This window comes from Eucalyptus grandis, chromosome 1, assembly GCF_016545825.1.
Source record: "Eucalyptus grandis isolate ANBG69807.140 chromosome 1, ASM1654582v1, whole genome shotgun sequence".
NCBI classification, from domain to species: domain Eukaryota; kingdom Viridiplantae; phylum Streptophyta; class Magnoliopsida; order Myrtales; family Myrtaceae; genus Eucalyptus; species Eucalyptus grandis.
Genome location: NC_052612.1, coordinates 11051432 through 11123520, shown reverse-complemented (window position 1 = coordinate 11123520; position 72089 = coordinate 11051432). Strand labels below are relative to the sequence as shown.

The 72089-nt window shown below is 38.6% G+C and overlaps 4 protein-coding genes and 1 long non-coding RNA gene across 5 annotated transcripts; all 5 read right to left on the bottom strand.

Moving 5' to 3' along the window:
- Positions 1 to 28542: 28542 nt before the first annotated feature.
- LOC104433819 (putative UDP-glucose flavonoid 3-O-glucosyltransferase 3) lies at positions 28543 to 30039 on the bottom strand. The gene is made up of 2 exons (XM_039316544.1): positions 30031 to 30039; positions 28543 to 29843 (listed from the first exon to the last, which is right to left on the bottom strand). The coding sequence occupies exons 1-2, from the start codon at positions 30037 to 30039 to the stop codon at positions 28644 to 28646; spliced, it is 1209 nt and encodes a 402-aa protein (XP_039172478.1). The 3' UTR covers positions 28543 to 28643.
- A 12897-nt stretch (positions 30040 to 42936) lies between these two features.
- Positions 42937 to 44984, bottom strand: LOC120292795. The gene is made up of 2 exons (XR_005550404.1): positions 44566 to 44984; positions 42937 to 43150 (listed from the first exon to the last, which is right to left on the bottom strand). It is a non-coding gene; the product is annotated as an uncharacterized LOC120292795 (long non-coding RNA).
- Positions 44985 to 49622: 4638 nt separating this feature from the next.
- LOC104433846 (anthocyanidin 3-O-glucosyltransferase 2) lies at positions 49623 to 51379 on the bottom strand. Its single transcript, XM_039307415.1, is given in 2 exon segments — positions 49623 to 50703; positions 50705 to 51379. Coding segments are annotated over 2 exon segments (1446 nt in total). The 5' UTR covers positions 51250 to 51379; the 3' UTR covers positions 49623 to 49802.
- Positions 51380 to 55669: 4290 nt separating this feature from the next.
- LOC120295415 (anthocyanidin 3-O-glucosyltransferase 2-like) lies at positions 55670 to 56250 on the bottom strand. Its single transcript, XM_039316541.1, has 2 exons — positions 56155 to 56250; positions 55670 to 56074 (listed from the first exon to the last, which is right to left on the bottom strand). Exons 1-2 carry the CDS (start codon positions 56248 to 56250, stop codon positions 55670 to 55672), a joined length of 501 nt encoding a protein of 166 aa, XP_039172475.1.
- Positions 56251 to 57575: 1325 nt separating this feature from the next.
- Positions 57576 to 59256, bottom strand: LOC104433855 (anthocyanidin 3-O-glucosyltransferase 2). The gene has a single exon (XM_010046730.3). It carries the CDS (start codon positions 59154 to 59156, stop codon positions 57699 to 57701), a length of 1458 nt encoding a protein of 485 aa, XP_010045032.2. The 5' UTR covers positions 59157 to 59256; the 3' UTR covers positions 57576 to 57698.
- Between the last annotated feature and the right edge of the window lie 12833 nt (positions 59257 to 72089).

Below are 72089 nucleotides of genomic sequence, written 5' to 3'. Positions count from 1 at the left end.
ATCTTGAAATATATTTGAGTTAGAATATTGCATGCTTTAGGGTTATCTTGCATGTTTAGGGTAGGAACTTTATTATTTCGAATTTTTAAAAATAGAATATACCAAAAACATAAATTTAGAATGTTAGATTTTCGTTTCACTGAATTAAGTTGCATGTTTAATTATTCGGCAATTATTAATTTCGAAATTAAAAAAAAAGAAAAGAAAGGAAAAACACAAAAAAATCATCATGCATATGTCATGTAGAATTATGGCATCTTTTGTACGTCATTGCATATTAAGGTAAAATTGCATTTAGTTTACTTCTAGATAATATTTTTCTTAATTTTTTTATAAGTTTAGATATTAGATAGATTGTATTTTAGGATTATTTGGGTTAAGATAATATTTAAGTTTAAATTAGGATTTGGTGCAGCCTAATTCCTAATACAAATTGAATAGAATCTTAATCTAATTAGATAATTTTTACATTTTATTTAATTTCGAATTACATGAAAAAATACAAAAAATGTCTTAGAATAAATTAGTTCTATTCTCTAGGATAGATCGCATTTTAAGAAAAATAAAAAACGTCATTGCATGACATTAGAATTAGATTCATGAAATGCACGTCATTTAGAAATTGTTATTAGGTCCATTTAATTAGAAATTGCATGACATTAGAATTAGGTCATTTAGTTATATTGCATTGTCTATTGCATGATTTTCATTAAATAAGTGAAAAAAAAAGAAATTGTGTGTTAATTAGAAATCATATCTAGGGTTGTTGATGTGAATTTTAATTTAATATTGCAGATGCTTTCGTTGCTTTGAGGTAAGTTTTTTTTGCAATTTATTCATTGCTTTTCTTGGATGATAAATTGGTGGTTTGTGCACCCGCATTATCACCTCACAGGTTAGGGAAATATATTTAAAATCAATCAAAGCTGCCTGCAAGAACATTTTAAAAAAATAAAATAATGGTATCGAAAGGGCATTAGAGAAATTCAGTGTAACCAAGCCCCCATACCCTTAGTCTCTAGTTCGTAGGAGTAAAATAATTCTCCCATTATTTTACTTAGGTGTCTAATCTGTTGGAGAAAACTTCCTTGAGTGTTTTGAAGCTGACAAAACGTTTCCATCAGTTTAGTCTGAAGACTTGCAGACTCTTCCATCAAAGTCTGAAGACCTCCGGACTGCTAGACTCAAGACTCAAAGTCTATCCTCATTGACGGTTTCTAGATCGTCAAAGAAGACTTATTCAGAACTGGATGTTTCGTCAAGGATTTGACTTTATCGACTGGAGTAGATCTTCTGGTTGGATATAGCATGTCGGAATCCTTTGTTCTGATCAAGATTGATTTGGGAATTGTGGATTCGTTGATTGGCGAAGTATACTTGGATTCTACTTATGGAAACCAAGATCCTAATTGTATGGGCGAGCAGGATTGATGGGCTATCGTCATGTTCCTTAAATAACTCGAAGATCTTCCTAATTGATTCTGTCCAACGGGTAGATTGGAAGAATTCATTTGGTAAGTGCCAACAGGTATGATGGCATAAAGGAGTATATAAGGAAGACGTTCCAATTGTTCAAGTATATGCGCGATAGAAGAATTCCAAAGTCTGAAGCTCCTTGTTCTTAGTCAATTAAACTACTGAGCGAAATCTTGTACACAAAAGAGAGTCTATATCATTGAGAGACCTTGAGAAAGTGTAGTAGATTCTCTACACTGTGGATTCAAGGAAGAGCCTAACTGTAACAACTCTTTTGTTCATAGTGAAATCCAGCCAGTGGACTGTCAGTGCGGAAGAGTGGATGTGGGCTTGGATTAAGCCGAACCACTATAATCTCTGTGTTCATATTCTCTTCTCTACACTCTTTTACTTTAATCGTAATTCATTTTGAGAATTTCCTTTTCATAATATATTGTTGATTTGCCCTGCACATATCTTGCAAAATTGTTTTTGCACCTATTCAGCCCCCTTTAGGTGCTCATACTAGCTTTCACAATTGGTATCAGAGCTTGTGTACTCACTTGAATTGAAGTGTTTTACTTCAGAGTTAAAGATCCATGGCTAGTATGTTGGCTCCAGGATTGGTTGAAGGGCAAAGCAATACCATACCACCTTACTTTGATGGAAATGATTACAACATATGGAAAAACAAGATGAAGACATTCCTAAGATCAAAGGATCCTCTGGAATGGGACATGGTAGACAAAGGAATCATTCCTAAAGCTGCACCTTTCTCAGAAAGAGGAAAAGAAGTTGTTGAGTCTAGAGAAATGACTCAAGAAGAGATAACCAAGAGACAAGCTCTTGATGCAAAAGCGATTTATTCTTTATATTGTGCATTATCACCTACTGAATATAACAGAATATCTTCTTGTGTAACAGCTAAAGAAGTCTGGGATAGATTACACATCACCTATGAAGGAACTGACCGAGTGAAAGAAACCAGAATCAACATTCTACTCGGACAATAGGAAGCATTCAAAATGAAAACAGGAGAATCTATCACTGACATGTTTAGTCATTTTACAGAGATAGTGAATGGTCTTGAAAATCAAGGTCAACCAATTTCTGAACCCATGAAAGTAAACAAGCTACTGCGTGGACTCTCCAAGGATTTGAATCACATAAAGACCTCAATAAGGGAGACACAAAGAATCATGCCACTCTCTGGTGATGAGTTGGTTGGGACTCTTTAGTCTTATGAAGTGGAGCGAATCAATGAAGATGAAGATCCTAAAGGTAAGAAATCCATTGCATTAAAATCTAATGATGATTCCGATGTCACAGATTCTAAAGACGATATGGATGATGAAGAGCTTGCTCTCATGATAAGAAGATTCAGAAAGCTAAACATAAAGGGAAGAAGATTCAATCTAAAGAAATAGAGCTTTCAAAAGCAACAGAGTAAGTCTATTGAGGATGATGAATCCAATAGAGATATAGTCTATTTTGAATGTAAGAAAAAAGGACACATTAGACCCAACTGTCCCATTCTGAGGAAAAAGAAAGGAAAAACTGAGAAGTATCGAAAGGCACTCAAAGCAGAAACTTGGAGTGATACAGAATGTGAAGAAAGTGATGATGATTATGCCAACATTTGTCTCATGGCACAATCAGACTCAGACTCCGAAATAGACTCAGATTCAGACAGTGAAATCGAGGTAAGCAACTTGAAAATCCCTACTAAAGTCTCTAGATACATTAATGAACTGTGTCTTAGTCTCAAGACTTCTTTTAAAAGGATTTCCGAACTCAAAAGAGAAAACTCTGCACTAAAACAACAGGAGATTGTTATGAAAGAAAAGCTCAAAAGTTTAGACAAAAGTGTTTCTACCTTGAAAGAAAATGAAGACAATCTTTCAAAAGAAAATGCATTCTTGAAAAATGACATCTCAAATATTTTTAAAAGATTTTCTATAGGATACGAGAAACTTGAGAAAATTCTTTCAGCACAAAGACCTTACTTCAATAAATCAGGTTTAGGAATGACTACTGAAACCATTCCTCTAATTGATTTTCCTAAAGTAAAAGAAAGAATTAAGCAAAGACCAGTAGGTCGCAGTGCTATTAAATGTTCTAAGTGCAATAGTTCCGATCATTTTGAAAAAGAATGTTCTATGGTTTGGAAACCTGTTAAGAAAGTATGGGCAAAGACAGTATATCATACTAACACCAATGGACCCAAGAAAATATGGGTACTAAAGAAAGCTTGAGTCTATTTTCTAAATGCAGGTCACTATCAAAAGAAAGATTAAATGATACCTGGATAGTGGATGCTCAAGGCATATGACAGGAAATTCAAATTGCTTCATAAAACTTGTTCAATTTAATGGTGGAAAAGTTTCATTTGGAGGAAACAACAAAGGAAGAATTGTGGGATTCGAAACTGTAAAGATTGGAAGTCTCATGATCAGTAACGTTTCTTTAGTGGAAGGACTCAACTACAATTTGCTTAGTATCAGTCGGCTATGTGACACTGGCTTCAAAATCAACTTTCAAGAGGGAATATGTTTAGGAACTGTGGCATCCCAAAATTCATAATGACCTCTAGTTACATTAAAGTCTATGAATAGGTGATGGAAGTACCATCAAGTTATTTTATGGCCATTTAATCCATAATTTGTAATAAGATTTATGGCCAAGCTTTTAAGGGATAATTATGTGATAGGAAAGAAAATCCTATCATTGGCCATGTGTTTTATAAATTGGGATTTATGGAATTATGATTTCAAGATTTTGGCCATGTGGAATTTAGTAATTAAATTCTTAAAAGAAAGAATTAAAGATGAATAATTGAAAGGTGAAATTAGGATTTAAATTAGGTTTGGGCCTTAAGCCCAAAAGGTGGATTTTAATGGGCCAAGTTGGCCGGCCCATTGAAGCCCACAAGTGGGCTGCCGTCGACCAAGAAAGGGGGAGGAGTGGCCGGCCCAAGCCCAAGCCCAAAATCCCAAGCCCATCTTGCATGTGTTGTGACAAGTGGCAAGAAGTCTTCATGCATTGGCTTAGAGAGGGATGTCATGCATTGGTCAATTGGGGTGGCAAAAAATGATGAGGAAATGGGGGGATAAAAGGGAAGAAGAGGAGAGAGAATGGCTGGTTAGCCATTCGGCCAAGTGAGGGAGAGAGAGAGAGAATCGTGCGAGAGAAAGAGGAAGCCAAGAGGGAGAGAAAGGAGCCCGTTCGCCGCCGTGTGCCGTCCGCTCGTGCTGTTCGTGAGGTCTAGAGGCAAGTTGGGAATCCACTTTCTACTCTTGCACCAATGTTTTCGCATGAACTGTTGGGAGTCAGAAACTTGTTTGAGCTTGCATGTGTGTTTAGAGTCCGATTTTGGCTTCGATTTCTTCATGAAAGTTGTAGCTAACATCTTGAACTATAACAAACTGAAATTTCGTGGAAAATGATGGAGATTTGAGGGGTCAAACCCTCATCCTACGGAGATGCTAGATCTGGAATATTTTCGTATGAACTGTTTGAGTCCGAATGTTGTGAGAGCTTAGATGCATGTTTAGAGTTAGATTTTGGCTGTGATACCTTCATGAAAGTTGTAGCTAACATCTTTTACTATAACATACTGAAATTTCGTGGAAAATGATGGAGATTTTAGGGGTTTAAGTCTTGTTATACGGAGACCTTAGATCTGTGAAGTTTTCACTGACCTCTTGTTGGATTCTTGATTGCATGTTGATTTTTGTTGAAGATATGACTTCAATGTCTTCATGAAAGTTTTAGGTAACACCTTAAAATACAACATACTAAAATTTGAAGAGAAATGAACAAGTATAGCCTAGTAAATCGACTAGATCTTGAAGACGATGATTCTGGTGATGTGTTCCGAGACACCCGAGACTTCAAGGACATAGATGATGACTATACTCTGGTTATTTGACTTAGATCTAATCATTAAAATTGTATAGGATATCTTGATGTATAACATATCCAAATTTCAGAGAAAACGAAAGAGAATAGCTAGGTGAAATCTCAATATTTCGGTGATGTGTGCACTGAACGATGCGGTAATGGATCCAGAAGCTTCGTGAGGTTGTATAAACTAATCTAAAAATAATATGGCTTGGAGTTCTTCATGAAAGATGTGAGAAAATGTCTTGGCTATAACTCGGTAAAATTTCGTAATTTTTGGAGGCCGTATGGATATTTTAATCGAATTTCTTTGGAAACCGTGCATTCTGGTTTCATCCGAATTATATGAGGTTTTGTGAAAATTGGGAAATTGTGTGAAATGCTATTTGGCCATGTATTTTGTATGAAGTTATCATCCTATTGGCTTGTTTAATATTTGTTGTAATTTTTATAATTTTGGGAATTTGTTGATATTAAATTTAATATTTATGGAAATGACAAAAGTTGGAATTTAAATAAATGAAAAAGGGCATGAAAAATGGATTATTTTATTGGCCATAGATTCCATTAATTTTATAAATAATTATACCATGTTGCATTGTATGATGAAGTCTTGATGTATGCATGACATTGAATTGAGATGCATGTGTGAATTAAATGTTGAACATGATTGTTGGTTGCCATTGCATCATATGCCATGCTAAATTGAGACCGAAATTGGTGAACATAAATAATGTTAAATGAGGAGATTGTTGTGGCGGATGATAATGCCCCGGGAGTCGGGATGCCCAGAGGTTCGAATGAGTCGATGCCCTTTGGATGCCTGGTTGTATTATGAATACATGCCCAGAGAGGTTTTCCCGGGAGTGTCGGGATGCCCGGTTGTATTATGATACATGCCCGGAGGGTAGGGGAAACCATTTTCATGGCGAGCCCCGGAGATTCCTCGTGATGCCAGTTGGGGTGCGAGATGCCTGGCTAGAAGGGTAAAGGCCGGATGTCCGGTTGTATCTTGGATACATGCCCGGAGGATGCCTCGTGATGCCAGTTGGGATACGAGATGCTTGGAATGTGGGGGTGCCGGATGCCCGGTTGTATCTTGGATACATGCCCGGATGGTTCTCGCGATGCCAGGATTGGGCACGAGTGATGAATGTGGGATGCAAACATTGGTCCCGGGAAAGAGAAATGTGGCAGTCCAATATGAAAAGATGAGATTGAGAAATTGAAATTGAAATATGCATGATGATATGCATGATATGATGATGATGATATGCATGATGATATGCATGACGATGATGATGATGATGATGATGATATATGATAAGGCATGATGATATGCATGACGATGACGATGATGATGATGATATATGTTAAGGTATGATGATATGCATGATGATATGCATGACGACGACGACGATGATGATGATATATAATATGGCATGACAACATGTGTAATGTGATGATGCCATGATGATGATGATGACATGTGTGATATGTTGATGCGATGATGATGATGACATGTGTGATGTGATGATGTCATAATGATGATGACATGTATGATATGATGATGATACACGTGTGTGTTATGATTTTGGTGATGATGCATGATAGTACATGCATGGCTTCAAGGTAAGTAATGCCTGCAATGCATGTATGACTTGTATGATGCAATGAGTGGTTATTGGATTCATTTACTTGCTGAGTGGTTGTACTCACCCCTTTGGGGACCAACATTTCAGATTAGTAAATGGATTGAGCGGTTGGATATGACCGTAAGAAGGAGGATAGCAAATGAGGGAACTTTTGGGCGCCGACACTAATCGATGGACTCTAAAGTAGACGACTGTTGGAAGCGACGTCGGTCATCTTTTGAAATATAGCCAAGTATAGAAAGACTATGGCATTTTGATGTATCGACTAATGACGTCCATCAAGTTATGTAAACAAAAGTGTACGGCTTTTACCTATAAATGTTTAGTTGGTGTGCATCGTCTTTTTAATATAGGGAAGGGAGTTTGTTGGATGTGCTTCCGTATATGAATTGCGCAAGGGACCTATCAAAATAAAAATGTAAACCCCCTATGTTGTATGGACCCGTTGCAATTGAAATGGTATCAGAGTGACATGACATAGAAATAATGAATGGTAAAGTGAACTGTGGTGACCTTAATCGGATCGGGGGCCGTCGAGGGGTGCCACAGGAACCAGTAAAGATTCCTCTCAGTCTTTCACGGGTCGAAGACATGGAAATATCTACCTCTTGGATGTTAAACTAGATGAAGCCCATTGTTTCATATTTTCACGTGTTTGGATGTAAATGTTTTATTTTGAAAAATGCAAATGATCGAGTTGGGAAGTTTGAAGAAAAATCAGATGAAGGGATCTTCCTTGGATATTCGACCACAAGCAAAGCCTACAGAGTATACAACAAAAAGACTCAATCTATGGAGGAATCAATGAATGTCAAATTTCAAGACTCTATGCAAAATGAATCGATTCAGACTCAACTTGAAGAATCTGAACCTGCTCTAGACTCTACAAAGTCTAAATCTCCAAAAGCAGCTTAGACTTCAGAAGACCAGCAACAAATAATTGTCGAAGATTCAAGTGAAGAAAAAGATCAACAGTCTGACAAATCAACCAACAACTGGAAGCATAAGTCCAGTCATCCCACAGATCTAATTATCGGCGATATTGATGAAGGAATTTGTACAAGATCCAAAAGGCGCGAAGAGTCTAGTGTTGTGACTCTTATTTCTGAAATAGAACCCAAAAGTATAGAAGAAGCTCTAACTGATGAAAGCTGGATTGAAGCCATGCAAGAAGAACTCATGCAATTCAGTATCAATGATGTCTGGGAATTGACTCCTAAACCGAAAGGTAAATCCATCATTGGAGCTAAATGGGTTTTCAGAAACAAGATGAACGAGAAATGAAAGGTTGTAAGAAACAAAGCAAGACTCGTGGCCAAAGGATATACACAAGAAGAAGGGATAGACTATGATGAGACTTACGCACCAGTAGCAAAGTTAGAAGCAATTAGATTATTACTTGCTTTTGCTTGTCATAAAAATTTCAGGTTATTCCAAATGGACGTCAAAAGTGATTTCCTAAATGGATTTTTCCAAGAGGAAGTCTATGTGGAACAACCACCCGGTTTTGAAGACCCAAGGAAACCAGACTCTATTTTCAGACTAAAAAAAGCTCTATATGGTCTAAACAAGCACCTCGAGTACGATAGACTGAGTAAATTTTTAATCCAAAATGGCTTTGTCAAAGGTAATGTAGATACTACATTGTTTATCAAAAGAAAAAGTAAAATTTTTCTACTTGTTCAAATTTATGTTGATGATATTATTTTTGGATCTTCTAATGAAAGTCTGTGCAAGAAATTCTCTAAGTCTATGCAGGATGAATTGAAATGAGCATGATGGGTGAACTAACCTTCTTTCTTGGGCTCCAAGTAAAACAACTGAAGGAAGGAACCTTTATTCATCAAGAAAAGTATGCTAAAGATCTTGTCAAAAAGTTTGGATTGGAGAATTGCAAAAAGACTGATGTACCAATGTCAAATTCCTTGAAGTTGGACAAAAATGAAGGAGGAAAAAAAGTCGACCAGAAGCTATACAGAAGCATCATTGGTTCACTTCTTTACCTTACTACTTCTAGACCTGATATTTTGTTTAGTGTTTGCATTTGTGCCAGGTTTCAATCAGACCCGAGAGAATCTCATTTAAGTGCTGCAAAACGTATTATCAAATACATTGCCTCATCTTCAACTTTGGGTCTCTGGTATCCTAAAGAATGAGACTTTACTCTTCTTGGATACTCAGATGCAGACCTAGCCGGATGTAGAGTTGATAGAAAGAGCACCTCGGGCACCTGTCAACTACTTGGAAGCAGGACAGTGTCTTGGTTTTCAAGGAAGTAAAGTACAGTAGCTCTTTCTATAGCAGAAGCAAAATATGTAGCTCTTGGAAGTTGTTGTTCACAAATTCTATGGATAAAACAACAGTTAAGAGACTTTGGAATTGAAGATTCATGCACTGAAATCAAATGTGACAACACTAGCGCAATCAATCTCACCAAGAATCCGATTCTTCACTCAAGAGCAAAACATATAGAGATTCGACATCACTTCATTAGAGATCATGTTCAAAAGGGAGAAGTTTCAATTCAGTTTATTGACTCAAAGAATCAACTGGCGGATATATTTACAAAGCCTTTGGAGAAAAATCAATTTGAAGCTATTCGTTCCAGACTCAATATCTTAAAGTCTGAGGAAATTCAGACCTAAGATTGAAAGTCTAAAGACTCTCGAACTCGAGATGATCAAGATTTTTTACTGTAAGATATTTTATTTTCTCTTAGATCAAATCTCGAAAAGGTACGATCATCTATCCGTAATTGATTGTTACTATATTCAATTTCCGTGATTATTGCATTTTTTTTTTGGAAAAAGAAGTTAAATTTTTAAAATGACAGTTATCTAATTTTTGAAAAGGCAGTTATTTTTTTAAAAGGTATCTTTATATTTCCTTTTTACGACATTCCGTATGCATCTCTTCAACTGTCTTATATACTATCGTTTCTTCTTCATTTTACTCACAAAAATCCTAAGAGAGCACAGATCTTCCATTTCTGTCTTCTTCTCTTGTTTAATCTTTGAAAAGTTGTCATCTTTCTTGGGAAAACAAGCTTGGAATCCCTCCAATACTGTGAAAAATGTCTTCTCAAAGAAAGTCTTTGAGGATCGCGAACAAGGGACCACAGCAGATGCGTGAGGGGCCTACACACTTTGATCTCACCGAGGAAGAGGAATCTCCTAATCAGCAACAGAGCCCACAACATTCTCAGCAGTGTCTATCTCCTCCATCTAGACCTCAGAATGTTGCACATCAAGAAGAGGAAGAAATCGTTGAAGACGCAGAACCCGTAAGAACTCTTAAGCCTGGGTTTACTTATAAGCTTTACCGTGCTTTGAAGAGGGGCGGTACTCCTTTGAACTACATTGACGAATTTTTGAAAGAAAAAGGGTATCGAAATGAAACCTATTTTCTACGCACGATGGAACGTTTGGGAATTGCCCCTGCTGGATCGGCAGAAGAGGCATTCGCAAATATCCCAACTGATCCACGTGTTGGAGGGCTAAGTCAGCCATATGGGAATGACGATGATAGGATGTATAGTCAGTTTAAACCGAGAATGGGTGTTGTGGCAAAAATCCGAAGCAAAATGACAGACTTGTTTAGATCGGATGACCACAAGCGATTGTACTCTAAGTTGCTGAAGCGTGGGGTGATAAACCCTAGAAGTGTGGATTTTGATTTTCTTGACTCTGTGAATGTCAATCTGTGGGAGAAATTCAGTCTTCTTCAACTCGAACAGTTTTGTTCTGAATCTACAGAAGCCTATGCTGAACTTATTGCTTATTTCTATTCGAATCTTAGTTTCTTGGATGCGAATAGATTCTCATTTAGTATTTGAGATCAGGACCATGTAGTTGACATGAATACATTGGCTGATGTGATTGGGGTTGAAAGAGGGAAATATGAACCTATCAGTGTGTCTATTGCTCTTGCAACATTGGAACTTGTTAAGGATCGAAGAACGGAAGACAAGATTTCCTATTCGAGGATGAATGCAACCAACATTCTGCTTCACAAGATTGTGATTAAGCGCCTCGAGACCAAAATCTACTTCAAAGACCGATGTTTCAAACTCAGAGGCAAAGTTGATGTACGCCATCAATGCTGGGAAAAAATTCTCTCTTCCACACACTATTATGTTCCACATGTACAGGGCAGTGGCGAAGGACAAGGGACAACTTCCTTATCCAGCTCTTGTGACCAAGTTATTTAGACACTTGAATATTCAGCCTCCCCGAATTCTTTGTGGTCGAACGTGCGATCAAATGGTGGTGGGACTGAAAATGGTCTCTAAAATTAATCTGAATGAACTCAACAAGGAGTTAGAGAAGTTCAAGGAGAAAACCCCTGTCAAGACTCATCAAATATCTTCGACTGCAAAAAGGAAAGGGAAGGAGCCCATGGTTGCTCCATCCAAGAAAAGAAGAGCTCTCATCGTTGAGGATGAAGAGGATGAGGAGGACATTACCATTTCTGCAATGGCTTTGAAGAACCTGAGTCATTCTGTATCAGAATCAACGAAGAGACAGGAAAAAGATACAGCTGAAACAAAACAGAGGACTGGAGAAAGTGAAGATTTTGAGAAAGAAGCAGAGGAGAGAGATGCAGAGGAGGAAAGAATTGAAGAAGAAGAAGAAGAGGAGAGAGTAGAAAAAGAACATGAAGAACACTCTTCTCCACCTGAAGGCATGGAAACAAGGGGAGATCCTGAAAAAAGAGGAACATCTTCAATTCCTGCCACCAGTGAAGGAGTAAGTCGCTCTCCAGCAGATCTAGAGGACATCTATGCCTCACAATTTCCTGATGAGGGACATGATGTTTCATCACCCAATTTACGTGACAATGCTGATACACCGTCTGATCGTGCAGAAGCAAGTACTCAGACTGATAATTCAGCAGACTTTTGCAGAATTCTTGATGTTCTTTTGGAGATGAAAAGTCAAATCTATGCTCTGGGATGCGAACTTCAAAATATGTAGAATGCAGGACAAGCTTCCTCAGTTTCTTTGAATGATCAACTCCAAGCCCTTGCTCTTCAAGTTCAGACAAATGCTAAGGGTGAAGAAGTAGCGCAAGGCGAAGGAGGACTTAAAAGGCTGGAAGGCATTGTTCGGTCAATGGGAGATTTCCAGCTTGTTCGTGTTCCCAAGCCATCTTAATTTCATTCTCTTTTCATCTCTACCTTTTTAATGATGACAAAAAGGGGGAGAGGTGTGCAGATTTGACTGTGTTTTTTTTTTTTTTTTTTGACTATTTGGATTTAAATGTTTTTGACTTGATGTTTGTGTTTGGCTATTTGGATTTGGACTGGATTTGTTTTTGACTGTTTGAACATCTGTTTATCTTAAGTATTATTGATATCTTATGGCCTTGTTCATAAGACTAACCTACTTTCTGTGGATGCAGATTCTAGTGTTATTACTAAGCCATTTATCTTTATGAGATATCCATATTTGCTTGAGTAATGTTTTGCAGGTCAAAGTTATCCAAATCTGTAGGAAAGTTTTGTCACCATCAAAAAGGGGGAGATTGTTGGAGAAAACTTCCTTGAGTGTTTTGAAGCGACAAAACGTTTCCATCGATCTAGTACGAAGACTTGCATACTCTTTCATTAAAGTCTGAAGACCTCCGGACTGCCAAACTCAAGACTCAAAGTCTATCCTCATTGACAGTTTCTAGACCGTCGAAGAAGACTTATCCAGAACTGAATGTTTCGTCAAGGATTTGACTTTATCGACTAGAGTAGATCTTCTGGTTGGATATAGCATGTCGGAATCCTTTGTTCTGATCAAGATTGATTTGGGAATCATGGATTTGTTGATTGGCGAAGTATACTTGGAATGTTCTACTTATGGAAACCAAGATCCTGATTGTATGGACGAGCAGGATTGATGGGCTATTGTCATGTTCCTTAAATAGCTCAAAGATCTTCCTAATTGATTCTGTCCAACGGGTAGATTGGAAGAATTCCTTTGGAAAGTGCCAACGGGTATGATGGCATAAAGGAGTATATAAGGAAGACATTCCAGTTGTTCAAGTATATGTGCGATAGAAGAATTCCAAAGTCTGAAGCTCATTGTTCTTAGTTAATTAAACTACTGAGCGAAATCTTGTACGCAAAAGAGAGTCTATATCATTGAGAGACCTTGAGAAAGTGTAGTAGAGTCTCTACACTGTGGATTCAAGGAAGAGCCTAACTGTAACAACTCTTTTGTTCATAGTGAAATCCAGCTAGTGGGCTGTCAGTGCGGAAGAGTGGACGTAGGCTTGGATTAAGCCGAACCACTATAATCTCTGTGTTCATATTCTATTCTCTACACTCTTTTACTTTGATCGTAATTCGTTTTAAGAATTTCATTTTCATAATCTATTGTTGATTTGCACTACACATATCTCGCAAAATTGTTTCTGCACCTATTCAGCCCCCCCCCCTCTAGGTGCTCATACTAGCTTTCATATAATCGACCTTCCATAAACTGATTAGTGGCGACTCCTAGATAAAATCCACTTGCATGTTAAAAACTTAAACATTAAATTGCGAATTGGTATGGGTTTGGGAGAGCCCGAGCTAAATTTAGGCTTAGCAATCCATTAACCAAACTTTAGGTGGTTCACACCTGAAAAATTTTGGCTGTGACACATAAAAAGTAATAATCGTGTTGCTAGAAGTATATGCAATTTCACACCAAAACCACATATTTTTATCAAATTAGGACTTCTTAACACATCATCCTATATACTTAATGAACTGCTCAACATAAAAACATATGGCTTTTTCTTTACCATTCCACTATCAAGCTTCCCAAACATGGAAGATAGAAAAATTCTAATAAGTGAAAAAAACAACGACCATGCTGCTATCTTTTGCCTCTTGACGAATTTGTGTGATCGTGAATTGTCTCCACCTTCAAAATCGTTCAATTTAGTCATCATAGGATGTTGAAAAGAATTAGATGACTCATGTATAAAGAAATAAAATATATTTTGAGAAAATGCAGAATTTTTAAAACAATGGACATGCATAAATATTATCTAAAAAAATGCAAGTTAACAAAAGTGAGACAACTAGTACCTAACTCAAAATGTTTTCGTGAGATCTATTATGATACTCCAACATCTATTGATAAGAAAGCATATCAATAAGCATTAGAATAGTTTCATGCTGCAAGTAAAGAACAAAAGGTTTTTAACATAGTGATTTTACAAGGAAAATAAAATTTCTTCCATTTCTTGAGAAAGCAAATATCTTTCACATAATATAAACTTAGAATTATCTCTAATTCAGCCATCGAATAACCTCATGCAAATTTATGGGCGCAAAGGCTTTACTTGATCAGAAGGGATCAAATGGGCAGAAGCAAAATAACACGAAATCAAATATCAAGATTAGTTCAATGACTATAGGCATAAAACATCAAAGCATGACATCACTTAACCATCAAAACAGAATTCATGGAAACATATATACAAAAATAGAATGGCCAATAGATTGCACTAAAGGAAAAGATAAATCTTTGTCACATTCACGATTGTCTTGAATCTTTGCATATGAGTTTCAGAAGCAGTTTAGTGCTATCTTCAATCTGAATATGATGTATCAACCTCTATATTAGCACAACTCGTCACAAAACAATCTCAACTTCAAATAACTTCTTCATAAGTTCATGGTCTAAACCGCATACTCCAACTCAGCAAAGAAAAACAAGCAAAAGATCATCCAGCTTCAGTCAATTCCACTGAGGTCAAGGACGGCGGGCACCAACAAATGACGGCGAACAGTAGAGATATTATAGGATAAGCACCATAATTTTTTTTTCTTCATGCAAAACGAAAATAGAAAGCTGGAACTGAAAGTAAACGTTGGAAGAAGACCACATCACCACCCGACTTTCGCGCATTTCTCAAATTAGCAAACGACGTCTCTCTCTCTCTAGAAAAAACTCTGCTTATTTATCTCGACCGTCCAGTAGAAGACTCATATTGGGCGGCACATATAGGATATCAGCCGTCGCTTGTATTTGACCTAGATTTGGTCTTCTGAAACATCCTTCTGCAGGGGGTTAAATTATCATCGGAGAAAGAGTTGGGACGTCTCCGCAAACGCTTCTCCAGGGAAGAAGCCACGTCCGTTCCAGCTCATAAGGCGGAGATATTTTTGCAGAAGCAATGGCCATCGTGAAAGCCCTAAACACACCTTGAATGACGGAGTTTAGCCAGTCACGACCTGCCTCTGGGGCTTGAGTCTCAGGAGCAGCGTGTAATCATCGAGCCCAATCACCGATCGGCTCTGCAGTGTGCAGTGGTAGGATATGTGCCTCAGGCTCTGCTCCCACAAAACCATGGCCAAATCTCTGTCCTTGTTCCTCCACCTTAGGAAGAAATGGCCCTTCTTCCTCCTCCGGTCGCTTGACAAATGCCAAAGCAGCGTGGAAAGAGAAGCAAGTGACACCGTAGTAGGGGTGCCTGCTTCGCCGGCAATGGCAGGGGAACGGCCACTTGACGAATGCCAGGACAAACACTGGAGTAACAATGAGAGTGGAGAGAGAAGCGAGTGGCGCCAGAGCAGGGGTGCTCGTAATGTGGTTTTTCGGCAACGGTAGGGAACGACCACTTGACACATGGCAGAGCAGCGACGAGCATAGAGAGATTTTGTGATTCAAAATTTTGAAACCTCTGTTGGGTGAAAGAAATGGGAAATGGTAATTCTCTTTCCTGGAGAGCAACGTAAAGCCTCTGCTTCTCTTTCCTTTGTTTGAAGGAGAAAATAAGAGGAAAGAGGAAAGCCTTTGTGCCATAATAAATGTATTGCATATGAGAGAGAATGTGTTGGCTAGGAGGAGAGTAGACGTGCGTAGGCTAAGAGAGGGTAGGAAGAAGGCTAGGAAGAGGAGAGAGAGGGGGAAAATGCAGAAGACAGCAAGGGGGCCACACTTCCACGTGACGCCACGTGAGTGGTCGGGGACCACGCTGACATGGCGCTCCTGGACCACCCAATATTTTCTTGTTCCCACTCGGCATGGCCTTCTTGAGCGATCCAAACTTTAAGATGCTTTCGGTGGTGGGATGAATATACATATTCACCAGGGTTTGTTACGTATGTCTTATTGGTTGAGGAACAGGGCACAAATCTAAGCCATTGTTGATGTGTATCGCAAGTTTTCCAAGTGGCGACACATTCAGACATCCGATCTGGAGCTTGCCACTTGACGTATTCGAGAATTGCATTCAAGAGATTGTGTGTTCAAGCAAAAAAATATTGGCATGAAGATTTGTGGATTTCTTTACGAGAGATATATTGTTTTCAGGAGAAAATGGATAGGACTGAACATTACGTGAATTATTTGATGTAGTTAGGGGTGGAAAACATCGGGAGCATCTAAGTGAATAGACTATGGTTGTAATTTTCGTTACATTACTTGATCAGAATCGTTTGTTATTCTCCCATGTGGAGTAGGTCTCACCATCTAAACTATGTAAATTAAGTGAATGATTCATTCTCTTCTTCTGTTTATTTGGTTATGCAATCATTTCCTTTTCCAGCACTTACATTAGAGATTGTTGATCGTGGACATAAAATTCTTTAATGGGTTGTTGAATATGAGTTCCATTTATGTTTATACCATCTTAGAATATGTCATATCACTATAGTAATTTTATACAATGATACTATGGATGCCTCATGCTACTTGAAACTTGATGTCAAGATGAGAAGAATATAAAATTGGTTATGTCTAGTCAGACATTTTATCACCCTTCTCTACAATGTTTTTCTTATCATTTGAAAAATAACAGCTGTATATAACATTAACAATATTTTAAGAATATTATAAATATCAGTTTATTAAAGGAATAATGACATAGATTTTCTCTAAATTTTGGCTCACTGTATAATATTGGTGTATTAAAGAAAAAATGACGAGAAGCCTATCCCAAACTTCTTTAACTGTTTCATAAGAAGAAATTATGTTATATTCAGCAGGAGACAAGGCACAATGTTAGGGAAATCCCTTATGATGTTTTGAAGATGACAAAATAAATCAAATGCTACTGACATGTTTGATGGTTGAGTAATAGACTATGCAGATGATAAAACATGTAAAGGATATTGTCAAAGTTTGAAGAAGGTCAGAAGACTGAACGTAACACATGTCCAAAGTATATTCTGAAGATTTCCAAACTTCTGTGTCAAAGTTTGAAGATTGCCAAACTTTAGTGTCAAAGTCTGTTCTACATCAGAAGTCTGCCAACTCTGACAAATTCCAAACTGAAAGTGAATGAAGAACCAGAAAACAGATTTTATGCTAAAGCTGAACTTATTCAGATTGTGTCCAGATCTTAAGATTAAATATGTTTAGAAGCAGAATATGTGCAGACTGACGTCCACATTGTAAAGTCTATTTCAAATGGAAGACACTCAGACTCTAGTTCAGTCTGAAGACTCTCAAACTTTACATCAGAACGTAATAGATTCATAACGAATCAAATTCAGAACGAAATAACTTAACAGGACGTAATACAAGCCCCAAACATATAACGGCTAGTGATCTAGTTTGGATTCTACATCAAGATTGATTTGATTGACTCAATCTAATTGATTGATAATTGGATCTTGAAGATAAGAACTTTCTATACGAAGAAACTCTACTTATGGAAACCAAGATTCTGTTTGTATGGGCGATCAGAATCAATTTAGGATTCTACTTTTGTCACTCAACAGCTACCAAATCTTCTAAATACAAATTTGTTCAATGGGTAGATTGGAAGATGATCCTCGAGATACTGTCCAACGGCTAGTTTGGAAGTTGAGGAGTATTTAAGGAGATGAAGGACCGATGAGCAAGTAAGAGACGGAATGTAGAATTTATAATTCTAAAGTTTGAGCAACCTTCAATCATACCCTTGTCTTTAGTGAGCTTAAACATTTGTGATTGTGAGAGAAATACCAAAAGAGTGACTTAGTGAGATAGTATGATCTACTACTAAGTGTTTGCACTCAAAGTTGTAATCTCTCGTTGATTGCATAGTGGAATCCAGCCAAGAAGGCTGTTAGCGGGGAGAGTGGACGTAGGCTTAATCTAAGCCGAACCACTATAAACCTTGTGTTCTTATTCTCTTTCCTGAACTCCTTTATTTTGTTCGTAGTTCTATTTAACTACTAAAGTCTTATCTTGCTCAAAGTCTGCTGCTCTTCAGACTCAGTTTCAAAAGTCTGTTGTTATTCAGACTCAGGTTAAAAGTAAAAGTTTTCACTGCATTTTGCAAAATCTGTTTTTTACATCTATTCACCCCCCTCTAGGTATTCATACTAGCACTTTTAATTCGTATCAGAGCTAAGTGCTCGGTTTATAAAAGTGTTTTAATTTTGAGCTAAAGATCTTCTATGGCTAGTATCTTGGCACCATGACTTATGGAGAGACAAAGCAACACCAGGCCACCATATTTTGATGGAAATGAATACAACATGTAGAAAAACAAAATGAAGGCATTCCTAAGATCCCTTGTAATGGGATGTTGTGGAAAAAGGAATCAATCTCACTGCTGCGTCTACATCAAATAAGAATGGTAAAGACAAAGAAACCAAACCCTCTACTCCTATGTCTTGGACGGAGATATCCAAAAGAGAAGTGCTTGATGCAAAAGCTATTTATTCTTTATATTGTGCCTTGTCTCCTACTGAATATAACATAATCTCTTCATGTCAAACATCAAAAGAAGTTTGGGATAAACTTTATGTTACATATGAAGGGACTGATCGTGTAAAAGAGACAAAAGTAAACTTTCCGCTCGACCAATATGAATCCTTCAAGATGAAGCAAGGAGAATCAATTGGAGATATGTTTAGCCGTTATATAGATATTATAAATGGTTTGGCGTATCAAGGTCATCCAATTTCTTCCCCAATGAAGGTCAACAAACTCTTGCGAGGTCTCTCAAAAGATTGGAACCATGTTAAGATCTCAATTCGGGAGACTAAGAGGATTATGCCACTCTCCATTGATGAATTGATTGGCACTCTTCAATCCTATGAAGTGGAACAACTCAACGACAAAGATCCCGAAGGTAAGAAGTCCATCACTTTAATATCTAACGCTGATTCTGATGATACAGACTTAAAAAATGACATGGACGATGAAGAACTTGCTTTTATGATCAAGAAATTCAAAAAGCTGAGTAAAAAAGGAAGAAAATTCAGTGAAATAAGACAATAAAAGCATAATGGCAAGAAAAGAACAATGAAAAAAAGATGATGAGCAAGGAAATATATGCTTGATGGCACATTTAGAATCTGAGTCTGACTCAGACATAAACTTAGAATCAAAGTCTAACTCAGACACAGACTTAGAATCCGATGAGGAATTCGAGGTAAGCAATTCAAAAATTCCTATCAAAGTTTCAAAGTATATAACTGAGCTCTACTTAAATATCAAATCTTTTCTTAAAAGGATCTCCAAACTTAAAAAGGAGAATTCTCGGCTTAGGCAACAAGATCTTTCTCAAAAAGAAAATTTTGAAATTTTGCAAAAAGATTTTCTACAAACAAAAGAAAGTCGAGATTTACTTGTCAAAGAAAATGATTCTTTGAAGAAAGAATTTTCAAATATTTCGACAAGATTTTCAAATGGTTAAAAAATATTAGAGCATTTTCATTGCATACAAGTTCCTTACTATAATAAGTCAGGACTTGGTTTCAATAAGGAAAATGATTCTCTGATTAATTTTCCTAAAGTTAAGGAGAGACTTAGACAAAAATCTCCTAGACTTGCGTATAAGAAGCATTTTCAAAAGATTTTTAGAAAACTTGTTGGTCAAAATGCCATCAAGTGTTCAAATTGTGGAGATTTGGAACACTTTGAGAAAGAATGTCTTAAAGTCTGGAGATGTATTAAGAAAGATTGGATAAAACAAGCATACTCTACTAACTCTCATGGACCCAAGAAAAAATGGGTACCAAAGAAAAAATGAGTTATTTTTGCAAGAAATAAAGGAAGAGAAGAAGGAGAATTTGGTAAGGAATGTATATTTTTCTCAATTTGGTTTGAGTACACAATTTAAAATTTCTCATTATACTTGATATTCGATATATCCTTGGTTGATTGAGATTTTATAATGATCATATTTTATTTTATTGAAGAAAGAATCGTATGATTTGTTTTTGTGATTCGTGAGTTGAGATTTGATTTAATACGCGTGATTATTTGAGATAATTCAGATTATTTTGTCTAATTTTATACTCTCAGATTTAGTCATATTTTGCAAAGTAAAAATCTGTTTTACGTGATGATGCAAGATATTCTTAAATACTCAATGATTTTATTCCCTTTGATTTTATCAACCAAGTGAGAATTTCTTTTTCAAAAATATTATTGTGCATAATATTATTTCCTTAAATAACATGTTATGATGAGTTAAGAAAGAATATTTGTTTATGAAGATTTTCTATTTTGCTCTAACGTCAAGGAATGAACCAAATTGATGGATACCAAAAAAGAAATGAGTTGATTGCAGGAAATTTAATAATGCAAAAATGATTGCGAATCTACGCAGATTTTGGTGCAATAAGAAAAGAATCTCAGGCAAAGATTGGTAATGATTTTTTTTTTCAATGGTATATTGCAATCATATACCTTGGGTAAGAGAATAATTTTTAATCATTCGGCCTTGCAAATTTCTACATGCATTTATCCTGATTTTGAACGATTGCTTATCATTTATATTGCAAGTATTTCTTCTCATAAATATAAGGCATTGCAATATTTTACTTGATTTGGCACGTGATAGCAATATCATCTTTCTTTTTGTGAAATGCATCCATAATATACTTTTGAGATTTATGTTCAAGGAAATCCCTTTGATCATGAAAGATATTATTGCATATTCTTGGATATTCTTGCTATATTCTTAGAAGATATCTTATATCTAGCAAATTTGGTCAGCAAATCAAAGGAAGATATTACGTGACTTTTTTGCAAGGATTATTATCTATTATACAAGAAGTTGCAGGTGACAAAAGAATCTTCCATATGGATTTTGGAAAGCTTGATCAGAAAATTGAGGAGATTCTATACTATCTTCTAGAGGTTCAAAAATTTCCTAAAGCTTTTGCAAATTGTTGAGAAAATCCCTAACGTGTCATACGAAAGGCTGAGTAGTTCTGAATTTTAATTTTATATATGGTATTCGATTTATTTATTTGAAGAAAGGGCATTATATATTATGTGGATATTATTACAGCTTATTTGTGCAAAAAGTTTGTTAAATTGATGCAGGTTGAATTCGAAACGAGCTTGATTGAAGAAAATAAATTTTTTACCTCGAATTTCAAAATGTAAGTGATCGTTGCGGATGTTGTCGCTACAAAGGAAATACTAGAAAAATATTTTGTTCAACGTGTACAAGCAACAATTGTTTTTATTCGCAAATATTGTCATGATCACAAGGGGGGAATGAATCCAAAAGGAAAGGAAAAGAATCGTGATCACCTCAAAAAGACAACAAATTGAGGGGGAGCCTTGATCAATTATGAAAAAATCTTTTTGAATTGATCGTGATATTGAAGGAAAAAGTAAATGTGTTAGAACTTATCAAGTTCTACAAAATCTGGTTAGTGTATCTTTTATTATCTTTTGTCATTAACAAATTTTTTATTGATATTATCATGACAAAAAGGGTAAGTGAATTTTATAATGCATCCGTGATTTTTATTGGATATTTACTGATATATATATATATATATATATATATATATATATATATATATATATATATGATCGAAGTGAGCTATATTGCATATCTTTAATATTCGATTTACTTTATAAAAACTGATTTTTTAAAATGCAAGATATTTGTTATCATTTTATATTCTCTACATGATACTATTTCCACTATTATAGCTTTTTGATTATGACAAAAAATGGGAGAGAATATAAATATGCATATGTGTTGATATTTATTGAGCTATGATTATCACATTTTTTTAAAATCTAAAATTTGATGTTTGATTTATTAATATTTTAGAAAGTGTGATTACACATCTACATATTCAAAGATTGTTTTGTCATCATCAAAAATGAGGAGATTGTTAGGAAAATCCCTTATGATGTTTTGAAGATGACAAAATAAATCAAAAGCTACTAACATGCTTGATGGTTGAGTAATAGACTATGTAGATGATAGAACGTGTAAATGATATTGTCAAAGTCTGAAGAAGGTCAGAAGACTGAACATAACACATGTCCAAAGTATATTATGAAGATTTCCAAACTTCTGTGTCAAAGTTTGAAGATTGCCAGACTTTAATGTCAAAGTGTGTTCTACATCAAAAGTCTGCCAACTCTGACAAATTCCAAATTGAATGTAAATGAAGAACCAAAAGACAGATTCTATGCTGAAATTGAACTTATTCAGACCGTGTCCAAATCTTAAGGTTAAATATGTTTAGAAGCAGAATATGTGCAGATTGACGTCCACATTGTAAAGTCTATTTCAGACAGAAGACACTTAGACTTTACTTCAGTCTGAAGACTCTCAGACTTTACATCATAACGTAGTAGATTTAGAACGAAACAACTTAACAGAACGTAACACAAGCCCCAAACATATAACGGCTGGTGATTTAGTTTGGATTCTACATCAAGATTGATTTGATTGACTCAATATAATTGATTGATAATTTGATCTTGAAGACAAGAACTTTATATACGAATAAGCTCTACTTATGGAAACCAAGATTCTGTTTGTATGGGCGATTGGAATCAATTTAGGATTTTACTTTTGTCACTTAATGGCTACCAAATCTTCTAGATACATATCTGTCCAATGGGTAGATTGGAAGACGATCCTCAAGATACTGTCTAAAGGCTAATTTGGAAGTGGATGAGTATTTAAGGAGATGAATGACCGATGAGCAAGTAAGAGATAGAGTATAGAATTTATAATTCCAAAGTCTAAGCGACTTTCAATCATACACTTGTCTTTGGTAAGCTTAAACATTTGTGATTGTGAGAGAAATACCAAAAGAGTAACTTAGTGAGATAATGTGATATACTACTAAGTGTTTGCGCTCAAAGTTGTAATCTCTCATTGATTGCATAGTGGAATCCAGCCAAGAAGGCTGTTAGCATGGGAAAGTGGACGTAGGCTTAATCTAAGCCGAACCACTATAAACCTTGTGTTCTTATTTTCTTTCCTGAATTCCTTTATTTTGTTCGTAGTTATATTTAACTGCTAAAGTCTGATCTCGCTCAAAGTTTGCTACTCTTCAGACTCAGTTTCAAAAGTCCGTTGTTATTCAAACTCAAGTTAAAAGTAAAAGCACTACATTTTGTAGAATCTATTTTTTGCACCTATTCACCCCCTCTAGGTGTTCATACTAGCACTTTCACACAGTATAAAGAATAAATAGCTTTAGCATTAAAAGCCTATCTCTTGGTGATTTCTACTTGATTGGAATCCTTAACATCTTTATCTATCACTTATTTTCCCTTGTCTGAAACTGATGTTGTCTTTGGGTTGATTCATCTTTCCATAACATCCCATTCCAGAGGATCTCTAGATTTTAGGAATACCTTCATTTTATTCCTCCACACATTGTACTCTTTTTCATCAAAATAGGGTGGCTTGGTATTGCTATGTCCTTCAATCAGCCTTGGTGCCAAGATACTAGTCATAGAATATCTTTAGCTTAGAAGTAAAAATACTTCAATAAGACAAGCATCGCAGCTCTGATACCAATTGGAAATGCTATTACTACTTAGAGAATGGATGAATAGATGTAAAAAAAAAAAAAAAAAAAAGAGCAAATAAATGCATAATAAGTTATTTCGCAAGCAAAGTCTGATTAAAAGTGACACCAGACTTTTGAAATAAGTTCAGACTCAATTAAAGATGGTTTAGAAATTCGAGGAGTTGAAAAAAAGATTGCGATGAACAAATGAAAAGAGTTCAGGAAAAAGAAAATTAAACACAAGATTTATAATGGTTCGGCTTAGTTCAAGCCTACGTCTACTCTCCCACGCTAACAGCTTTCTGGCCGAAATTGACTAAGGTATCAACAAAGAAATACAATGATTTGAGTACAAACACTCAGTGGATGATTTCTTTTTCTCTCACTATGTCACACCCCGATGCCCGGGCACGCATACATCCTTCTACTTGGTCGATTTTATAATGCGATATCCTAGGACTATGTATCGCCGACCCTTTCATTTATTAAGCACATGCGGAAGCAATTATAAATCCCCAAATAATAAAACAATGGGATAAAAAAGCAGGCCATATTTTTCATATTGAAATCTACAACCAAACTTTTATACATGGCATTAGACAAAGCACTTCATAAAACTATTCACAACTTCATAGTCTCACTCTATCTACACATATACAAAGGGTTCACCAAGAGATGGGATTTCAATCCTCATCTGGGTCATACTTAGGATCATCCTGATCCTCTTCTGACTTTTCTTCACTAAGCTCACATCCTTCAAGCTCTTCATCATTTTCCGGCTCATCGTTCTCTTCTGGTTTCTCCTCCACAAGCTCATCTACGGGCCTGAAATGTTGTCCCACAATCGGGATGAGACTACGTCTTAGCAAGTTCTATCCCACCAAGACTCGATTAGGAAACCGATACGCTAAATGGGCTGCCTATGCACACACGAGTCAGAGGACTTACCTTGGTCTCAGATTCCACCTGCATATTAGCACAGATCAAATAGGCATCCTAGCAATCACATCACTGATCGAAGCATCGATCAAATTGACCTAGTCGATTACATGCCAACAAGACCACTCACGGTCATTTCCATTCAATCAAGTAATTCACAACATCAGATCAAAACAATGATCAATCGACCTAGTCAATTACATGTCAACGATGACCATTCCCTAGCCAATTTAGTTCAATCAATCAATCCATGACAAACTGATCAAATCATATCGATGATTCCATCTATACTCGATAATTAATCTCAACATTCCCACTCAAATATAGGCTCAAGGTGCTAGAGGTGACCCCAACACAAAGTCTCGTCATCATGCGGTACTTAGTCCTTGACCACAAATAACAATAGTATAAGGCACTAGAGGTAACTCACACGAAGTCTCGCTATCGTGCAATACTTAGTCCTTCACTACAAAAGCAATAGTATAAGGCGCTAGAGGTAACTCACCCAAAACGTAGCACTTAGCCATTCACTATGCATGACAATACTGCAAGGCGCTAGAGGTAATTCCCATGTGACTCAGGTCACCATGTAACACTTAGCCCTTGACTACAATAAGCGATGGTATAAGGTGCTAGAGGTAACCCACACGAAATCTTGCTATTATGTAGTACTTAATCCTTTACCTACTCATGACCCATTGACTTCCCTTAACACAACACACATCACATCACTTCCGATAATCATCTTGCTTAAACTATAAATCAACACACAATTAATTCCTCATGGCCCAATGACATTATGCCTCGCATTTAAATTCCTCAATTCAAGTAATGTCTTGGCCTAATTTCTTCGTATTAAAAACATCTGATAAAATTTCATGCGTGGGCACACGGCTGGTGGGCACATGGCTGGCCTTAGCCAAAATCTAATATTTTTCTTTCCATAACTCCCACATTTTCTATAGTCCATTCACATATTTTTGGCATTATCAACTGATGCCATTTTCAATTAATAACCAAAGATTATTCAATTAGAGAATAATTTCCAATTTCACAAATAATTCAATTCAGCACAAAATAAAGCTCAATTAAATAAACAGACTACGTCACGACAATCAGCACAAAATTCCAGTCGTTGGCCATCTCAACCTTAATTTCTGAAATTTAATTAATTAATTAATTAATTTCGAAAATTAATAATTAATTACAATAAATCCAATTTAGCTTAAATTGGAGCTCAATTAAATAAACAGACTTCACCACGATCATCAGCATAAAATTCCAGCCACCGGCTATCCCGGTTGAAGTTCCGGAAAATAATTAATTAATTTAATTAATTTCGAAAAATAATATTTAATTACTAAAAATTCCAATTATGCCCGACTTGCCAAATTGAAGCCCGATAAGGGTTGGGAAAAATCCCAAGCTACCTTCAATAAATAGTAGACCACGTCTACTTGCTAAATACACACTCAATTTGTCTAATTTGCATCACAATTGACTAATAAACACTAATCCATACTAATCTAACCACCTAAACCTAATTAATTAAAAATAATCAACCCTTAAGCATCATTAGTCTACTAAGCAAGGATTAGTGAGATTACTCACCGGATTCGCATGCAAATCGGACCAATCCAATAGGGACGACACGATGGTCGTTTCTTCCCAAAGCAACTCATGGATCTGGGGCCCAGATCGGCCTAAAAGCGGGCCCAAAGGGGCTGAAAACCCACTCGCGGGTTTACTACCCTTAATGCAAAACAGAGAGAAAAAGAGTTTGTTGGGGGCGGTAAGGGGTCGGGAAGGTAGGCGGTAGTCCAGCGAGGCTGTACGACAGCTCCAGCGGTCTGCTCAGCCGCTCACGGTGGCTAAACAGAGGCCGAATAGGAGCTGGGTCGCACAACGAGGTGGTGAAAGGCGTAGCCAAGCACGGCTACACGCGTGCACTTGCGGGGAAGAGCGACCGGCGAGCGGTGGAGCGTGGGCGGCAACGGCAGCTGCTCCGATCATCAGACGATGGTGGTTGCTGCTTCTTTTTGCTGTCTTCGCTTTAGCTTCTGCTTCGCACGAACGGAGAGGGAGAGGGGAAGGAGAGAGAAGAGAGAAGAGTGAGAAGAAGAGATAAGAGTGAGGAAGTTTGAAAAGTCAAAGTGAAAAAGCCAAGAGGGAGACAGCAAGGGGGGCATTCAGTCAGTGGGGGCAAAAAACACACGAGGGGAAATGAGAGAAGGAGAGAGAGAAAAAAAAAAGAAAGAAAGAAAGAAAGGAAAAGGGAAAAATGAGTGTTTGGCTAAAAATAGAAAAGAAATGGGAAGATCACCAAAAAAAAAAAAGGGGATTTCCTCAAATAGAAAATCCTAATCCCAATTTCTTTTAAATAAGCCCATAGATTCTCAAAAGGATTTTCCAACTTAGAGTTCTTGATCCCCATTTGCAATTTGCATCCAAAATCCCTCTTAAATTTCTCTCAAATAACTCTCCCAAAAACCAATTGATATTTCCATAATCAAATTGATTATTTTCCTTATCCAAGAATCCCCCATGCTTCTCGATTTCACCATCAAAATTAATCCCCGGCTTCAACTAAACGAAAACAGCCCTAACCTGACTTTTTCCCAAAAAGTTTCGGTTGTTAGAAAAATCTTCTAAGATTGAGTCGGGAATCCTAGAATTTATTGTGACATGACAGAACTTTCAATTTTGAAATTGGATTTGAATCGACGGTTAATTTTCATTTGGCGCGTTTTTAGCGTAACCTAGGCTACCGGGTGGTTTTCAGAACTTTTTAAGGAAAATGACTTGTGGTCGATTTTCTTCGAACCACTATGAACCCATTCAACTCAATGGCGACTCTCGATTGTCGTGAAAATCTCGAGGATTTAATTACGAACACAGGGTACCAAAACGATAGTAAAATCAAATTAGTGTCGGTCGACGAGAATTTTCCAATTTAGTGGAGTCACCCACGATCAGCCACACATCTTAGTCGAACAGACCTATCTCTGATCTTAGATCGATTTTTAAATGTGCTGCAATGGCCTCTAAAGATGAGCACGGTCGAGAAGTCGATTCTTGATCGAATTCTCAAGTTTATTGCCTTAAAATTTCTTAATTACTTACCTGGACAGTCTAGTTATCTCAAGAGTGATCGGCTCTGAGAATAGCCCTATAAACGCATCAACGAAATGCCCGATTAATTCAGAAGAAAATAGGTTGAGAAATTCAGGATGTCACACACTAAGTCACTCTTCTTGTGTTTTTCTCTATTGAATAAATTTTGTAAGCATTGTTGACGAGAAGAACAAGTGGTTGCAAGGACCTCAAGCTTTGGAATTTTAATTTTCACGCTCTACCCCAAATTGACTGAATGACCTCCAGAATAACTTCTTCCAATCAATCCGTTAGACAGAATCAATAAAGGAAATCTTATAGCCATTTGAAGATTGAGATGAAAATCCAATAATTCTGGTCGCCCATACAATCAAAATCTAGGTTTTCATAAGTAGATGTTTCCCAAAAATGAACTTGTCTTCAAAATTGATTTCATTAAATCGTGATTGATTCTGTTAATTTATTTATAAAAGGTAAGTGAGATTCTTCACCAAAAAACCAAATATTAAGGATAAATCTCGTATGTACAAAATCCTTATCGATAGATCAATAATCTTGAGTCTGATTATATCTTCATTCTGAACTTAGTTTCAGTATAGATCTCATCAAAGTGGGAAAGACTTTTGGAGTAAAATAGACTTTGACAACATTCCATATAGCACAGAAGTCTAGTATTCTTTAGAATAAGAACAAGAATAGGAAAGTTTTGTCAACTTCAAAACCAAATAGGAGTTTTCTCAACAATTGTTTCGTTGTGCTCACACGAGCAAAAAATGAATCAAAAGTCCATTGGTTCAAATCCCGAGCAAGCATTGCAAAGCCGAGTTGTTCCATCAAGTTGAGGAGGCTATCAAGGCCTAGCTCCTATAGTCCATCTTGATCTCCACCGCAAGGCCTGGCTCCACCACCAGCTCGAACGCATTAAATTGTTGCTCTGCATATAGAGGCCACGTGGCCACCACCACGCCGAACCAAATGCTCTCTAAGGTGGAGTTCCATCCGCAGTGCGAAATGAAAACCCCAATCGCTGGGTGGGCAAGGGCTGCAGCCTGTGGGGCCCACCCAATCACTTTCCCAACACTGGCCGTCCGGTCAAGGAACCCCTCCGGCAAGACCTCCATGGGGTCCGTGTAGTCACGTGGTAGATCATACTTGCCCTTCGGCGGCGGCTGTCGTAGGGACCATAGGAAGTGGTGCCCACTCCGCTCCAGCGCGTAGGTTGTCTCCTTCACCTGGTCCTCGCGGAAGCTCCCCGCACTCCCGAAGCATAAGAAAACCACTGATGAAGGCGGTTGCTCGTTGAGCCACTCCATGATATCGTTGCCTCGGCCGCCACCATCAGCCTTCGCTTTAGTCTCCCCCTTCAAATTCAATATGGGCCCTACGGGGTACACCATCGGCGCCCCAAGGGCCGCCAAGGACCCCAGTGCATGTGGTTCGAGCTCGTCGAAGGTGTTGATGATAATTCCCTTGATCTTTCTAATCCTCTTGGCGTGCTCCAGGAATGGTCGGACCTCCTCTTTAAACAGAACCGCGGACGGTAAGACCTTGGCCGGCAACGTGTGCTCGAAACTTGGGATGTCCAGCTCAGCAGCTGAGTCCTTGAATTCAGTTATGTCCACGTGTTGCTCGTCTTGGAGCGATTGGAGGTGCAGCATTAGCCCAAGGAACGCGGCGCTGGACATGAAGTAGACATAGGACGGGACTCCAATTTCGTCTGCCAGCTCGATCATGGTGGTGCAGAACATGTCAATCACGAATCCCGCAAGCCGCCAGGTCGAGGCAGCCAAGTCAGTGAGGTCGGCGATAGCCCGCTTGATGTGGGGCTTGTTGCTTTCCATGAAGTCGCTGAAGAATTTGCCCGAGGAGATCTTGGTGTCTAAGTTCACATGCGGGAGGTGGATGAAGCGGATGCGGGCGGCAGCCATGGAGGTGGCAAGTGAGCTTGTGTAAGAGTCGACTTCGGAGTCGATTGGAAGCTTCATGATGAGGATGGTGATAGAGAGGCGGGGGTCGCGGTTGACAAGGAGCTTGGCCATCTCGACCATCGATACAATCTAGGTTTTCATAACCCTTTGTTGTTCTCCCATGTGAAGTAGGTATCACCATCTAAACCACGTAAATTAAGTCAATGATTCATTCTCTTCCTCTGTTTATTTGGTTATGCAATCATTTCCTTTTCCAGCACTTATATTAGAGATTGTTGATTGTGGACATAAAATTCTTTAACGGGGGGTTGAATACGAGTTCCATTTATGTTTATATCATCTGACAATATGTCCTATCACTATATTAATTTTATATAATGAAACTATGGACGCCTAATGCTACTTGCAACTTGATGTCAAGATGAGAAGAATATAAAATTGGTTATCTCTAGTTAGGCATTTTGTCGCCCTTCTTTGCAATGCTTTTCTTATCATTTGACAAATGACAGCTGTATATAACATTAACAATATTTTAAGAATATTATAATACCAGTTTATTAAAGGAAAAATGACAAATTTTCTCTAAATTTTGTCCCAATGTGGATCATGAATTACAATCTAATGTGTAATGTAATTTCTGAATTTTTAATTTGGTCAATATGGTCCTTGCACTTTTGGTTATGTTCAATTTAATCCCTCAATACATAAAAATGTCCAATTTTCCTCATTAATATAAGTTCAGGGCGAGGCATGGAGCTTCATAAGTTATGGTTCAGCCCATAATTGAATGGTTTTATGGTGTTAGACATTAACTATGATAAGTACAATGTTAATTTCGATGGTTATTTTTCTTTAATTGCATCTTCTAGTTATGTTGAGATTGATGCAAGTACTTGGCATGCTAGATTAGGTCACATTTAGTTACAAAGAATGCAAAATTAGCTAGAGAATGTCTTTTTGAGTCACTCACTCTCACTAATGTTAATCTACCTGTATGTGAACATTGTCTAATGGCAAAAGCAACTAGAAAACTAATCGGTAAAGGAACAAGAGCCGAATTTTCATTACAACTCATACATTCTGACATTTGCGATCCTTTCAACGTGAGGGCGAGGTATGGAGCTTCATATTTCATCACTTTCATAGATAACTTCACGTGTTTCGATTATATCTTTTTTCTCTTCCATAAGTTAGAAGCAATAGACTGCTTTAAACGATATATAACGATGGTAGAGAATCGGTTGAACAAAATAATAAAAGCATTGAGAACCGATTACAGATCTAAGTATCTATCTAAGCAATTCAAAGCTCTTTGTGATGAAAATGGAATTGTACGACAATTGACTATTCTTGATACTCCACAACAAAATGGGATAGTAGAGAGAAAGAATAGAACCCTATTGGGAATGGTTAAGTCTATGATGAAACAAGTAAATTTACTTATCTTCTATTGGAGAGATGTGTTATTGACTGCTGCCTATGTACTTAACCGAGTGCCCTCAAAATCAATCACTTCCATCATTTATGAATTGTAGAATGGTAAGAAACCAAACTTAAGTAATCTACGTCTATGGGGATGTGCAGCTTATGTTTATGATTCTTCACATAAATATGACAAATTAGGTCCTAGAGAGAAAAATATATATCTTTATAAGATATTCTAGACACTCCAAATTGTACGTGTTCATAAGTAAACAAGCTGATGGAAGTATAACTGAAATTGAGTTACAAGATGTCACGTTTTTGGAGAACGATTTTCCTAGTAAATGAGATATTAATAAGGACTTCCAATTATATGAGATGAAAGATCCTAATAATACACCCACTAATATTGTAGAGGGAAATAAAGATTTACCTCAACATACAAGACCTAGTGGGAGTGTTGCATCACTTGCAAACTGAATTCAAGAGAAATTCGATTACACAAAAAGTAATTGTAAAAGTATTTCTCGTCATCGTTTTAAGATTGAATGGGAAGCATTTATGATTGCTCAGAAAAACGATGCTGAGCCTAAAATTTTTCAAGAGGCTCTCTCATCCTTTGATAAGAAAGAATGGAGAAAAGCTTTGGAAGATGAAATGGAGTCAATGAGGGCAAATCACGTCTGGGACTTGGTTGATCTATCACTCAATCGCAAGGCCATTGGAAACAAGTGGGTTTTTAAGATTAAGCGAAGGATGGATGGATCCATTGAAAAGTATAGAGCTCGTCTTGTGACGAAAGATTATACCCAACAAGATGATAGAGACTATAAGGAAACATTTTCACCAATTGTAAGGTTTGCCTCAATACGTTTATCCTAGCTATCGTAGCACATTTGAACCTTGAATTACATCAAATAGATGTAAAGACGGCATTTCTCAATTGAGAACTAAATAAAGAAATCTATATGAAGCAGCCAATAGGTTTCATAGCTAAAGGTTAAGAGCATAAAGTTTACAAGCTTCATCGTTCAATATATGGCCTTAAGCAATCATCTAAATAGTAATATCTTTGTTTTCATCGAGTCATAACGACTTTTGATTTTACGATGATCGAAAAAGATCACTACATATGTTAAGCAGTCCGAAGATAAATTTATGATTTTATCACTTTATGTGGACAATAATCTATTGGCTGGAAATGACAGGGTTTTCGTTATCACTATAAAAGAATGGTTGTCCTCCAACTTTGAAATGAATGACAAGGGAGAAGCTGTTTATATATTATGAGTTATGATTGAAAGAGATTAATGAAGAAAACTCCTTATTTTATCACGAGAATCTTATATAATAAAGATTCTTGAACGTTTCAATATGCAGCACTGTAATCCCATTGATACTCCTATCATGCAAGGTGAAGGCCTAAGTACTAAGATATGTCCTAAGACTCTAGAAAAAGTAAAGTAATGGAAATTGTTACTTACGTTAGTGTGTCGGAAGTTTGATGTATGTTATGATGTGTACTCGACCCGACATATGTTATGATGTAGGATTGGTGAGTCGATATCAATCAAATCCCGGTCAAGCACACTGGAAAGCAGTGAAGAGAATCATGAGATACTTAAAAGGCACCATAAACTATCGACTTTGTTACCAAGGGAATGATTTACGCCTATTAGGCTATTCAGATGCTGATTGGGTTGGAAATTTAGATGAGTGTAAATCGACTTTTAGATATACATTTTTGCTCAATGGATGTGTAATTTCTTGGAATAGCAAAAAACAAACATGCACAACCTTATCTATGATTGAGGCAAAATTTATTGCATGCTCTGCCATAGTGCAAGAAGCAATATGGCTAAAACATTTCTTTGGAAAATTTAGCCACTGCCACTGAGGTTCCAAGATCGATAATAGTTTATTGTGATAGTCAAGCAGCCATTGCTTATGTGAAAAATCCTAAATATCATGGAAGGACGAAGTATATTGATATAAAGAACAACTTCATTAGAGATATGATAGTGCAAAAAGAAGTGATCCTACAATATATTTTAGCAACCATTTATGAAGGTTGTTCCTAAAGATGTATTCTTGACCCACATGATGTCATTATGACTATGTAGAATGTGATATGTGTTATTGTAAAGGATCATTGGTTTATGTATATGTAGACATATGTATTGTACTTGTTTATTCATTAGTAACTTGATGTTTTATCAATAAGCACAAATCTACTATGAGATTAGCACAAACACACATATATTATTAAAAAGTATGTCAGCATGCAATGATTGGTTCACTCACACGAGCAATTACCTCAAGTGCTATAGTTAACATGTTGAGATGAGACTTTATGTACAAATAAATGCTGAAGAACAAGTTTAGTACATAAAATAATGTCGCCTTGATTGGAGTCAAAATGAGGTCTATGGTTTATATATAATAAGACCAAACTTTATAGTCTTAGAATCATGTATGCTTGAAAAATGCCGAATGCGAGTATTTAATTGAGCATTATAGAAAGCGAGCCGATATAGCACTCAAGTTAAACTTGAGTACGTGAGAAGCACGTGACTATGTTTAGGCAAAGATCTGTATAGTGGATATATTTAATAAATGGCATACTCTCTTATAAAAAGAAATCCACTATAGTATGTAATTCATACTACATGTGTATTGTACGACCGACAAGGGAAGGTGGGTAAAATTATCTCTATTTACTCATCGTGTGAGCCATTGAGGGAATTTATAGTTTACCTTATTTTGTGACCTATGTTACTTTTGACTATGTTCTCGAAGTAAAAGATCAATATTGCTACTTTAGCATGTTACCGGTGATCATGAATAGATATGACTTTATGGGATATGTCTAGAAAAGCAGTTGTTCTGAACTAGAGAGAGACATGAGTACCCGGGAAGACTATTATGGTTTTATATCTATCACATGTATTTATTGGTCAACCAATTATATCACATTCCGTAATTTAAATCTAATTGTAAATACATAGTGTTATGAAAATAGTCAAGTATAGTCTTTAAGGGATAAGTATACTTGGATTGATGTAACAAAATATGTCTGGAACACTGTGAGATATCAATTGTTTTTTTTTTTTTTTTTTTTTTTTAGGGTTGTAGCCATTATGTCATCCCTAACGGATATATAATTTGAGCTCCCAAGTGCATGTGTATTCACTAGTCGCACAGCTTTCTTGCAAGGATGAATTGTTTCTAAAGTTGATGAATGTTGAATGCCTTATATTCTTGATAGAGTGCTATCAAGTCCATCATGTCCGAGTGGGAAATGTTGTGCTTAATTAATACGTCAATGATTGGGTACAATTAGAACGCACCGTTTCAACTTGATATGTTATGATGGAAAGACACCCTTTGAAAGGGTATTAGGGAGTCATATAAAAAACTTCTGAAGATAACCGTTTGGATGGTTGGCAAAATGTATGCTAAGAAAAAAATTATTCTCCTTTTCTTGTCCCCTTTCCATCAAAGAAAAATAAGGCATTCCATTTCTCCTTTATGAAAACAATTGACATTTACGCTATGGAAATTTGATGTTTTTCTCATGACTACATTTAGATCAACATGAAGTAATATTGTTCGCCATTCATTCTCAATTCAACGATCATTCCAGGATAAATTGTTCATTGCACATCAGAAAGAAGTAAGTCGTCCTCTGCCGACTTTCTACCTACAGTTCACAAGTTCAGTTCATCGATCCGGCAAAAAGCTAGATAACCATCAATTTGATTTGCTAATTTTTTTTTTAATTCCTGAAAAAATAACTTTGCTTGCTGACATTTCACAAAACAAATTCAAACTCTCTCAACATTGGATATATTTAAATTTATCAAATTTTCAAGTTTGACGCATGTTAAATTATACATTGGATAGAAAATCATGAATGAACTGTTGGACCGACCGACCAAAAGTAGGCCGAGGATAAAGAATATAAGGTTATTCGGAGACATCAAGGAGATGTGCTCCACATGTGAGGAAGACTTGTCAATGAGACAGAGAGAGAGACCGACAGACAGACAGACTTTCCCGAGCAATGCACAAAGTGGGAGAAGAAAAGGACAAACGGAATAGTTGCATCCACACACCAATGCAACCAGACAATGGGATGGGACTATTCTAGTCCATAATTTCGATTAACAAATGATGTTTAAGCGACTTAAGTCATCACTGAGATCTCATAAAAAAACTCAGACAAATTCAATGGTCGACGATGCACTTGTTAGGCAAATCTTTCACACAAGAACTTTCGCACCATTCATGCACTCTGAGGATTGTCTAAGAGATGCAATAAAAATCTCAACCACTCAAAGTGACCGCGTATTTAAAATGAAATATGAGAACATACACCGTTAAAGTAAATACAATTTTGTACAAACATTCTTATCAAACCTCGATTTCAGGATTTTAACTAGCAAATCTCTTATTAATTATTGGATTGAGAGTGGGTAAGATTGCTCATGAAAATTACTTTTACATTGACTGTGTATGCTAGATTTCTATGGTAAGCTCACTTTTAAGAATACAAATTGATCTAGTACTATGAGAGTCACCTTTTTTTACTCAACGTGGATACGCCTAAAATGCTAAAGATTCCAACAATTGGAGTCACCTTAATCAAGGCATATTAAGGTGAGGGCCGTCGGTGGTGTTCCCTATCTGGCTCGGGGGCGGCGAATGAAGGGCGAGCTCTATAGATTGGACTAGGTCTGGTTGCCTCGCGTTGCTCCAAGCCGAAATCCTCGGGGATTTGACGTGCCCGAGAGAAGATAAACAAGACTCAAGCTTATGGCTTACCTCGGATGTAGCTTGGGGAAAATAGGGATAGCAGGCCTGAGGGTGCTTCTTTCTCTCTGGCTCTCCCTCTCTCGGTTGCTTTCCCCCTCAGATCTCTCCTCCCATTTTCTCTAGCCAAGCTCTCCAAATGGCCCACGCCTAGCCTCTCCCAAAAAGCCCCCTAAAACCAGAACGTCCCCGCCCCCTTTTGATGGCTAGCAACCGGCGTGCCTGGCTTCTGCCACCGCCATCTGTTGCTGTCGGTCTGCCCCCGACCACCAACTCTAGTGCGAGGCTCAGCGTGAGGGGAAGAAGAAGGAAATGAGTAATGAAGGACGTCGAGCTAGGCCCAGGCGAAAAGAAATAGAAGAAGAGGAAAAGGAAGCAAGGTGGGCCGACTTAGACCCGGTCTGATCTCGCCTTTTTTTTTTATCTTCCTCTCTTTTCTTTTCCTTCTTCTTCATTTTTTTAAACAAAAAACAGTTGTTTTAATTAAATTTTATTTTTCCTTTTTCTCTTTCTTCTTTTCTTCCTTTTTCTTTTAGAAAAAGGTCTCTATTTCTATTAATGCAAATGCTTATAATGTCTATATGCTATGCAATTTAATGGAAACTATTTTTGTTAGGGGTTAAAATTAATCCCTAAATTTCTATGTAATAAAATTCTAAATAAGATGGTAAAATTTAGATGTCTACACAAACGACTTGGAAACATTACTAATATTGACAACGACGTGAACAAGTGCACAAAAACAAAGATTGTGCATAGCCATGTCAATCCCTTTCAAATTGGTCGATTGCTTTCGGTCGTTTTGGCGTTAATTCAAAGTACACAATTAATGTTTGGTATCTTATGGATATTCTATTGCATTTCTATTTCTCTCTATTGCAAGTGACCTACAAGTGCGCACGGTTCCCGAGTAGAATTGGGAACCGGAGAACCGAATTGATGGGTCTAGCTCGTTTCCCAGTTCTTGGAGGTTAGTTTCGGTTCTCAGTTCCATTTTTCCCATAATCAAAATTGGGATTACCCTTCATAAAACCTATTTTTTCTTCTCTTCTCCACTTTCCCTTATATTTCCTCTACGTTGCTCCACCCTAACTTTTCTTCTTTTCTTTGCTTTCCCTTCTTTCTATTTCATCTACAGTGCTCCACTCTCGAGTCACCAACAACCCCACACTGCTCTTTGCCCTCGACGCCGCTACTGCTTCATTTAACAATGTTGTTGGCTCCCGCCGTTGCGCGCGCGCGTGCGCATGAGTATCTTTATCTAGGTTTTCTTTGTTTTGTATGGTTTTCGTGTCTACAGGTGGAAATGTCGGAGCTCAAGCTCGAGTGGTCGATGGTTTTCGTGTTTGTGGGTAGTCGATGGTTTTGGGGATGTGGGCACCGACATCTACAAAAGATTAACTCAGTACGGAGAATTAGCAAAATAAAGAGCTGCCGACACATAAAAACCAATTCGGTGCATAATCTGAGAAGGATGTAAAAGTTTTGCTACGTTTTTTGTTTCGAATGTCTAATAAGGATATCGAAGTGAGATTAAGGAAGAGATTGTAGAAACTAAAAACCGCTATCCTCAGTGTGACTTCACAAATTTGATTGAGCAACTTCAAGGTCCCATTCCTCCATGGATAGGGCACAGAGAAAACCAACTCCCTCGTTGAAGGCACGTCAATGCAAGCCCCCACAATCGTGATGGAGCAGGGCAAGATCTTGCAATGTTTGATGGAGCAGGGCAAGATCTTGTGATGTTCCCATGAAGTACCTTCCTTGAAGAGTTAAAGTTTGAAGGAAAAAAAGAACACTTTGGTCGATTTCGCAAAATTGTAGTCCTGTAATTGTCTCTTTGAGTTCTTTCATTATGAAATTATTTGAAAATGTTCCGCTTTGTTTCTATTTTGCCTTATACTGGGTACCACTCACTTTGATCATTATGTAGTTATGCGTTTTTCCTCATTGTGGTTGCTTGTCTTGTGACTATCTCCATCTTGTGAAATCTAATGACCTTGGACCAAGGTCTTGCGCCTCTCCCATGGTGTATTCCCAGTGCTCTGAAAGAATCTCCTCATTGATGTTGTCTTTGTGCAGACAATAGCCTAGAAGGAAGCGCAAGAATCTCCTCATTGATGTTGTCTTTGTGTAGACAATAGCCTAGAAGGAAGCGCAGGATGAAATCAAAATCTTCATGCGTAGACTTTCAGACTTTGAGATTATAAGAAGCTTACATTGTAGTTTGATATGAGAGCTATGTGAAGATGAAATGTAAAATCGGTGGGAAGAAAGGAAAATGCATGCAGTCTATATTAGTGTCTAGATAAGTTGAGTGATGTCTTACTATTGCCAGTTCGGCTCAATAGGTGCATCTTTTAGATAGATATTGATATTTTAGTTTCGTGGTTTGCAGCTAATTGGTTTATTATAATCACATAACTACTTTTTTTTTTATGTGTTCTCTTATGCAGCCGTTTGGTTAAGACTCAAGATCAATGTTATTGTCAAGATTTTTTGACGTAGCACTTTTGGATGCTGTTATAACATAATCTTCTGCTAGGACCGCTGTTGCTCTACATCTGCCACGGGACAAAACCCTCTCGAGGCATTCTCTGAGGTAGATAGAAACTCAGAGAACGACACTCTCGTTGTCTACGCACATTGGTGGTTTTACCTATTCGGTTTAGCATTGCAAGTTACCTACTTTTATTTTTGTTGCTATTGCTTCTGTAGAGCTGGATTCTTAGGATATCTATTATATAGTATGGATCTGCAATTTCTAGAAACGTGAATGCCATGTCTGTATTTTGTTTCTCCATAAATTGGTGTCTCTTTGTGGACCCTTTTTAATAAGTTTTGTCAAAAATTTCCAAAGTATGCCGATGATGGGTTGGCTAATTTTAGAGTGTGCCTTGATATTATTCCACAGAAATGCTTTGAAATTGAGGTTAGTGTTTTTAAATGTCAAATTTTTGTTAGTGCTTTTTCTGGACATTGTTGTTTTGCCATCGCTTTTTGGCCGTCAACAATGCTGCTGCTGTTTAGACTTTGATGATGAGCAGCCCGCGTGTCGACAAGCCTCCATGGAAAAGAGTCGCACATGTCAATGATGTTGCTGCTATTCACTTTTGTGTATTTTGTATTCTTTTTGATGAATGACAAGCTTGTTTATTATTATTGTGTTCATTTTCGTTTTGTTTAACTAAAAATGAAAAATGAAAAAAAAAAAAAAAAAAAAAAAACTTTGTTGGACCCTAGAACCTGTGACAAGGTAGGTTCTAGGTTCTAGGTTTTGATGAGTAGGCTCCAAGTTCCAAAAAATGAGGAACATATACCTGATGATAGGTTCCAAATTACAAGCAGAACTTGTAAGAAACCTAGAACCGCTTATCCCTAGAGTGACCTATACAAAAATGTGTTTTGTACTGTATACTTACAGCATCGATCGTCAACTGTTTGATGAAACATTGAGAGTAAATGGTCTATTTATTGATAAATCTAAACCGTTGGATAACACAAGAGACAGTCCATTGTTCCACCTTAGAAATTTCCCGACTGCCAAAAAAGTAATGGTGATCTATTGATTTGATTGTCCATGTAATAGTCACAAAATCAGTCTTCAATCAATAAATTCGCGAGGCTTAAATGAGGAACTAAGGGTACTCTAGGTTTGTCCATCGTGATTCTCCAATGATTGAGCAAGCAAACAAGGTAAGAGAGAGAGACACATGGGTCGATTCTCTAGCCTACAAAGCTCCTTCCTCGTCTGATAATAATCCCGGCCATGATTATTCTTTTATTAACAAAATGTCGATACGCTTTTTTAAACTTCTATTCCTAATGTTGGAATTACAGTCTTTCATTGCAGGCTTATCCACAATTACAAGATCAGTGTATTAAATCCATCTCAAATATATATACAGCCATCTCAACTTATACCAAATTCAAATTATAAAAATACCCCATTGATACATCTTCTATCTCATTTGTTGGTACCTATAGAACCTAGAAAAGGATTGAGATGAATGGTATTAGCAAAACACCACCAGTAAGTAATACAAATTTCTTATGAGCAAATTGAGCATTCACAATGGACATTTGTAAATAGTACCAAAAACTTATTTTTTGCCAATTCAGTATACAAATATATTTACAAGATCAAACATGGAGGTCAACCGATTGTCAGAGAGGGGGGTTGTTTGCAAGATGTGAATTTTATCCAATCGCCATAATTCGTTGACTAATCGATTTTCTAGTAGAAAGTTGTTGGAGCAGAATAATACGGGGTTTGCAAGATGGGATTTTGCAAGATAAAATTTAATCTAATTCAACTTTGAAATGGATGATAGGGAGTGAAACTAGAGAGAGTGTAGAGAAGCAAGATGTTACACAAGCGAGAATTTAAATAAATAGGTTGCTCACCACCCACAATGAATTTACCCAAGGGACAAGAGCAAAACAAGAAAAAAAGAAGCTTTTTTGTTCTCAAGTCAAAGGCTCGAAATAAGACATGAATCAAATAAGATTTGCCTTTTCATTTATCATAACGTGCCTATATGAATTAGCAGGGAACAACTTCCAAGCATAAGTAATTACCAATACTCATAGGAAAGACAAACTAGTTTTACCAGAAAACAACTCCAATTAAATAGGACTCTAGAAACTTTAACAACAACTACTGAACCTTGAAAATTTGAGAAATAAATATAGTTGGTTATAGGTCTCCAAATTTTACTAGTTCTAACGTAACTGAATTAATGGCTTTCAAGGAATGCTCCACATGAGGTGATACTTGGGTCAATTTTTTTTTCATTGATGGCAATAAGTGCTCCATAAATATGAACAAAGTTCTAGCCTTTTTGGAAGCCTTTTATCAATTTCTTTGAGGGATTCTATAAAAGAAGCTCTGGACTTTTCAAATAATTATACCACGAAATTTATGAGATTTAAAACATACTAATATGAGCATACTAAACAGATTTACTTAATGATGCAGATTTCTGCTTGCCAGTGTTTAGATGATCCCACTAACTTAAATAACTACTTACCATTAGTCACATTTTCTAGTAAACCCATTCATATGTGGGTTTTAGTATCTTTAGCATTACGCGAATGCTAACAAGTATTAATTTAATCATTTTTATCTGATGTGTACGCAAGCACAAAATCAAGACATCTCCACTAGAGGTTTTAATTCCATTTGGCTTGGGATACCAAGCTTCGCCAGAGGCTCAAACTATGTTGACACCGCAGTCATGTAGTTCACTAGAAACACTCAATCAAATAGTTAGAGAAAATTGTCCAAAAAGTTTTAAATCTATTGTATAATAGCCAATTCAATTATAAATCTTTCAATTTGGCCAATATAGTGCTAAACATTTTGTTGGCTTGTCAATTTAGTCCTTTCGATGGTGTAGTAGCCAGAACTGATGCGGACAATTATTTTCTTTCCTTTTTCTTCTTTTCCTCCGCCAAATGCCAAGCCTCAACAATGGCCAACATCAACAAGCAATGACCAAGACGCCATCGTCAGATCTAGGTGAGGGCTACGACGTGAGCCCTCACAAGGGTCCTCACTTGATCTAATAAGGGCCACAATTCCATCACCAAATCTGGGCCAGTTGTGGCACCCCTCGACGGCCCCCAATCCGATTAGGGTCGCCACAGTTCGCTTACCATTCACTATTTCTATGTCATGTCACTCTGATACCATTTCAATTGCAGCGGGTCCATACAACATAGGGGGTTTACACTTTTTTTTTTTATAGGTCCCTTGCGCAATTCATATACGAAAGCACATCCAACAAACTCTATTTCTATATTTAGAAAACGATGCACACCTACTAAATATCTTATATAAGTTAAAACCGAACACGTTTATTTACATAAAGCAGATAGACATCTTTAGTCAGTACATCGAAATGCCAATATTTCTATACTCGGCTATACTTCAAAAGATGACCGACATCTCCTCCCACAATCATATGCTTAAGGTCCATCAACCAGTGTCGGCGTCCAAAGGTTCCCTCCTTTGCTATCCTTCTCCTCGCGGTCATATCCAACCGCTCAAACCCATCTACTAATCTGAAATGTTGGTCCCCAAAAGGGGTAAGTACAACCACTCAACAGATAGGGAAATCTAATAACAACTCAATGCATCATGCAATCATACATGCATTGCAGGCATTACTTACCTTGAAGCCATGCGCATACTATCATGCATCATCATACCAATACATAACACATTCATGTGTATCATCATCGTAACATACATGTCATCATCATCATAATATCATTTCATCATACATGTCATCATTACACATGTCATCGAGCCATATCATATATCATCATCATTATCATCACCATGCATATTATCATACATACCATATCATAAGTGATCATCGTTATTTCACATCACATGTCATCATCATCATCATCATCCATATCATATCATGGGTGATCATCATTATTTCACATCACATATCATCATCATCATCATCATCATGCATATCATCATGCATATCATATCATGGGTGATCATCATTATTTCACATCACATATCATCATCATCATCATCATCATCATCATCATCATCATGCATATCATATATCATCATCATCATCATCATCATCATCATCATCATCATCATCATGCATATCATGCATGTCATGCCATGGGTGATCATCATTATTTCTCATCACATATCATCATCATCATCATCATCATCATCATTATCATGCATATCATCATGCATATCATGCATGTCATGCCATGGGTTCAATTTCCACTTTTAGCTTTCAATTTTGATCACCACATCACCCATTCAGCCTCCCAGGCCACCGGGCATCTGGCCCTCCACATTCTGTGTCACGCCCCGAACCCCGAGCGCGCGCACATCCCACTGCGGTCGATCAAATATGCGACATCCCAGGATACATCGCCGACCCATTCATTTTATTATGCATGCGGAAGTGAAACAAATCCCCTGACAACATTTAACTTGGGATAGAAAAGCAGGCAATCAATCACAATACCAAACACTCATTTACAAACACATAGGTTTAAATACAACTCTGGACTGTCTACAAAGTAGACCGGCTCGACAAAAAGGGGAACTATCCTAACACCAACTAGCAGGACACGTTCACCGATACTTCAGTCTCCACCTTTCCAGACTTAGGGCTTCGGGTCCTCCACGACCGCCATCTAGGGACCTGAAATTTTAATCACACAACCGGGATGAGACGATGTCTCAGCAAGTTCAACCCCCTAAACCCCTATTAGAAAGAAAATACGCCAAAGGGTGGCCTAGCCACATCACACAGAGAACTTACCTCGCCTCAGTTCCTTCCTGCAGGTTAGCACAATTCAAATCACTCAATCACCGATAGTAATAGGAACTTAAACAACCAGAACGCCTTCACTTTCATATAACCAACAACCGCGGGGGTCCTAATTATAAGACTAAATCGTTATGACACGTCCCATTCCATGCCATACAATTCCGTCCCATAATTCGACACATCAACAACACTCAACATGCATTACAATTGTTATTCACTGCCACACAAGAGCATAGCCTACTCGCAGTTTGGCTATCTATTGGCATATAGCCAGGCATCGCCTCCCCCCATGGAGCGCGGCTTCGTCAGTACATCGACGGCGTTCCCGAAGAAGCATGGGCCCAGAATCAACTGCGACCCACATCCACCGCATGGGCATCCCATATAGGGGCAAGTCCGGCTCAACAGCCCAGGACGATTCCTCTTAGTTATCACACAGCCAAAGCATACTCGGCCCCATGACACTTTATATTTCACTCAATGCTTCCACTTAAAATAGTGATCCCGGCTATTTTTCTTCATATTAAAAATATTCCAGAAATTACTCACGTGTGTGGGGACACGCTAATTTCAAATTAAAAAGCCAATATCTCACTTTTTCAAACCCCACTATTTAATATAATCATTAAAATCTAATTTTTGCATCAAAACCCGACACTTGGGTTTTTATGAATAAAGTCCTTATTTACCACAATCAACACTTAATTTGCCACATCCATTCATCAAATTCAAATTCTAAATGCACAACAGCGATCCGCATGAAATTCTAAGAAAATAAGGTTCCAAAATAATTTTCAGAATTTATTAAATAATTAAATTTATTCCAAAAATTAATTAAATAATAATATCCATATATTTCACGATCCACGCTCAATTTATAATATCCAATCATCAATTTCAAAAACTAACGACACAGCAGCGACCGGCACAAAATTCTGAGAATTTAGGGTCCTGACAAAATTTTCGAAATTTAATAAATAATTAAATTTATTCCGAAAATAATTAAATAATAATATTTTAATAATTTCGAATAATAATATATTATTAAATTATTTAATAATTTCAGGACATTTAAATAAATCAAAAGTAAATTCATTTATGTCAAATCAAGGCTTATTTTAAATAAACCTACTTACCCTTAATTAAGCACACTTTAAATTAAAACACCACCTTAATCTAATCTACTCTTAAATAACCTAAACTAACAACCTAATAATACTTAACATAAACTAAACCTCCCTAAGCATAATTAACCCGCTAAGCGAGGTTTAGTGAGCTAAACTCACCCGATTAACGAACCGAGTGGACCAAAACGACGGGATCGACGCAAGGATCGACTTTCCTTAAAGCAGGCCGAGCATCCGGGCTCGGGAAGACGGCCAAAACGGGCCAAATACCCGCTGCCATACCCACTTTTCTTGGCTGCTGGTTGAGGCCGACAGAGGGCTGCACGGCGGCGGTTCGGGCGCAAAGCCGGCGGGGATGGGCGGCAGCAGCTCAGGCGGGTTGAGGCGGCGGTGCACGGCGGTCGGAGGGAGCTCCAACGGCTCCTAACAGCGACCAAAATGAACAAAGAAGCAGGGATGACGCGGCTGGAGACTCGGGCGGAGGCGGAACGGTGAGCTGGCCGGTCGCGCGAGCGAGCGGGCGTGGACGGCGACGACTCCGGCGACGGCGATGAGCGGCGGCGTCGAGCGGGCGAAGGAGGCGTGCGTGCGGGCTGGGCGAGCTACTGGTTTCCGTTCACCCCTCTCTCTCTCTCCTCTTTTTCAAAGTCCAACAAGCTCCCTTGATTCAAGGAAGAAGATGATGGTGATAGGCCACCTTTCCAAGAGCAGATTCTCACCCTCCACTTGTCAACATCCTAGCCACTCTTGCCCCCACACCCTCCACTAACTCAATCCTCCCACAACAATATTCAATAGGTGCAATTTATTTTTCCGCCGGGGCATGGAACTTTGTACACTTAATTCAATCATTTCTCAATCAATCCCATCCAATTGAAGCTCAATTAAATTAACCCAATGTCACCACGCTTCAATTCAATTATTTACTTGACCATAGAACTATCTTGATCTCAAAAATACCACCAAAAGAGGGCCTACCAATTTTCCGAACCAAATTAACCATACTCTGATTATTATGCTGAAAAGCTCAGCTTGCATGAAAAATTTTCCAAAGATGAGTCAATATTCCTAAAATGATTTGTGATACACCCGGACTTCCAATTTCTGAATTCAATTTCAATTCCACGGTTAATTTCACTTTGGCACGATACAAGCGCGACCCAACCTACCGGGTAGACTTTAGAAATTTTCATGCATTTGACCTGTGGTTGATCATCTCAAGCCACAATGTACATCTTTGAAACATTGGCGACTTTCGGTTGTCGAGGTAATCTCAAGGTTTCAAATACGAACATAGGGTACCCAATCGATAGAAAAATCGGTCCAGTGTCGATCGACGAGGATTATGCGATCCGGTGGAATCACCCACACTCGATCACATGCCTCTGTCAAGTCAGCCTATCTCCGGTCTCTAATCGATTTTTATTTGTGCCGTAATGACCCTTGTAGATTAGCTCGGTCGAAAGGTCGCTTCCTGGCCAAATTCTCGAGTCCGATGCATTAGAATTTCTTAACGACTTCATCCGATAGACTAGTTTTCACATGAGTGGCCGACTCAAGGAAAAGAACTATATGCGTGCCAACGAAATGTCCATCTCAATTCTCTGAAAATAGAATTGGAAAATCGGGATGTCACATTCCGGGCATCTCGCATCCCAACTAGCATCACGAGGCATTCCCTTCGGGCAGAAACCTCCGACAAGGCTTCCGGCATTTACACTCCCTGGCCGGGCATCCCGCACCCCTACTGGCATCGCGAGGCATTCCTTTCGGGCAAAGACCTCCGACAAGGCTTCCGGAATTATGTACCGACATACCACCAAACCTCCCCTGGAATTACGTACCGTATACCACCGGGCATCCCGACACTCCCGGGGAATCTCCGGAATTACGCCACTAGGCCACCGAGTATCATCATCCACCACAACAATCTCCTCATTCAACATTATTCATGTTCACCAATTTCGGTCTTAATTTAGCATGGCATATGATGTATTGGCAAATCAACAATCATGTTCAACATTTGAATTCACACATGCATCTTAATGCATACATCTAGACCTCATCACACATACTACATGGTGCAATAAAATTCATGGAATTTATGCCAATTAAAATAATCCATTTATCATGCCCCTTTTTATTTTTATTTAAATTCCAGCTTGTGCCATTTTCAAAAATATTAAATTTAATTATTTATATAATCTCAAAAATCATAAAATTAAGGCAAGTAATAAATAAGGCAATAGGATAATGATTTCATGCAAAATACACGGCCAATGAGAAATCCACACAAATCCATAATTTACACAAAACAGCATGAAATTTTCGGATGAAACCAGAATGCACAGTTTCCAAAGAAATTCGATTAAAATATCCATAAGACCTCCAAAAATTACGAAATTTTAACGAGTTATAACCAAGACATTTTCGTACAACTTTCATGAAGAACTCCAAGCCAGATTATTTTTAAATTATTTTATACAGTCTCATGAAGCTTCTGGATCCACTACCGCATCGTCCAGTGTACACATCTCCGAAATATTGAGATTTCACCTACCTATTCTCTTTCGTTTCCTCTTAAATTCGGATATGTTATACATCAAGGTATCCTCTACAAGTTTCATGAAGAGATCTAGGTAAAATAACCAGAGTATAGTCATCATCTATGTCCTTGAAGTCTCGGGTATCTCGGAATACATCACCAGAATCATCGTCTTCAAGATTTAGTTGATTTACTAGGCTATACTTGTTCATTTCACTTCAAATTTGAGTATGTTGTATTTTAAGATGTCTCCTACAACTTCCATGAAGGAATCGAAGTGAGATTATCAACACAAACCAACATGCAACCACAAATCCAGCAAGAGGTCAGTAAAAACTCTCCAGATCTGAGGTCTCCGTAGAATAAGACTTTAACCCCTCAAATCTCCATCATTTTCCACCAAATTTTTGTATGTTGTATTTAAGATGTTAGATACAACTTTCATGCAGAGACTAAAGCCAAAATCGAACTCTAAACATGCATGCAAGCTCTCACAACATTCTGACTCGAGCGGATTCATGCGAAAACATTCCAGATCTGACATCTTCGTAAGATGAGAGTTTGACCCCTTAAATATCCATCATTTTCCACCAAATTTTAGTATGTTGTAGTTTAAGATGTTAGCTACAACTTTCATGAATAGATCAAAGTCAAAATCGAACTCAAAACATGCATGCAAGCTCTCACAAGATTCTGGGTCGAGCAGTTCACACGAAAACAGCAAACATTCTCAAGAACAAACCTCATGTACTTCGATTTCTAACCTCTAAACATCCAAAATTCAACCACACATGCAAGGCACACGTGCAAGGGGTGGAAATCAGTCCCAACTTGCCTCTAAGACCGAGCAAATACGAGCACACGGACGGCACACCGGCGACGGACGAATGGACCTCCTCCCCCGCGCGGCTTCCCCCTTTCTCTCTCGGTTCCTCACTCTCTCTCGGCAACTCTCTCCCTTTGGCCGAATCCTCCACCAGCCACTCTCTCTCTCTCCTTCTCTCTCTCTCTTTTGGATGCTTATATATTTGCATGCACCCCCTCTTTGCATGGGGGACACTTGTCCCTAAGAAGGAGACAAGTGTCTCCCTTGCCGAAGACACTTGGAAGCCATGTGGCTACCCCTCCATGCGACAATGGGCCGGGCTTATGGCCCACTTTAGGCCCATCTCACTTGGGCCTAAAGCCCAAACTTAAATGGCCCAAGTTTATTTTATTCTATTTTATTTATAATATATCTTAATCATCATTTAAATAATATCTAATTGCATAAATAATAAGGCCATTAAACTTATAGTCACAAATCCATAAATTCGAATTTATGATGCACATGGCCAATGATAGAATTTTCTTTCCTATCACATAATTATCCCTTAAAAGCTTGGCCATATATCTTATTGCAAATTATGGATTAAATGGCCATAAAATAACTTAATGGTACTTCCATCACCTATTCATAGAATTTAATGTAGCTAGAGGTCGTCAAGAATTTTGGGATGCCACACAGTGACGTAAAGAAAAACGCTAGACCACTGCCAAGTTAGCGAATTCCGGCAAAAATTAGTTGAGAGAACTAAATTGGCAAATCATTAAAATATTTAGGACTATATTGACTAAATTAAAATAATTGGGATAACACTTTTTGGACTCTCATCCTTAATAGTTTAGACAAACATTAGGCTCTTCGACCAAAAAACATTGGGCTCGTTTTCAGTCCTTCTCAGATCCATGGTCATTTGCATTAGTTCGTAATGTATTGCCAGGTAAGTTTGAAGGAGAATCAACCCTAGCATGCTTGACACGTGGATGATGAGAGCAAGGACAATGCTTATAATTAAGACAACTTACAGGATGCTACATTTGTACCAAATCGCAAGTTGTCTTCGTTTGCAAACATAAATTATCGAATTGGCACGAAGGCTGGCTAACCATCAATCCGGTTCACTGAAATTGTTCTTATTTCCATAGGATAGCCTAGCATGCTGAAATTTTACAAAAATAATTCAAATTCCTTCAGAACGTGAATGATTTCATATTTTATTTTTTGCTCAGCTAGATAAGTTGAATATAATTAAAATTATCAAATTATCAAGTTTAATGTATGTGGAGTTATATATCTCATATGAAATCAAGAACAAAGTATACTCGACGACAAACCAATTTAGATGAAAAAAAATCAAAGCACGTTAGATTATTCGGAGATTGAGGTGATGTGTTACTCATCTGAGAAGGCTATCAATAAATGAGAGAGAGAGGGGGGGACAATTTTCAGTTAAGGGTAACGCAGATGTCAAAAGTTTTAATTTTTTTTTAGATCTAAAGAAAATTATAGTAATTGAGTGATTTTCAGACACTTTAAGAAGAAAACTTATTTAAGCGTAGTAGTTGAAGGTGTAGATGACAAACAGTGCGAGAAGACAAAGAACAAAACAAATAGTGGCACCCACACACACCAATACATTAAAATAAGAATTGTGATTGATTACGTTCAATGCATTGTTGGCAAATTAAGTCTAAATTAATTTTTTCAATTGTCCTAGAAAATATGCAATTGGCATTCTAAACCATTCAAAATTGGACACATATTTTAAAATAAATCATTAGAGCATATCACGCTAGAGTAAATAAAATTTTATACGAGCGGGGCTTATTCCCTTTTGATTTGTTGGCAGATAAAAAAAATTATATTATATTGCATGCTAGAAGATTCGCTTCATGTAGCGGCAGATTTATCAGAAATTTCCCTAGTAAGCCAACTTCAACAAGGACAGATTGATCAAGTACAACGAAAGCAACTTCTTTTATTCAACAGGCATAGACCAGAACTGCTAAACCATTGCGATCACCTAAATTAAGGCATATTATTCAAGATGTCCTCAATCAAACAACCCAGAGACAAGTAAGAAGAGCCACCCTCAATCAACACCATCTTACTCTTCTCACTCGCCTCATTCACCTTCTTCCTCCTCTCACTGTCAACCTCCTCCATTAACTTTTTTATTCCACCCTCTATTACGTCTGCTGTCACCACGAAATCACTATTCATCCGGGGATCCCGCCGATAGTCCATCTTGATCTCCACTGCAAGGCCCAGCTCCACCACCAATTCAAAAGCATTAAATTGTTGCTCCCCGTAGAGGGGCAATGTGACCATCGCCACACCAAACCATATGCTTTCTAGGGTGGAGTTCCATCCGCAATGCGACACGAATCCCCCAATTGCTGGATGGGCCAGGACAGCAACTTGTGGAGCCCATCCAATCACTTTCCCGATAGTGGCCGTCCGGTCCAAGAACCCCTCGGGCAAGACCTCAGTAGGGTCCATTAACTCACTTGGGAACCAAACCTTGCCCTTCGGCGGTGGCCGTCGTAGGGACCATAGAAAGCGATGCCCACTTCGCTCCAACGCGCAGGCCATCTCCTTCACCTGCTCCTCGCCTAAGCTCCCCATGCTCCCGAAGCACAGGAAAACCACCGATGAAGGCGGTTGCTCGTCGAGCCACTCCATGATGTCATTGCCTTGGTGGCCACCGCAGGCCTTTGTTTTAGTCTCACCCTTCAGATTCAGGATGGGCCCCAAGGGGTACACCGCGGGCGCACCAAGGCCCGCCAAGGACCTCAGCGCATACGGTTCGAGCTCCTCGAACGTATTTACAATAATTCCCTTGGCCGCTCTCATCCTCTTGGCGTGCCCCAGGAACGGTCGGACGGTCTCCTTCGTCAGAACCAGGGAGGTAAGACCTTGGCTGGCAAGGGTTCGTCAAACTCGGGCAGTCCAGCTCGGCGGCGGAGTCCTTGTATTCGGTTATGTCCACATGGTACTCGTCTTGCAGCGACTGGAGGTGCAGCATCATGCCGAGGAATGCAGCGCTCGATGTAAACAAGACATAGGACGGGACTCCAAGCTCGTCCGCCAGGTCAATCATGGTGGTGCAGAACATGTCGAGGACGAACCCAGCTAGGCGCCCGGTTGAGCCGGCTGAGTCAGCGAGCTCGGCAATGGCCCGCTTAACACGGGGCTTGTTGCTTTCCACGAAGTTGGTGATGAATTGGCCTGAGGAGAAATCCGGGTTGGCATTCTCGCGCGGGAGGTGGATGAAGCGGAGGCGAGAGGCAGCCATGGAGGTGGCGAGGGAATTTGTGTACGAGTCGACGTCAGAGTCGAAGGGAAACTTCATGACGAGGACGGTGACAAAGAGGCGGGGGTCACGGTCAACGATGAGCTTGGCCATCTCGACCATTGCTACGAGATGGCCCATGCCAGGGGTTGGGATGAACAGGAGCTCGGCATCGGCCATCGCGATTATCTCCCGTCCTCAAGTGAGGATTTTGAAAGTTCTGCGAGTGTTTTGAAGTTCAGTCGATGAGGCTGGGGGCCTCTTCTATTGATTATTATGTACGGTGTTTTGAGGAGCGGACGATTCGTAGTTGTAGAAGGCTGGGGCCCTCTTCTGTTGACTATTATGTGCGTCGTGTTGTGAGAAGCGGAAGATTCTTGGTTGTATACGCCTTCTGTCGGCATCTTTTACCAGTTTTTGCTCGGAATTTTGTCTTTCTTCATTTGCACGGAACTTGAATATAAGAGAAGGCCGGGGCCCTCTTCTATTGATTATTATGTACGGTGAATTGAGGAGCGGACGATTCGTAGTTGTAGAAGGCTGGGGCCCTCTTCTGTTGATTATTATGTGCGTCGTGTTTTGAGAAGCGGAAGATTCCTGGTTTTATACGTCTGCTGTCGGCATCTTTTGCCATTTTTTGCTCGGAATTTTGTCTTTCTTCATTTGCACGGAACTTGAATATAAGAGAAGGCAGAGAGATGGTTGTAAGACGCGATCCATCTTAGACGCAATCAATGCCCATCGTCCAAGTTGCATGCCGTGCGCGAATCCCACTTCGTCCAATATCTGAATGAGTTTTTATACCTAATTTTTTTTTATGGGAATTGTCGACTGAGGACAAAAATTTATCTTAAGGTGCTTGAATATAAATTCCATTCAAGACTCGATCCAGCTTAGGATTTGTCACGTCGCTAAATCTGTTTTATGAAATAAATCCATGTACACCTAATGCTACTTGTACCTTTTTGTCAAGACGAAAAGAATATAAAATCGGTTATGTCTGGCGATTCATTCCTTTCCTTTCTCTACAATGCCTTTCTCGTCCCTTGACAACTAACCGTTGTTCATCAATAAGCAATATTTTAAGAACATCAAGAGTCAATTAAAATCAGTTTATTAAGCGACACAATAAGTTATAGTTAATTAATAGAACAATTCAAAGTGATTTTACCATTATTTAATTCACAAGTCCTATCCAAAATGTTTATATAAACATCAACTATTTCGTCCTTTTTCTCAATTCCCTTCTTTTTGTCTTTATAAATCCTTTTGTACTAGTCATTTGGCTGTGCAATGCATCCGTCTTTTTCTTTTTTTGGACATACGGAAGGTTTTTATTTCACGTAAAAGAGAGGTACATATCTTCAAGAGACGATGACAGTGATAATGATGGAATCACTAATGAAACTATGATACATTTTTGTTGGGAGAAGTACACTATCAGTGCCATAAATTGTGTACGGCGATCACTTTGGTGCCAAAATTTTCGTCGGATCACTTAAATGCCAAAAATTTTGAAAAATGATCATTTAAGTGCCAACACCGATCCGGTTGGCTGGAAATCCGACGTGGCTATTTTTTATTAATTTTTGACACTAATGTGGTTCGTCGGAGAGTACAGTCAACGTGTAAACCACCAAACGACATCGTTTGGAGTCTTAAACCCCAAGTCGAAACCCTAAATTCCCAAATCGAGAGAGAGAGAGAGAGAGAGAGAGAGAGAGAGAGAGAAGCCATGGCGGCGTTGTCTTCTTCCCCGAAGAACAACACCAGCAAAGAGAGAGAGAGAGAAGCCATGGTGGCGTCGTCTTCTTCCCCGAAGAACAACACCAGCAGAGAGAGAGAGAGAAGCCATGACGGCGTCATCTTCTTCCTCGAAGAACAACAACAGCAGAGAGAGAGAGAAGCCATGGCGGCGTCGTCTTCTTCCTCGAAGAACAACACTAGCACCAGCCACTCTCTGAGCAGAGCCCAATCCACCATCTCCATCTGAGCCCTCCTTGTTTCCCTCACACTCCTCATCTTCTCTCTCTCTCTGCACCTTCAACCCCCCTTCTTCCTCCTCCTCCTCCGCCCTCGCCTCCTATTTTCCCATCACTTCTTGGCCGAGCGATGGTGGTCGAGCGGTGGTGGCTGAGCACGGTGGCCAAGCGACGGTGGCCGAGCAAGCTAGGTCGGCGAGGATGAACAAAAAAAAACCCTAATTTCAATCCCAAATAAGCTATGCGGTGTCGTTTTTCCTAGGCCATCCACATAGGACGACAAAACGACGTCATTTTCTTAAGTAGGACGGAAAATGATGTCGTTTAAAGGGTTTATCGATTTTTTTTTTTAAATATAAAAGCCACGTAATCATTTTGGCCGGAATTTCTTGCCGGTGGCGCCAAAGTGATCATTTTTCCTCCGATTTGGCACTTAAGTGATCCAACAAAAACTTTTGGCACCAAAGTGAATGCCGTACACAACTTATGGCACCGATAGTGTACTTCTCCCCATTTTTGTCTATTTGCTGAATGTCCTATGATGACGCAATTGTTGATGAAAAGTGGATCCAAACAATGGATGAAGAAATCTACTCCACTGAGAAGGATGACACATGGGTGCTAACTTGTTTAACTCATGGTAAGAAGCCTATCATGTCAAATGGGTGTACAAAATAAAGTAGAAACCTGATAGTGAGGTGGGCTGTTACAAAGCTAGAAACTAGTCATAAAGGACTACAAGTAAAAGTTAGGTATTGATTATTTTGAAGTATTTGCACCAGTGGCTCAAGCACTTGCAGCTTAAACCATTGGAGGATTCGGCCAAAAAAAAAAAAACCATTGGAGGATTAAACAAATGTATGTGAAATCAGCATTTCTCAATGGTGTCCTTGAAGAGGAAGTCTATGTGGAGCAACCATAGGGTTATGAGAAGAAAAGGGATGAAAATCAAGTTTACAAGGTAAAGAAGGCATTACATGGGATAAAACAAGCACCTTGTGCTTGGTACACATAGATCGACATGTAACTATTAGAGCATGGTTTTCAAAAAAGCCCGTATGAGCATACACTGTATATCAAGTCAAATACTAATGGTGACATAATAATTGTGTGCCTTTGTATTGATGACTTGATATGTACAAGGGGCTATGAAACCTATGACTAGCTAGCTCAAGATGATAGATCTTGGATTGATGTCATATTTTCTTGGCCTTGAAGTAAAGCAACAAATGATGGCATATTTATTTCATAGAAAAAATATTCTAATGATATTTTCAAGCGATATGGCTTCATAGGATGATGTGTGAATTAAAATATGAACAAACAGGTCATGTCAAAATAATGTGTGATAATAAGTCGGCTAGCCAAGAATCTAGTTTTTCATGGTAAGAGCAAACACATCGACATCAAGTATCACTATATTCATGAGCAAGTCAAAGATAGTAGCATTGAACTTAATTTCTAGATTAGAAGATCAAATTACAGATATTTTGACAAAACCATTGAAGGCGAATTTGTTCGAAAAATTAAAGATGATGCTCGATGTTGTTGATTTCAAAAATCAATTTTAAGGGACGCTATTACAGTGATATAAAATTGATTGTTGAAGATTTGAGCCTGTTGGTTATTGAGCTATGGATTTGTTTGTTAGTATTCTTCGAAGGATGTCTTGACTTATGATGGGTGTCCAGAGAAGATTGAAGACAAAAGAAAATCAGCATGATTTATGGTGGACTATGTTTGGGTAGACCCTCTACTATTCAACAAGAAGTAAATGCTATCCTAAGGAAATCAGAAGCTCTTATTTGGTTTTTTGATCGTAGAGCTTGAAATTTTAACGTTGTTAGAAGGAGTGAAGACTTCATGAAATTTGGCTCATTTAATGGCTGTGTTTTCCTGTTGTTGACATTTTGTCCTTGGGATAATAAGTGTGGGATATTTTCTTTTTTTTTTTTGTAAAAATTAAGTGTGAGATATTTGTCTTCATCTTTATTGTAATTTAGGTGTTCTGCTATTATATTGGATGTGAGGGTGCGTCATACACAAGAAGCCACTAGAAAAGTATTCTAAGAACAATTTCTTCCTCCAACTTGTACACTCATTCTAAATTTTCAAAGTTGTCATTATTTTTTTGGTTCCAACAATAAAAACCTTTTGGCAACAAAAGTCTTAACTTGTCGCCAAAGCAATAACCACCAAATGTATTCGAAGAGAAAAATATTTCTTCATTAGTCGATGAGAGGTGAATAATTAGCACATAGCTGTAAGTGCCCCAAAAAAGAAACATCCTGGACATCAGTAAGGGGGAAAAAAAAGCACACGCAACAAGTACTTGGAAATTCAAGCCAAACAATGATCGCGCGAGCCAAATCAAGGAAAATTATTCAAGATGAGGAGAGTTCAAAGTTCTGAAGATCATGATAATGATGATGATGATGTCTTGGGAATTTTTTAATCCTTGCTGAGTCAACTCGTTTGAATTAGGCTGAGGATTATGCTCGTCACGGTGTGATTTCTTTACTCAATTGTGCTGTCTGGTCACTTACATTATCTCCAGCTGGTGAAAGGAATACTCCTAGCACGCAAAGGATTCCAACCACTGTAACCATTGTAGTCATCTAAGTCATAGCGTATTGTTCAAGATGTCCTCCATTAACCGACCCGAGAGGCAAGTAAGAGGAGTCACCCTCGACCAACGCCTTCTGACTCTTCTTGCTGACCTCCTTCACCTTCTTCTGTCTCTCGCCACCTGCCTCCTTCATTAACTTCCTAATTCCGGCCTCTATTTTGTCTGCCATCACGATGTCACACTCCATCCTGAGATCTCTCCCGTAGTCCATCTTTATTTCCGTTGCGAGGTCCAGCTCCGCCACTAGCTCAAAAGCATTGAACTGTTGCTCCTCGTACAGGGGCCACATGACCATCGCCACATCAAACCATATGCTCTCGAGGTTGGAGTTCCATCTACAGTGCGACACGAACCCCCCGATCGCCGGGTAGGCCAAGACTGCAGCTTGCGGGGCCTAGCCAATCACTTTCCCGATGCCGGACATTCGGTCTAGGAACCCCTCAGGCAAGACCTCTGTGAAGTCCTCGTAATCACAGAGCCCACTGATGAAGGTGGTTGCTCACCAAGCCACTCGACGATGCCATCGCCGCCGCGGCCACCATTAGCCTTCTCTTTAGTCTCACCATCCATATGTAGTATGGGCCCTGCGGGATACACTATGGGCACCCCGAGGACCTCACCACATGCGAATCGAGCTTGTTGACGTATTTACGACAATGCTCTTGGTTGCTCTCATCCTCCTGGCGTGCTCTAGGAACATTCGGAATGCGTCCTTCATCAGAAGCAGGGTGGGTAAGACCTTGGCCGGCAATGGATTCGTGAAACTCGGGAAGTCCAGCTCACTGGCCAAGATAAGCTTGGCCGGCAATCCATGATATGGTCAAGATAAGGTTTGTGCAAAGTCGTTTCTAATCCTTTACATTACATCGACGGTCACTGTAGTTTATTAAGAACACTCTATGAAATAGTCAAGATAAGCATTAAGCAAAGTCAGCTTTCAATCCTTAGGGTTAGATCCCCGGTTACTCGTGGTGATTCGTAGTGTAAGTTTGCCTAGTATTTTCAAAGGAAAATCAACCCAACATGCCTCATGAGTCGATGATGCGAGTGAGGACTGATGCCCACGAATAAGGCGAATTTCATGATACTATATTCATACAAAATACCAAATAGTCTTTGTTCACAAGTTCAGGTCATCGATCCGGTAAAAAGCTAGATAACCATCAATTTGATTCGCTAAAATTGTTTGAATTCCCGAAAAAATAACTTTGCTTGCTGACATTTCACAAAACAAATTCAAACTCTCTCGACAGTGGATATATTTAAATTTGGTTAAATTATCAAATTTTTAAGTTTGACGCATGTTAAATTATACATTTGATGGAAAATCATGAATGAACTGTGGGACCGACCGACCAAAGTAGGCCGAGGATCAAGAATATAAGGTTATTCGGAGATATCAAGGAGATGTGCTCCACACGTGAGGAAGACTTGTCAACGAGAGAGAAAGGGAGACAGACTTTCTCGAGCAATGCACAAAGTGGGAGAAGAAAAGGACAAACGGAATAGTTGCATCCACACACCAATGCAACCAGACGATGGGATGGGACTATTCTAGTCCATAATTTCGATCAACAAATGATATTTAAGCGACTTAAGTCATCACTGAGATCTCACAAAAAAACTCAGACAAATTCAACGGTCCACGATGCACTTGTTAGGCAAATCTTTCACACAAGAACTTTCGCACCATTCATGCGCATTGAGGCTTGTCTAAGGGATGTAATAAAAATCTAAACCATTCAAAGTGATCACACATTTAAAATGAAATATCAGAGCATACACCATTAAAGTAAATAAAACTTTGTAAAAACAATCTTAGATTTCAGGATTTTAACTAGCAAATCTCTTATTAACCATCAGATCGAGAGTGGATAAAATTGCTCGTGAAAATTACTTTTACATTGACTGCAGGTAAGCTCACCTTTATGAGTACAAATTGATCTAGTGCTATGAGAGTCAACTCTTTTTATTCAACGTGGATACACCTAAAATGCTAAAGATTCCAACAATTGGAGTCACCTTAATGAAGGCATATTATTCAAGATGTCCTCAACCAAATGACCCAAAGCCAAATGAGAAGAGCCACCCTCCATCAATGCCTTCCCACTCTTCTCACTCACCTCTTTCACCTTCTTCCATCTCTCGCTGCTAGCGTCCTCCATTAATTTCTTTATTCCACCCTCTATTTCATCTGCTGTCACAACAAAGTCACTCTCCATCAGAAAATCCCTCCTGTAGTCCATCTTGATCTCCACCGCAAGGCCTAGCTCCGCCACCAGCTCGAATGCGTTGAACTGTTGCTCTGCATATAGGGGCCACGTGGCCACCGCCATGCCGAACCAAATGCTCTCTAGGGTGGAGTTCCATCCGCAGTGCGACACGAACCCCCCGACTGCCGGGTGGGCCAGGACTGCGGCTTGCGGGACCCACCCAATCACTTTTCCAACACCGGCCGTCCGTTCAAGGAACCCCTCCGGCAAGACCTCCGCGGGGTCCGTGTAGTCACGTGGTAAATCGAACTTGCCCTTTGATGGCGGCCGTCGTAGGGACCATAGGAAGCGGTGCCCACTCCGGTCCAGCGCGTAGGCAATTTCCTTCACCTGGTCCTCGCGAAAGCTCCCCCGACTCCCAAAGCACAAGAAAACCACCGATGAAGGCGGTTGCTCGTTGAGCCACTCCATGATATCGTCGCCCCGGCCGCCACCGTCAGCCTTCGTTTTAGTCTCTCCCTTCAAATTCAATATGGGCCCCACGGGATACACCGTGGGCGCCCCGAGGCTGGCCAAGGACCCCACTGCGTGTGGTTCGAGCTCATCGAACGTGTTAATGATAATTCCCTTGACCGCTCTTATCCTCTTGGCATGCTCCAGGAATGGTTGGACCGCCTCCTTTATCAGAACCACGGACGGCAAGACCTTGGCCGGCAACGGGTTCGCTAAACTCGGGAAGTCCAGCTCAGTGTCCGAGTCTTTGAATTTGGTAATGTCCATGTGTTGCTCGTCTTGGAGCGACTGGAGGTGTAACATTAGCCCAAGGAATGCTGCGCTCGACGTAAAGAAGACGTAGGACGGGACTCCAAACTCGTCCGCCAGCTCGATCATGGTGGTGCAGAACATGTCGATAACGAACCCCGCGAGCCGCCGGATCGAGCCAGCCGAGTCGGCGAGGTCGGCGACAGCCTGCTTGACGTGGGGCTTGTTGCTTTCCATAAAGTGGGTGAGGAAAGTGCCCGAGGAGATCTCGGGGTCTGAGTTCACACGCGGGAGGTGGACGAAGCGGATGCGGGTGGCATCCATGGAGGTCGCAAGTGAGCTCGTGTAAGAGTCGACTTCGGAGTCGATCGGAAGCTTCATGATGAGGACGGTGATGGATAGGCGGGGGTCGCAGTCAACGAGGAGCTTGGCCATTTCGACCATTGATACGAGATGGCCCATGCCGGGGGTTGGGACGAGCACAAGCTCAGCGTAGGCCATCGCGACGTAGTTGATTATCTCCGGAGCACAAGCGAGTGCTTCGAAGGTTTTGCGGTTGGAAGAGGCGGTGATGAAGCTTGAGGCTGCTTATGTTGATTATCACAGGTGTTGGGATGTGACTGAGGTGGGGAAGATTCCCGTTTAAATAGACTTCTCGCGGCATTTTTGTCTTTCTTTAATTTGCTTTATTTGCTTTTGTTTATTCTATTTCGTGATGCATTTGTCGTCCTTTGAACGGATGGAACTCGAAAAGAAGGGAAAGCAGAGAGATGCTTGGGCATCAAGAAGGGAAATGACGTCATGGCTTTGCTTGGTTGCGAGTCAACTCGAGGACTAGTCTGACACCAGCCCAGACAATAATACTCTGGAAAGAGCTGCAAGATTCGATCCTCTGCGTGATTTCCGCTCGAGCATCATCTATTGTATAAATTTCTCATCCGCAAGGCTGACTACGTTTGGTTTAGGAAATTAATTTGTAAAATGCCCCTTTTTTTTTCACTTTCTATTAGAGTATATCACGAGTTCGAACCTGTTGAAAGAAACCCGATCGGATAAAAATGTGTAGAGCCCGACCACGGGAATGTGAAAAGAAAAAAGAAGAAGAAAAGTCCCGATTGGACTTTGTTTTCCGTTCCCACTTGGCGTGGCCTTCATGAGGGATCCAAATTTTAAGCTTCTCCGGGCGGTGGATGAATATACATATCCCCTAGAATTCGTTACGTATGTCTTCTTGGTTGAGGAAGAGGGCACGAATCCAAGCCATTCCTGACGTGTACCGCGCAAATTTTCCCGAGCGGCGAGATATTCGAGTATCTGATTTGGAGATTGCGGCTTGGTGTATTCAAGAATCGCATTCAAGAGATTGTACGCTTAAGCAAATAAATCTTGTGAAGATTTGTGGATTTTTTTTTTTATTTTATGAAATCAAGATATTGTTTTCGTGAGGAAGTGTGTGAAACTAAACATTTTGTGAATTAGTTGGTGTAATTAATAGGTGAAAAGTATCAAGAATATTTGAGTGACTCAATTATGATAATAATCTCCGTTACATCGTTTGATCGGAATCCTTTACTATTCTTTACCGTGGAGTAGGTCTCACCTCCTAAACCACATAAATTTGGTGACCAAATCATCCCCTCATTCTATTTATTTTGTTCAATCATTTCCTTTTCCAGCACTTATATTAGAGGTTGTTGCTTGAGGACAGAAAAGTCTTTTACTCTCTTCTATTTTGATTGTCTTCTTTCACCTTCAACCATGGGTAGGGTTTGAGCTTGTCTCACCTCCCTCCATTTGTTTTTATTTTCTTTTAGCTTTTTTGTATTTTTCCTCTTTTTTTTTTTTTCTCTCTCGATCTAGATCTTGGAGCTATGATCTCCTAGTCTACTTCTAGATTTGAGAGTTGGAACTCTTCAAATTTAGTTCTAAACTTAGAAGTTTTTCTCTTCCGATTTAGATCTAGGAGTTTAATAATATTTTCGAGAATTCGATACCCCCATACTCTATCCATGTACAGGTTCTTTGCCTCCAATTTTAATGATGACCGCAGGAGCTCTAGCGTCTCATTCAACTATGAAGATTTGCTTTTCCAAATGTTAGATATGTGTTTATAACCAATTTTGAATAACATTTTTGAGGATTCGATACCCCCACACTCTATCCATGTACAGATCCTCTGCCTCCAGTTTTAATGATGACCGCAAGAGCTCAGGCATCTCATTAAATTATGAAGATTTGTTTTTCCAAATGTTAGATCTATGTTTATTTAACCTATTTTGATTGTCTCCGTATGACAATGGTGTGGAGGAAGCCGAACCTAGGTTCACATCCCCAAATGGCAACCCCCGTAGTTATAGGAGAAGAAATTTCCGGTATGTATTCATCACTAACAACAATACAAGATCTAATGATTGGCTACCAATAATTTTGCTTGACAAATTAGTTCTTTTGGAACTAGTGTATGCTTAACCCTATTGGTATTTTGTTGATCCTCCTTATTTTTGGGATTTGGCTATGTTTGTGGTGTTATGGCCTTCCTCTATTTCAATTTGCTTTACCATGAAAGTTTATGTACCTCTCATATATAAATTTTAAGCCATGAATACAAATATATTTCAATAAAAAATAATAACAATAATAAGGAAAATTGTAATAAAAAATCCTAAATCTATTGTAAGTTTGCCAATTTAGTTCTAAAGATTTTACTTATACCAATTGAGTCATAAACATTTTTTACATTTTGTCGATTAAGTCAATCTAGTCAATTTTAACCAAAAATCGTTGACATAGTCATTCTATGTGACACGATCGATATTAACATAGATAAATTTTAATATTTTTTTTTAATATTTTTTTTTTTTTTTAAATTATTTTGTTCGTTTCCTTTTTCTTTCCTTCTATTTTCCGTCTTTACTTTTTTTTTTTCGTCTTGTTATTTTTTATTCCTCTTCTCTTCCCTTTGTTTTTTCTTTTTCTTTTCCATTTTTCCTTATGTTGTCAATTCATTGACCTCAAGCAAGGGTCACCCTGCCAACCTCGACTAAGGGCCATGCCCAAGCTTGGGCTGGTGAGGACGAGGGCAACCCTTGCATGAGGCCGACAAAGGTCGTCGGGCATCAACAAGGCCCAACGATGACCAATGAGGGAAAAGGGAGAAAGGAAGAAAAAAGAAAAGAAAAGAAAAGGTAAAAGTAAAGAAGGAAAGAGAAGAAAGGAAAAGGAAATATAAATAAATGATTTAAAAAATATTAAAAATTAATCGTGTGTGGCCCATGCTTTGTAGGACGCTTGCTATTCATATTAGTGATTTTAGGTCAAAATTGGCTAGATGGACTCAATTGATAGAATATAAAAATATTCATGAATCAAATGGTTCGATTAAAATGTTTATGACTATATTGATAAAAGTATAATAGATTTAAGACTTTTGGAATAATTTTTCCATTGTATGTATAAGCTATAGTTGACATTGTTGTTTCCACACAGGCATATGCAAGATATGCTATCTATCTAGAAACCTAAGGTGCTTTTTTTTTGGTCAATAGAAACCTAAGGTGTGAAAAATTATAGGCGTAATACCACAAAAAAAAAAAAAACTCAAATTGGTATACATGTAACAAATTTATCCTTTGTTGATTCCAGTTAATTTCTATCGTGAAATTACTGAGTTAGATGACACATGACAATAGATAGATATATTAGTTTGGGGTTTTATTATCCATTTATCGTAGATGTACTCATTTGTGATTTTTCCTGATATTAATTTAATTTAACGAAAACTAACATAGGGTAAATTTTTCATAAATGTATATTAATTTAGGATAAATTTACCACATATGTGTCAATTTAGGGTTTTTACGGTATTAACCCAAATTTATATAGTTACCATTTACTTTATCAAAAGTATTAATCACTTTTCTTCTGCATCACAAAGAATTTTATGAATAACAAAAAGCCTACCAGCGAGATAATAAATCGCTCTCCACACAAAAAAGAAAGAAAGAAAAGATGCATATCATGCAGAAGCGTGATGGGAAGTATCATATTGTTTGAACCAATGGACCCGGAAACATTACTAATAGCGAAGACGATAGGAACGAGTACCCATAAAACAAAGGCTGTGATTCAAATGATTTGAATGTTTTTCTGTTGTTTTTGCAAATTACAAGTACGTCAAAAGCTCGACATCTGGTATCTAATGAATGTGATGTTGCATTTCAATCTCTCTCTCTCTCTCTCTCTCTTTGTGAAGTGATCTCCCTATTCACATCACAAGTAGGTATAGTACAGTATTGTCGACTGTAGAGAAGCAAATGGATGTACAAGTAAAATAATTACTTTTTTATAAATAATATTACAAACTCTGTATACCATCACACTCTCACAACTACTCACTTTACTTGCTCACCCACTCACTTCACAAACCTGTGCACACGTCCACTCACTCTCTATCACCCTACACTTACACTACACATGCCTCACACGCCTCACACTCCACACCACTACACACACTTTTCTACACAAGACCCCTATCACCCTAGCACTCAACAACTCACGCACAAGACACACTTCCTCCTATTTATAGACTGCAGAGTCGGTGGAGTCCTTAAACAAATATGTGGTTGAGAAAAATCTGGAGAGAGAGAGAGAAAAATTTGGAGGAGTAGAGAGAGAGAGATCTGGAGAAATTCAGAGAGAAAGAGGCGGTGCTTTTTTCTGACATCAACTATAATGTTCTGTTCGTTTCGCGGAAAATAACTTCCGGGAAAATATTTTCCGGAATTTCCGGTGTTCGGACGGCGGAAAATAAATGGTCAAGGAAAATGTTTTCTGGTCAAAGGAAAATTTCCCCATCAGATCGTGGAAAATGATTTCCTCTTTTGAAAAGAGGAAATCATTTTCCGGAGGAAATCATTTTCCCGTCGCGCGCTCTCGAGCGATCTTTCATTACTCATCTGCCATTTCTGCCCTCTTTCTCACGAAACCTAGGGCTTCTGATCTCATCCTCCTCCTCCTTCGACGCTGACGATTAGCAGCAGCGGGGTCGGCGGTGCTGGATCTCCGCCCTCATGAAGCCCTGGGTTTCTGATCTCGTCCTCCCCCTTCGACGCCGATGATTAGCAGCAGCGGAGCCTCCCCCTCGTCTAGCGGTGCTCGATCTCCGCAACATGCCCTGCTTCCTCTTCACTGCTGGTCAGTTCATACTCTTCCACGTGTAGTTGTCTTCAAGCGGCGTATGCACGGATTGAAGTGTCCTCATAGATCTCACTCCTCTTGTTTGCATGTATAAAGGGTTTTTGGGGGAGGATTCCATCGATCCTTTGATTGAATGCGCGTTGGGGAGGAGGAGGAGGAGGAGGAGTAAGACGAGACCCAGCGAAGATGCAGCAGCCTCCGCAGATGATCCCCGTGTTACCCTCGTTTCCCCCAACCAACATCACCACCGAGCAGATTCAAAAGGTATCTCCTCCTCTCCCTCTCCCTCTCCCTCTTCCCTCTTCCCCCAATCGAATCCTCCCCCGCCGTCTATTCCTTCTAGCTTCGGTCGCTCGGTGCGATTTACCAACTACAAGTTGCTAGGTTGACTACTTTCTTCCTAGGAAACTGATGGTGGGACATTGAGCAATTGGTCTCATGCTAATCACAGATTTTCAGTCTCTGGGTGTATGGTTGGTGATCGTGATTGTGATGGTGATCGAGAACTCTTCCTTGATGCTCTGTTGACTGCATCAACAAGCATTTCTGGCTAGACAACCTACTGCAAAGTAGATGAAGAGATAGGTGTGTAGACATATTATGGCTGCCAAAATTCCACTGGTGTGTAATTTTATGCAAGGTGCTCAGTAGAAGTCTCAAGGTAATAGAGGTAACACAAGATTTTTGATAGCTTGATCTGATGAGTTTGCTGGTCAAAAGAGTATGAACTGAATGAGTTGCTTAAAGCGGGACTGCTTCGCCTTTATGAAATCCATAGGTCAACCGGGTAGTTATTACTGTCTTTTGGATTCAGACATTTAACACCTGTAGTCAAATAGCAGTGTTTTGTAATTGACCCTATGCTTGCCTAATTTATGTATGATGCTCTTCTGGATTCATATGGAGAATTTGCCACTATTTACTTGCTAATATTCCACTGATGATTACCAGGATGGGTTCCACAAATATTGTGGAAGATTTTGGAACTACTTTAGCATGGGTAAGAAACAGAATTAGCTAAAAAAGCTATAGTTCTTCAATAGCTGAAACGAAAATGGTAGCACTCATCTGAGGCCTTGAGTGAGATTGACTGCTTATTTGATGGAATTAGTAAAAGATGAATGTAGCTACTCATCTCTTAAGTAATTAATTGTTCTGGTCAGGAATGGATGCATAGGTATCATATGCATTTCACTCGGACAGGAAGTTACACCCGGAAAAGTTTAAGAACCAGTTAGTTAACCAAGTACTCTTCTCATTTAATACTAGATATTGGTTGACTGAATGCTGCAGAAGCAAGAGTTAATTCACAAGTGTTTATTTGCCAAAAAACTCTATTTTAAATGGCAATAGATGCGAAACATGAATCCAAGTTCAGTTGTTGGGTTTCCCAGAATAATTTTGCCAAGTGGGTTCATTCTGAGTTGAACACCAATGGCTTGAAGCGTTGATTTTTAGCCCATATCTTCGATCGATCAAGAAAACACCCAGAGGGAAAAAGGAAGCAACTTCACAACAGAGACCATGTTAAACTATTCCCAAGCAAAAGGGTTAGAAAATATTTTCTTTACCGAACACCGGAAAACATTTTCCGAAACATTTGCAAGTTTTAGCCGAACACCGGAAAATATTGTCATTTTCCTGGAAAATGACTTCCAGGAAAATATTTTCCGGAATTGGCTAATTTTCCGTGAAACGAACGGACCATTAGATTACACATTGAGAAAAAGGGTCCACTGAATGAAAAAAAAAAAAAAACAATTTGCTTCTTTTAATAGGTAAAAACAATTTTTTTTCTTTGGAACCCGACGAAATTGAACAATAGTCCAAATAGCGCAGTGGTTTGATCCCAATGCCAAAAAAATGGGGTTTGAAATGTTTACTAACTTTGAAGCTTGATGTGATAGTACAATTTCATTAGAATCGTGGTGAAGAATAACCCGGTTTAGATGAGCACTTACTGCTTCTTAAATAACCATCTACTGATTCCCATATTATATTTTAAACATTTTAGTATATGAGTTTTTATATCTCTAGCATTACTTAAACGATAATAAGAGACTAACAAGGATTCATGTTTACACTTGATATTTCAGCCATTCAATTCAAGGAAATTTGAAATGACTCCTTTGCAAACTACGCCCACACCCACGAAATCAGGACATCTCCTCTGGACGTTTCCGTTGTGTTTGTCTTGGGATACCAAGATTCGCTAAAGGTTCAAACTATGTCAATATCCTGGTCATATAGTATTCTAAAAGAACACTCGATGACAAAGTCAAGATAAGCATTGGGCAACGTCGTTTTCCATCCTTAGCATTACATCTGTGGTCACTTTAGTTTACTAAGACACTCAATGAAATAACCAAGATAAGCATTAAGCAAAGTCGTTTTGAATCCTCAGCGTTATATCATTGATCACTTGTAGTATTTCATAATGTAAGTTCACATGGCATTTTCAAAGGAGAATTAACCCTAACATGCTTCACACCTTAATGATGAGAGGGAGGACCCACGCTCATGGATGTCAATTTTCAATATACTATGTTCATACAATATTCCAAATTGCCTTCGTTCACAAGTTTAAGTTATTGATCAGAAAAAGGCTGGATAACCACCAAATTGGTTTGCTAAAATTGTTGGTATTCCCATAAAATAGTTTAGCCTGCTGACATTTCACAAAAACAATTTAAATTATTTTTTCATATTTTATATTGGATGGAAGATTATGAATGAAGTGTCGGACCGCCAATCAATTTAGACACAGGGATCAAAGAATGTTAGGTTATTCATAGATTAAGGTGATGTGCTCCATACATGAGGACGATTTGTGGGGGGGGGTGGGAGAGAGCTGGTAGAAAGATTTTCGTACAATTTGAGACTATTCTAGTCCACAAAGAGAGAGAGAGAGAGAGAGAGAGAGAGAGAGAGAGAGAGAGAGAGAGTTTTGGTGGAATGATTTTCGTACAAGTTGAGACTGTTCTAGAGAGAGAGAGAGAGAGAGAGAGAGAGAGAGAGTTGGTAGAAAGATTTTCGTACAATTTGAGACTCTTCTAGTCCACAAAGAGAGAGAGAGAGAGAGAGAGAGTTTTGGTAGAATGATTTTCGCACAAGTTGAGACTATTCTAGAGAGAGAGAGTTGGTAGAATGATTTTCGTATAATTTGAGACTCTTCTAGTCCACAAAGAGAGAGAGAGAGAAAGAGAGAGAGAGAGAGAGAGAGAGAGAGAGTTTTGGTAGAATGATTTTTGCACAAGTTGAGACTATTCTAGAGAGAGTTGGTAGAATGATTTTCGTACAATTTGAGACTCTTCTAGTCCACAAAGAGAGAGAGAGAGTTGATAGAATGATTTTGTACAGTTTGAGACTATTCTAGTCCACAACTTCAATTGAAACTTCTTTGAAAAGTATTTCATGGGCAATGGCACAAGCTGCGAGAAGAAAGGGACGAAGGGACTATTCTAGTCCACGATTTTGATTAACAAATGACTTTTAAGTGACTTCTTAAGTCATCACTAAGAGATCTCACGAAAGACTCAGAAAAATTCATCAATCCACAATGTACTTATTAGGCAAATCTTTCACACACAAATGTTGGCACTATTCATACACTAATTGATTTTAACCACCGAATTGCTCATAAATCAAGCCTATCCTAAAATTATTTATCATATAGTTCTAGACTGAGGCCTATCTAAGAGATGTGATTGATATTCTCAACCATTAAATGTGAACACATATTTTGAAATGAAATATTAGATCATACGCTGCTAGAGTAAATAAAACTTTATACAAACAGTCTAACCTTGATTTTTGAGGATTTTAAATTGCAAATATCTTACTAGCCGTTAGATCAGGAGTGGATAAGGCTGCTTGTGGAAAAAAATATTATACTATGCTAGATTTCTACAATAAGCTGACCTTTTATTCAACGTGTGTATACTAGAAATGTCAAAGATTCCAATCATTATTGTAACATCCTCGATTTCGACCTTTATTTTAGTCCTAACTAGGAGGCTAAGCTAGATATGCCTTGGATTAGTCAAACCTTCCTAGAAAATAAGTGTGAACAAGTGTGAAAAGCATTAAATGAGGATGATGAGCATGGAGGCTTATATGTCCAAAGTAATTAATGAAGGGAGGGTGACTCATGACCTAAGGAAATGATAGCAAGTGATCTTGCAAGCCAAGTAGAGCACCACCTCTCCTCCATAGACTTGCCACATTGAGTTTCATAGGTTTTGATTTCCCAATTTTTCGAAACTGCTAGACATTTATTGCTTTTCAATTTTATAGAGCTCTTTGTACTTCGAATTTGGAGAAACTTACTTCATGAAAGTTATTCAAAACATCTTAATATATAACATAATTAAATTTCATATTTTTATTAGGTGAAATGATTGGGACAAAGGCCCAATCAATTACCATATAGAACCTGCTCAGTATAGTGAGAACGGTAATCAGGTTGTTTTCTCGAATTTTTATAAAATCTTCCCTTTCGAATTTGGATATGCTTCCTCTACAAAAATTTTAAATGACATCCATATCTACAACATATTAAAATTTAAAAGAGTTTGTGAAGATTTGGATTTCGAAAAGAGTCTCTCTCTCTGACCGTTAAATCTGCTCGACGGATGAATTTTTGGGTTGTGTTAATTGAATTACTGCTTTTTACACAGTACGAATTTGGCTAAGTTTCCTTCACAAAAAATTTCTTTTGAGGTCTTCTCTACAACATATCAAGATTTTATAATTTTTCGAACTCGTTTGATATAGTAACAATGCCGATTCCAGAAATTGCTTGAAACTCTCTTTCATCCTGAGATAAGAGGGTCACACACCCAACTTGGAAAGGAAGGGGGCTGCACGCCCAACTTGAGGAGGAAGCCAATCTAGAGTTTTCTTGACTTGAAGATAAGAAAGCATTAAATGTAAGAAGCCTTGTCAACATCTTAGGTGTCCATCTAAATATTATGTAATAATGGCAAAAGATTTGCCTTGGTAAATAAGTTAGTGATTTATAGCATAAATGAACCATATCATGGAATGTTCTAGAATGCTTGGCTTAATAAGCAAGAAAAGCCATGAAAAAAATGTGCCAAAAATCCAAGACTAATGATGGTCATATCTTAGGCATTAAATGAAGGAATGAATCATTAGCTTAGGTGGCCAATTGAGGATTTGAGCATCACTGTATAAGATTTTCCTTGGAGATTAAGTTAGGCCAAGTAATGATGAAATTGTGACTTACAAGCTTAGATGGACCAATTAAGAGTGGCTTGGAGAATAAGTAACACGTGTTCCTTGGAGACTAGTCCTTAAATGAAGATATGACTCACTAACTTAGGTGGCAAGGAGAAGATTCGGTAATCATGATGATAGGATCTTCCTTGAAGAATAAGTTAGGGCCATTAATGAAGCTTGACCTATAAATAAGAGAACCACCCCCATCCATTCTCTCCGACCTTTGGCTCACTTCTTCTCCTCCTCCTTTCTTGCTTGTCCCCTCCCTTTCTCAGCCTTGCTCGCCCACCACCTCACAAGACGACCCTATTTTGGTGAAATCACCTATAGTTTATCGAGGTTTATCGAAGGTAAGTAGAATCTCTAACTCTTGGCTAGAGCGATAGCCTACATCGTCGAGTTTAGTGGTGTGCTCACCCGTGTAAACCGTGTGTATGTTGTAATGTTATTTTGTATGTTTGCTCATGTTTGCATGCTTGAGTGTGTTCCGCCCCGGGACAAGATCGAGGTTCATTCGGCTTGGAATAAACATCAAGTCGTGATGGCCTAAGCATGCGACTCAAGCCACAAACCAAGAATCGTTTCCGGCATATTATATAGTATGATGTTAAGAGTGATGGCACACCTACTTGAATGAGTATGCCCTCGGGCCTTGTATGCATCGGCTAAGATGAAAGATGAAGAACCGGCTTGTGTGATGCACTTATATGATGCACCTAAAGAGGAAAAAGTGCTCGTCGCCACATAACGTTGGCGGCAATGCCTTGTTCATTAAACGGGATGCCCTGGCTGAGCCAGAATGCCTAGGTCGAGCCCAAATGCCTTGGTGAACTAACGTCAGAATGCCTCGGTTGAGCCGGGATGCCCTGCTTAAGCCGAGATGCTTAGCTTGAAGCTGGATGCCTTGGTTGAGCCGGGAGGGGCAAGTTGAGCGATGACAACAATAAATGAATTTGCATGAGTGCCGGTATATGCATAAGCATGATATGTTGATGTGTTCATTGATATGTTGAAGGTAAGCATGCATTGAAGTATGCGGTGATAAACAATTGCATATAATTGAGGATAGCAATAAGTTTGCTATTGGTCTACCATCGACATTGCATTGCGAGTGTTGTAACTACTGGATTTTGATGATGAGATATTTTTCTAGTAGAGAATTAGGGATTTTACTTACTGAGTCCATGACTCACCCCGTTGTTTTTCAGAATTGTAGGCATGAAGGAGTTGCAGTTTCGCTAGAGGAGCTAAGGTTTACCCCAGCCTTTTGAGCATAGAAAATGTAGTAGTTATAAAAATAACAGACGTGATAAAACGAGCTTGTAAATGTAACTGATGTAATTGTATGTTTGTAAATGATTGTTTTCCTGGGTGTATGTTGTTGTCTGAGTGTTATGTGTACGCTTCCGCATGTGCTCAATGAAAAGATAAAAAGAAACGGGACGGCAACACGCCTGGGATGTAGCAAAAATAACCCTTGCTGCTTGAGACCCTGGAGATGGAGTTGGGGTTGTGACAATTATAGTCACCTAAATCAAGGCATGTTACTTAAGATGTCTTCAATCAAATGACCCAAAGTCAAGTAAGAAGAGCCAACCTCAGCCAACGCTTTCCTACTCTTCTCACCCACCTCCTACACTTTTTATCGCCTCTTGCTACCAACTTCCCCATTAACTTTTGTATCCCATGTCCTATTTCATCCGTTGTCATGATGACGTCACTCTCCATTTGGAAATTCACCCTATAATCCATCTTGATCTCTACCATGAGGCCCAACTCCACCACCAACTCGAACGCGTTGAACTGTTGTTTCGCATGTACAAGCAATGTGGCCACCGCTACGTCGGACCATATGCTTTCTAGGATAGAGTTCCATCTACAGTGAGACACAAAACCCCCCATCACTGGTTGTGCTAAGACCACAACCTACGGGGCCCACTCAATCACTTTCCCGACACGGGTCGTCCGAACCAAGAACCCCTCAGGCAAGACCTCTAAATGGTCCATGTAGTCACGTGGTAACTCAATCTTGCCCTTCAATGGTGGCCGCCTTAGGGATCATAGAAATGGGTGCTCTCTATGTTAGACATAAAAATTATATGCGGAAAAACAAAATCAGAGTAATTTGAATTTGTGTTCGTCGGAAATTTATGGAGATTCGATGAAATTACGGGCACACTCTACTAACCCAATTCTCTCACATAATGATAGTGTATTTCTAAAATGAGAAGGTTTGCGTTATACCTTGTGATTATTCTTACAAAATGAATGTTTGTCCTTTTATAAACCATCTCTTATCATGTTGAATAACCACTATCTGAAAATAGAAAAAACGTGGGTCCCAAAATGTGGGATCACATTATATATATAACATTCTTCCATTTTGATCCCAACATTTTCATCATACAGATTATCCAACCAAAACCACTAAAACTTCATGCTTAGGGAAAAGAAACAAAACACACGAATCATGACAACATGTCTTCTAAGAGCGAGTAATATCTTTAATGTACTATAATGCATCTTATTTCTTTAATATCAACCTATATGAGACAATACATCTTAATGAATAAACCCTATGTTTATTTCAGAATCAATGATAAACGTTATTCTCATAAACAATAGTATGCATATACCAAAAATTGAGAATCGACATTACAATAGAATAAGAGTTTCATACAACAAAATCGTCCATATGACAACAAATCACATGATGAGACCTATCCTCATACTAGTAACATGATTGTTATAGTCCATTGTGGCATGCCTTTAGTTAAAGGATTAGTTGTCATCAATTCAGTGCTAATGTGTTTGATGACCACTTTATTCTCCTTAATATGTTCCTTATGGCTATATAGTTGATGTTAATATGTTTACTTCGATTGTCACTTTTGGCATTTTTAGCCATAAAAACTATAGCTGAATTGTCATAATATATTTTTAATGGCCTAGAAATAGAATCAATAATTCTAAGCTCAGAGATGAAACTCTTTA

What these genes read in the sequence shown, in the direction of transcription:
- LOC120295415 (XM_039316541.1), bottom strand. Translation starts at nt 56,250, where the DNA reads ATGGATGGTGAGACTAAAGAGAAGGCTAATGGTGGCCGCGGCGGCGAT. An exon ending in CACCTTCATCAGTGGGCTCT is followed by an intron (nt 56,075 to 56,154) that starts GTGATTACGAGG and finishes GTGATTGGCTAG; the next exon opens with GCCCCGCAAGCTGCAGTCTT.
- LOC104433855 (XM_010046730.3), bottom strand. Translation starts at nt 59,156, where the DNA reads ATGGCCTACGCTGAGCTTGTGCTCGTCCCAACCCCCGGCATGGGCCAT.